This window comes from Lathamus discolor, chromosome 1 (assembly GCF_037157495.1).
Source record: "Lathamus discolor isolate bLatDis1 chromosome 1, bLatDis1.hap1, whole genome shotgun sequence".
In the NCBI taxonomy this organism is placed as follows: Eukaryota; Metazoa; Chordata; class Aves; order Psittaciformes; family Psittacidae; genus Lathamus; species Lathamus discolor.
Window position 1 is genome coordinate 16,811,848 of NC_088884.1, and position 72,089 is coordinate 16,883,936.

The window sequence follows — 72,089 nt, forward strand, 5'->3', positions numbered from 1 at the left end:
GCACAGTTTGCAACCAAGCTGACCACATTGATCATTCTGTTGTTTGACAAGTGGCTGAAAGGTGGAGTAGCAAGAAACCTACATTATGTGAAATTTTTCTGTATTTATTTAGACCAGGAGAAAACATTGAGCCCATATTAAAACCAAGTTCAAAATTAAATATTTTAACCACAAAAGGAGAGACAAATGACATAACTTGGAAATATACTTCCAGGGTGGCAGGATGGTCTGACCCATTGGTACATAATGACTCGAAGTCTTGGCCATGTAAACTTCTTCATTTGAATACTGCTGGGGTGCTGACATATTTCCTTGAATTCCTTGTACCATAATAACGTAAAAAAGAGTGAATGGCAAAAAAAAAAAAAAAAAAGAAAAAGAAGAAGCCTTAGAAACTAGGAATCAACCAAGCAACTTGACTTTCTTTTTGTGCCTTAAGAATCATTTATGGACAAAAAAAACCAACCACCAAACCCCACATATTTATGAAAACTTAACGTATTTTGCAGATTAGAAGTGAGAACCTCAGGTATCCCCCTCTGCAGTAAAAGTCCTTGTCCACAAGGTTAGAGAGACAGATAATTTCTCCTGGCTCCTGGATGAAAAGTAAATTGAAGGCCTACTGCCATTAAGGAAAAGATTATCCATGTGCTTTTATCCTTGTAGGGCAACAGAGTTCCTTTTATAATATCAACCATAACAATAGGGAACAAGTTGTGTCTTTCAAATGAATGGTGTGCAATTTGTTTCCAGTTTTCATCTTGTTTGCACAGAAATAAATAAGGTCCAGCTTTATATTGCAATACAGAGACAACAACAGTGTGGCTTTCAGGGGAGTGTATCATAGCAGTGGTTTTGCTTATTTCTGTTCTTTTCCTTCTATATCCTGACAAATCAGTTTGCTAACTGCACTCTCACATATTGGTGAATTCTCAACTGATGTTGCCAAGTGATCAGTGATTTTGGTTTTGTTATAAAATCATTGTTCCTAGTCTGAACAAAGTAGTTGAAAGAAAGTTCTGGATTTTTATTCACAGATCTTTCTTACAATAGACTTGCATTTTATCAGTCAAGACATAGTATTGCAATCTTCACAGACATTTGTAATTAACCTTACCTCCCATCATCCCAAAGTTTGAGTAAATATCTACAGATATCAATACATTTGTACTGTCATCTCTTATGTAGATCAATACTGAATTAGTAGTAGCTGCTAAAAGCTCTCTTCAGTAATACAAAACTCTCTTGTGTTTTTGGCTACACATTTGCTTTTCTTGATTTTATTTTTTCAGCAAACTGAATATTCTTTGTCTGCCTGTTTTGCTTCAGAGCTGATATAAATTTTGCCACGGGACCTTGACCTTTACCATAGGAGGTGAATATTGTGTAGATGAGAATACCTGGAAAATATGGGACTTGTAGAGTTGTGCGATTAGGTGAATAGTACAGGCATCACAACTGGCAATACATTGTACAGAGAAATAGCAGACTTCCATGATTTAACAAGAATTGTGTAAATATGCAGCCCTCAACACCATTTATGAATTAATCAAGTGCACAAGCACCACTTATGAGGGCTTCATATCTAGTAAGAAACTCGCCTAGGGATATAATACTGAAAGACCCCTACAAAACTCATTAATAGAAACTACATCTCCAATTTTTAATTTAAATATATAATAGGAAAAGAAACAAGCTGTATCAACTTACCACTGTACTTGAATTAGAGATAATATAATGCAAGAATTACAAAAATTTTAAAAATGCTGAATGAATACATATTTTATATTTAGGTAGCACCATTACACCAAGACATTTGAAAAAGCAATTTTGACACTGATGTGAATATCATTTTGCCAGGCACTTATTTTGGGTACAAAAGGCTTCATTTTGTTGTCATTACTGACACATACTTTTCTCAGGAAGCACAATATGCTCCAATAAAAATGAGGGAATGGTTAAGTAGGACAGGTCCGTTGTGACTCAGCTGCCTGCACATCCAGTTCTCAGACAAGCAGGAACAGGCTGGTGGGGGAGAGGGGAGTGTTGCAAGAAGTTTAGCTTAAGCTTTGAAACTGGACCAAATTAGGTAAAGTTGTGTGAAGTCACTATATTTTTACCTGGCTATTATGGAAGTACTTTTAAATGCTACCAGGCAGTTCAGATAATATAAAAATTCCAATACTGCCTTCGACTTGAGTCAAGGGTACACTTAAAGAGTTATTAGCACCCAGCAAAGTGTGTTAAGTCTGACATTCATGATGTCTCAGTTATTAAATAGATACTAGTACACGTACTGATTTTCTTATAAAACTTAATAATGATAATGACCTTTCCATTTAGAATCAGGCTTTCAATGCTGAAAACACCAGCAGATTTATAGAATTTAATGTTAGACGCAAATTACAGATCATTGTCAGTTTTTCACATATACAGAACTTAAAATGTATTTTTCACTTTTCATCTTGAACATTCATGTGTCATAATGACCATCAAATGTATATATTTCTATGCATAGCTAACATAATCGATGTTACACTCAATTTATCATTTGATTTAGTGCTCCTCTGCACCAGTGCATTATTCCACTGAGATGATGTGCACACTGTAGTGCCTCTTAATGTTAAAAAAGATTAATAAAAATTGTACCAGGGACTTTGCTGCTGTTACAAAACAACAGAGGAGATGTTTTGTAAGGCAAAACATCATCCTCAAACAGACTACTATATACATCGTTTTGGGCAAAGAGTGAAAGCAGACACTGAGGCTGTTGTTTTGCCACTCACTGTTATAACACTACTGCAGGGATTTTTCTTTCTAGGCATGCTGAATGGTGATAAGATAGACTCGTAAAGAAAATGCCAGACATTGCTAAATACTGAAAATAATTTGGCCTGGAGCACTCAAGTTAGTCAAAATTACTGCATTTCAAGGACCAGGTTTTCATCTACTAAAACTCAATGCATTTCCACTGACTTCAATATGGTTATGCCAGTTTATGTGAGCCCAGGATCCAGCCCATTTCAATAATGAATGAGAATAACTCCAATGGGGATTACAGCAGCTGAGAATTTGACCCCTGACTCTCTGCTATACAGAAACTAAAAGGAATAATTTTTAGAATACTTAATATATTTTCCTATGCACGAACCAGGGGTTATTTCTAAAACAAACAAGATTCTGCACTTTAGCAGAGATGATTATAAGAAACAATGAATATGATAGAGACCAAATTTTTTTTCTTTTTCCCAGCAAGTCCTTTTCCCAAAACCTCTGTGCTATGCTTCATATACGTTAATAACCCCTGTGCTTCTGACCATATCCATGTCAGATATTGTCTCAGTTATCTGAGGGGGCCAAGTTATATAAGGAACTATTTTTGCATACTGGTACTGTTAAAGGGTGCAATTTATGGAACTTCAAGGTTATTTACATGAAAAATAATAATTCTTTCAAAGTTTTCTTTGCTGATAACTTCAGAAGTTCCTACTTAATGCTTGCGATTTTAGGGCAGACAATATAGCTTGTTAGAAACTATCTATCTACCTAAGTCAGGTGGGATCTGAATTAATCTGAACTCATCACAGGGGGTGTTGGAAGGGAAGAACGCACTTCACTTACTTCAGACCTCTACACAAGGATGACATTAATTGCACCCCATAATTGCGAGTTTCTCTCCACTGACTATAAACGAAGCCAAACAGAACTTGCACAGATGCAGATGTCAATATTTGTCAAATTCCAACCTAATATCTGCCACTGACATTACGAAATTTCCCTCATATCCCTAAGGATGACCCTATCTTAATGGACTGAATCCTACAGGATACTCTGTGATATTCTTTTTAACAGCATTTATTCTCAATTGCTTTAGGATCAAGAGTCAAAGATGAAAAATGCTTGTTATAGATTGGGCAAGACTTCTGAAGAAAGGGGTAAAGAGATGAAAAGAAGGGGTGAAAAATGTTGTCTCAGGAACTGGATAATACCCCGCCAGCTATTTCCTCTTGTGGAGAAGACAGAGCTTGTCATTTGGTTCCCATAGGGAGTTCACAAAGCAAATTTTACTTGTTCTGCCCACAAATTTTCTGAACAATGAGTACCTACTCCAGGAATTAAAGCTTATACCTCATTCACATAATGCAATGTTAACAGGTGAAGAAAGAAAGGTTCCAAGAAAGCGATTCTGAAAGATCTGAGCTTTTTCTTCCCAGACACAGGACCTCAAATGACTATTAAATCACCTAAGGTCCGGCAGTGAAATGAATGGCACCCTTCCCCTTTTTGAAAAACAACATGCTGTTGTGCTATGTTTAGCTATCATTATCCGATCCCGAAAATTAAAGTTTTTAAGTCATCCTAGTCTCAAAGCAACCAGTTCAGCTAAAAGCTTGCAAAATTGCATTTCGTGAGAATGTTTATGTAATTACATTAAAAATAACAGAGTTAAAGAATTTGGGGGAAAATTAAACCTTAACACACTAACACAGTGAACGTAAGAAGAGAAGCACAGTTAATACTTTGATTTAAAGTAACTGGAGAGCGTAAAAATACTGAATTTGTTATCTTTGAGAAGCCAATTTTTCTTTGGCTTTACAAAGAAACATGAGTTCTCTTTTTACAGACACTGGAAACTGCAGGAGTGGTTTACACAGTGATTGATATTAGCCAACTTTATAAAAATATGAGGGTATTACTTGTGCTGTATTCCTCTAATTATTTTTATTATTTTACCATGGCTGTGGTGAAACTCAGCCCCAAAATTCCAGATCCGGATTAACTGTCCCATGAAATTTATAAGGGAAACAATTTATAGTGGGTTTTCTGTTAGTTAAAACCAGAAATGTATTTAGAACAAAATCCTAGTTTTGAACACTGCTGGACAGGTGTGAAATTTGATTGTGGATGCCAGCTTATGGCCAGGATTTTTAATACATCAGAATAACTGTGTGAAAGAACATTTCAGTGACTTTATTGACACTTTTTTTGTGGAACATACTAATTTTGAAAACATTGCACTTAAATACCAACCATCTCTGAGGAAATAATATGTTTATAATCAATGGCTTTGTATAATTAATGCAGAGTCAGTCTTTAATATTAAAGAAAGAAGCTGGCCTAAACTTAGAAATTCAAAGTTAAAGATGATATTCTGCATTCAATTCATCCTATGGTGCCTTGTTATTGAAGAACATATAATGCCAACATCACACACAGATCTGAGGCTTCACCATTACCTAAGCACAACAGGGTAAGCTAACGACAGTGTGTCAGCCTTTTGTTGGTCCGTGTCACAACCTTAACATTATTTTGTGAGGAGAACTGCTGTCAGGGCATTTCAAGTTGCTTTTGAAATAGTGCCAAGAATGAGGAGGCCCCACTGTCCAATTGCCTTTCCAGTATTAACAAACTATATAGGGGAAAAAATGAAGAAATTGCTCAGTTTGCATCTCAGTGCATGAAAAACCCTCAAGTGTTGCAGGGACAATTGATTAGCCAGAGGGCACCACACCATTTCTGACTGAAAAAGGCCCTTTCTGGCATCCTACTGGTTATCTATATGAACATTTCTTTTGTATTTTTCTTTCAACAACTGAGAAAAGAAGAAGGGTAGAAAATGAGGTTATGGGAAAAAAAGCAGGAGAAAACAGTGTTTTGTAAGATTATGAAGGGGTTTAGACCCTCGTCTAGGAATAACAATTTTGTCTCCTTGCCAATACTCATCATATTACCTACACCAAATATTTAAATATTTCTTCATTTGTTCTTTAAGGACCTTGCTGCAGTAGACCAGCTTCCTATACTAAAAGCTTATCACCTGAATGAAAGCTAAATGGCCTTAAATGTAGCAGAGATGTTTCTTGCAAGGTGTTAATTATCCAGCAAAAGTTCTACCCTCTCTATTGTGATTCACAAGTCTTTATCACAATGAACCTTCAGCATTTTCAGAATAGTTTGTTTCTGTGATGGGACTATTCACATGGTTCAAGAGCAGTTGTTCTTATGTGATGTGTTGGTCTGACTCTTTCAATACACCACTATTTATGCAGATTATATAGACCTGTCGTGGTTTAAACCCAACCACAAACCTCGTCCACTCACTCCCCCCCTTCTTGCCCTCCCCCTGCTTCTGGAGGGACGGAAAGGAGAATCAAAAAGAATGCAACTCCCACGGGTTGAGATAAGAACAGTTCAGTAACTAAGGTATAACACAAATCACTACTGCTACCACCAATAATAATAGTGCTAAAGGAAATAACAAGAGGAAAGAATACAACACCTCAACACCAGCCGACCAATAACTCACCCCACTCCCCCCAGCCAAGCACCGACCGATACCTCCTCCAACCCTGCAGTCCCAACCCTTCCGGGTCACTCCAAGTTACATCCTGGGCATGACGTGCTGTGGTATGGAATACCTCTTTGGCTAGTTTGGGTCAGGTGTCCTGTCTTTGCTTCCTCCCAGCCTCCCCTCCTCCCTGGCAGAGCATGAGGCTCAGAAAGTCCTTGGCCACACCAAACATTCGAGCAGCAACTGAAAACATCGGCGTTATCACCACTGCTCCAAGGCCAAAAGATCAAAACACAGCACTGTACTAGCTCCTAAGAAGGAGAAAAATGACTGCTGCTGCTCAAAACCAGGACAAGACCTTAGCACTTGATGATTCCAAATTATGAGTGATTTCTAAACTGTAAAAAGACTGAAGTAGGCTTTTTTATTGCACAGAACAATTTAAACATGGGTAGAGGTTTCTTTACCTTGCTAACTCATAGCGTATATTTAAATAACAAAAATAATAGACATCAGCCAGTCAAACCACATGAAGATTATTCTTTAGAGCGTGGAATGTATAGAATTATATCTATAGAATTATATATTATAGAATTCCATGATATATAATACATGAATATCGTCATTGCCCAGCCTCTTTTCAGAACTGTTCAAGCCATGACTTGGTCAGGCAAAGTAGTCTCCTGTCTCTTAACACAGGTTAAAGTTGTGGAAGAAGAATGTGGCATACTGGGGAATTCAAATGGTCTTTAAAGCTCTAGGGAAACATTATTTTATAATTTGCTTAATAATAACTGTATTAGAGAGTATAACTTAAAGTTTCAGTACTCAGTGTATGGAGAAATTGGTGTTATGGAACTGTCCACATATCTAAAACAAGAGCAATTTTAAGTACAAGCAGCATTTAGCTTATATTTTTGCAATTCACAGTGTGCTGATATGGACATTTAGAAGTGCCTCATTCTGAGTATTAGCACTTCACTCTAAATTATTCTGTATCACAATGTGAAGACAATAACAAATATGTTTTATACTTCCTATTTCCTAGATGAGTAAACAGGCAAGAATATATTCCTTTATATAGGCATGCACATGTAAACATAAATATACACTCAGGTGTGCATACATGCATGAGAGGAAGGCAAAAGTATGGAGGAAACAGCATTACATCTTATTTTCCATGGTTTCTGAGGATAAGATGATGTGTAATTCAAAACAGTGTCACAAAACATTGAATTCAATTCCTAAATAACCCCCTTACCCTCAAAAATGCATAAAACAGATTGTCCTTATTGGATAGAATAAAAGATTGATTGTTATGTGTGATTAATCTGGACATTTGAAAAAGTTTCATATGATAATCCTACAGTTTGGTTTGAGTTAAGGTTAGATCATTCTACAATCATCACAAAGTGTATTCAGTTTTCAGGGCCCAAGTATGGCAGTGAGTTGCAAGTCAGTTTAATTCTGTGCTGCAGAACAAAGGGCAATTTCTGCTGAACACTTCTCAATGGATATGTAGATGAGAGATGAGATGCAATGTTGCTGAAATATTCAGAAGCTGATACCCATGCCAAGAGAAATTCTGTAATGTAAAACATATCACTGCCTTATTTTATTTTTTTTTTAATTTCTTGCTCTGGGGTTTCTCCCTCAATAAATTGCATCCTTGACTGCCAGCTTGTGGAAAATCTTTGGGTCTGCCTGGCTTCCCAGCTGCATAGACTATTCCCAGTCTCTTAGCCATAAATAGAAAGAGTTGCCTGTAGCTCTACCTAGGCTGATTGGCACATATGGCAATTGATTAACTACAAGTGATGTTGCAGGACTGCAATCAAATACAGCCTTTTTTCTGAGTTCCTAAGGAAACGATGGACTCTCCCCTTCAGGGCAGAAACATCCATTAGGCCCATGTGGTCTGAGCCGAAGGCTGCATAGGCTCCCACATAGCAACGTAATAACCTTAAGGTTCTTACAAAGCAGTGACAAGAGACTTCTCAGTGAAAAGAATGATTTAAAGAAATGACCTGCTTTGTCTTACTTAGAATTGCAATCTGGAAGTGGTTGTATTGGCATCTGTCTACCTCCTTTCTGATACCTCTGTTCTTCCCCTCAGATTTCTCAGTGCACAATTGTTCTGCCCACCAAAAGTGACATTGCCAAGAGATCACTTTCACTTCTGTAGTATCTTCTCTCAGAATAACTTCATGAGATGCTTTACACAATGTGGTGAATTTAGCATTGCATGTGCTTGTATGCTCCTCTAGGAGAGCAGCAGGGACAAAGAGAAGTTCAGTGACTGGCTGTGCAGGCAGAAAACCTGCATATGGTCTGGTAATTACAAGATACTGCGTTAAATATTTCAAAAGTGACTGCTGGAAATTTCCACATATCTGCTGGGATGTAATTGTTATTTCCCTGAGCACTCCTAGTCTCTTGCAATGTGGATAAAATAGGTTATGTTAAACTTGGAGGTCAATGCCAAACACAGTCACTAGATACATGACAGAAACTTCAAGGTATGGATGAAAGTAAGATTCAGGAGGCTCCATACATCAGTACATGGACTGAGGACTTCCGCTGATAGGCATCCCGTGGGAATGACCACCATCCTCCTTGTAAACAACAGAATAAGTTTTCAAAAACATTCAGGGAGCCACATATGGTAAAGCAGCCTGGTAGTAATGTCAGCTGATGCTGTGTTTATTTTGGGGGACTTTTATTCTGAAGGCCCAGGAAAAGCTTTGTGTACTTGAAACTTCTCAGGTTTTTTTTCCAGTAACAAGTGTGATAAAATTTCTGTTTGCCAAGTTTGGTTCTTTAAAAATAAGCATGTGGCTGTGGGCTGTTGAAATAGTCTGTTCTTTTCTTTTCCCCATATGTGCTGTCTGGGTGACCAGTGTATTGAGGCCATGTTTCATCTCTATACAGCGACTTCTCAAGTCTGAGAAACCTGATGGACAAAATAGTCAGAGGTTGTTGAAGTGGCAGGTTTTTCATCAGCATCACTACAAGTACTGATGGCAGGATGGATTTGCCTCCCACATCTCTGCATATGTTTCTATAAAGAGCAAATGGAGTAAGATAAATGATTGTCACCATCTCCATCATGGGAGGCCTGTAGAACTGTGATTATACTCTTTTTGTGGTAAAGTAGTGACAGATCTTTAAAACTGGGTCTGAGAATAGGTGAAAACATTTGTTGGGAAATGATACTTCACTCTTGAGAATGCAGGTCACTATTCTCTGAGTTATTGAGAACTTCTAATGTTTTGCTGAGTATGTCTAACAAAGAACAGGTGAATTAAGTCTTCCTGGCTCTACCTGAGCCTGCTTTCTATAAACTATGTTTTCTTCAAAGAAAAAAACCAACCCAAAATATCATTAGAATACCAGAAGTCCATTTGCATTGGATAATTCTAAATGTAGTAAAGGCAGTTATCCTTCCACGTTTTATCTTGGGATTCTACTGTTTCTGTCAACATAATAGCTTCTTCAATCCACTCATCACCCTTTTTTCTCTTGTTTGAAGACAAACTTAAATGAAATTCATCTGAAGTAACCCTGGCTGTATAAAAGTTAGGCATGTAGTCTAAGCCATTCAACACTAACATAAATGTCTTGTGTGCTTTGATTCTTAGTCAGACATTTAACTTACAGCCTGATTTTAGTTACTTATGCATAATCAAGGGCTTCTGTCATCATTAAATCCTTAAAAATGTATCATTTCCTTGACCCACTTATTCTTAAATGTCAGAGGTCAAGGCCCATGAAACCAGTCCTGTCCCTCTGCACATATACATGTGAACAAATTGGATCAAGTCTTTACCCTCCAATAGTGCAAGTTCACCTTCAAATTCAAGCTGAGCATGGAAAAAAGCCAAGGCTTTGCTTCAAAATCCAGATGCTGGATATTGTACTGTTCATGGACTGGATGGAGGAAGATGCAAGGAGAAGTCTGACTTGGTCCTGCCCTCTTCACTTCTCATCCTAGGTTTCCCACTGACAAGAATGGGAAATACACTCCCAGAACATTCATATGACTTTGTTAGGCTGTCCCTAGATGGATGCTGGGTGTATAACTCAGTGCCTGTTTGAATAGCAGTTTGTAAGCACATTCTGAGCTTTCCTGTTTGCTGTGCAATTAAGACAAAATCTCCTCAATGACTGGGTGGGATAAGAGGAAAATAGAGAAAGTCTTGGAGGACATTTCACAGAAGAGAGCTGCTTTGCTGGAAACTAGAAATCTGGGGCACAAGGCCATGCTGAAGGAAACAAAAATATCAGTGCGAGAATTTCCATTTCAGTGGAGTCAAGATTCTCAAGTAAACACATATTGCAAAAGCCAGACTTAGAGAAATTATCACTAGTCTGGATACATTAATTTTCCTCCTAACAAGGACACAAATATCTTTCAAGAGTCCTAATTGTTCCCACTCAGAAGCCATCAAAAATTACACCAAGAGTTCATCTAATTTAAATGTGAAAATTTTGTAAACATCAGGATTATATTATGTTCCATTCATTCGGTTCTCTCGTACATTACAGGAGGAAAATATACATGCATTGCATTTTGGAGATTTTATTTTAAGGACTGCTTTAATGAATTCTTAATTACATTATTCAAAAGATCCATTATTCAGCATTCATCTCACTTCTAAATGAAAGTCTTTACCTGACATGTGAATGAAATGAGTCTAAATGCTTCACATGCCACCTAGGGATTCGTAATAGACTTCTTGCTGTATGGCAGCAGCAGGTTTTCTTTCTGTTTCAAATTTTTGTGGATTGTTTGTAGAGATGGATGGGTATGAAATACTCAGCTGTCCTAGGCATCAGTGAACTCTCTAGGTGAACTCGGTCTCACCTGATGTAAGGCAGCCACAGTGCTTGAGACAGCTGAAAAAGATAAAAGCTACAGAGAAAGACATTAACATTTAAAAAGGTTTTCACGTGTATTGTACGAGACCCAACAATTTCATTTTGGGAGGAAAAAGCTTATAGCCCCTTGTTAAAGATTATTTTCTTTTTTTAATTTATGGTTCAACATGTAACATTATAAAAGGAATTGAGATATGTTTTTTGAAACGGGTGACAATGCTTTTTCTCATTTCCCATTCATTTCACTGAATCACAGTATCATAGCATCATAGAATCACAGAATCGGCTAGGTTGGAAAAGACCTTTAAGATCAAGTCCAGCCATTACCCCACGACTGCCAAGACCACCGCTAAACCACATCACTGAGGGCCTCTACACGGTTTGTAAACACTTCCAGGGATGGTGATTCCACCACTTCCCTGGGCAGCCTGTTCCAATGCCTGAGCACCTGTTCTGTGAAGAAATTTTCCTAATATTCAGCCTAAACCTCCCCTGGTGCAACTGGAGGCCGTTACCTCTTGTCCTATTGTTTGTTACCTGGGAGAAGAGACCGAACCCCACCGCACTACAACTTTCTTTCAAGTGGCTGTAGAAAGTGATAAGTTTTCTCCGAATCACGCCTGAGCCTACTCTTCTTCAGGATAAAAAATCCCAGTTCCCTCAGCCACTCCTTACAGGATTTGTGCTCCAGACCCTTTACCAGCTCTGTTGCCTTTCTCTGGACCTGCTCCAGCACCTCAATGTCTTTCTTGTACTGAGGGGCCCAGAACTGAACACAGGATTCAAGGTGCTGCTTCACCAGTGCTGAGTACTTCCATATCCCTGCTGGATACGCTCCTTCTGATATAGGCCAGGATGCCCTTGGTCTTCTTGGCTGCCTGGACACAAGCTTCTCCTGTTCAGCTCTGTCAATCAGCAGCCCCAGGTCCTTTTCTCCTGACCCGCTTTCCAGCCACTCTGCCCGAAGCCTGTAGCGTTGCATTGGGTTGTTGTGGCCCAATTACGTGACTCGTCATTGAGCCTTGTTGAACCTCTTACCATTGGCCACAGTACATCACAGAATCATTAGGGTTGGAAGGGACCTCTGGAGATCATTTAGTCCAACCTCCCTGCCAAGGCAGGGTCACCTAGAGCAGGTTACACAGGAACGCACCCAGGCGGGTTTTTTAATTTCTCCAGAAAGGGAGACTCCATGTCTGGTATTAAATTTGGAATAGCACTTAAGAGCCAAAAAAACTATACTGCATTTCAGCAGTGTAGTCAGCAACTTGGAATAAGTACTTATTTGGCTGATCATTACATACATTGGGACAAATTCCCCCATGACTCTGTCCAATTCTGATCTTGGTCAGCAACTGGATCGTATGTAAGGGGTACTTGCTCCAGACTGAGTTATATAACAGACCACTACTCATCTTCCAGAAGGCCTGAAGTGATTTTTATCACTATGATTTTAGCTGATATAAATTTATATAGTTATATTTAAAATCCTGGTAATATCTTTCTTAAACACACATTTATTGGTTTCAGTGAGAGTTTTACCTATAAAAGGACTTCAGAATTGTCATCACAGAAATTACCTGAAAATATCCTAATTACCAGAAAAAATCCTGCTACTGTTTTGACAGTAAATTATAAACATAACATTAATAACAGGGAAGTGTACATACCGTATGCCTGTAATTTATTATTTGCCCACCTGTTCATTCTAAATAGAAAAGTATTTTTAATTGAAAGAACATTATTTAGAGCACTGAAGTTATCACTGATTATATACCACAGTATAATCTCAATTCCTTGTGAAAGGATCGACATTCATCTCTCATAGATTAAAATTCTTTGTTTCATTTGCTTTAAAAAGATTAAAAACTTTCTCGTTTCAGATTAACATGCCATAGATAAATTATTATATACATTCTGTTCTTATCTATCTATGTTTTATAGAACCAGCTTTGCAAAAGAAGGCATATTAAAAGTCTTTTGAGTGCTTTTACAGTCCTTAGATTAATTTTTTAAAGTACATTTCTTAAACTATATTTTGTTGCTTTTCATACATATAGATGAAGCTTTGCTACTGTCAAGGCATTGGTGGATATATCATGACCTTTGCCCCTACCTGATTATGAAGACAACTGTGAAATTTAATATGCTGCTTTAATTCCAGACCATTATTTAGGACTTGGCGCTGGAAGGTGCTGTGCACGTCTCGTGAAGTGCCCAGCATTACCAATTCCCACTGGCTGTCTTGCTTAGCACCATGCAGGACTGTGTTAATAATACAAAACCCACACCACTTGTGTGATGTAGTCAGGAATTTGTTAACGAAGCAGCCGCAATACCAAGCAGGCTCAACCACCTACTGATAAAAAAGCAACACTTTGGAATGCCTAAGAAATCTCAGATGAAAAATCACATTATCCACTCCTCTGATGGGCAAAATTTATTAGTGTTGCTCACAGGGACTCCCATTCACCCAGCCTAAAACTCCCCTCTCTGGGAGTGATTGAAGTGCACCCTTGAGGAGCCACATCCCATTGTGCATCCTGTGCAGAAGAGATCCTTCAGCACAGACCAACAACTGACCCAGCCATTGTAGCTGAATTCTCAATACATGAAGTGCTCTCTTTGTCCTGGTTAAACTGAAAAACACATAAATAACCATGCGTAAATTAATGCTGAAATTAATCAGATATAGCCAGTGGCAATTACAACGCGTTAAGCTATGTATATTAAGTCACCACTTCCAGATTTGTCCACCCAGCCAGTTTTATTTGTCTTTTTTATTGTTTTCCCCATACACCCCATTTTCCCAGCTACCAACTCAGTTTATTTTTGTGCACATTATTAAGGAAAATGAAACCTCAAATTCCCTTTAGAGGTTCTAGAAAGAGACACATCTAATTATCAAAAAATGTAAAATATGAGCAACTTCTCCAGGGTAAAACATAGTGCTCAAAAAGCAGGTCCCAAGGAGCATACTCTACGCTTCAATGCAAACAGGTACACTTCAAAATGAAAAGGTGTCAGTCCAGCAAAGTGTCAGACCAGGCAAAAATCTGCCTAATCTCACTGAAATGTACCCTCTATTAGTTCAATGGAAATCATCCAGGGCTACTGTTTGCCCATAGTACTTAGCCTGAAAATCATAGTGTCTCACAATCTTCAGTGTATTTATTTCAGGAAACTACAGAAAACTTGGGAGCAATGAAAGACTAAGAGCAAAAATCCACAAAGGCACCTCAAGCACCGAGATACAAGACACTAAAGTAAAAAATGCAAGAATTCATAGAGTGAGGAAACAAATAAAACAAGAGTATGACTTTGCAAGTCTAATTGCAAGAAGATATTTAATATAAATACTTAGAAAATGTTTTATGCAATTACTGTCAAAGCTGTTTCAGATATGTATTTCTAATTGCATTTTTGGAGCCATAGCACAGTACAAAACTACTTTTTCCAAGCAGGACCATGAAAACTTTCATTCACCTTCCCAGTACGTAATTTTTGTAGCAGTCAAAGGGTAGCTCTGAGTGCTTAAAAGAAAGAAAAGCTGCATTTCTAATGAAATTATCATTTAAAGTTTTATTTGAATTATTATATGGTCATAGTTCTCAGTCAAATACTTATTGGCTTTTCACAAACACACGTCAATAAGACAGTCAGTGCCCTGACAGCTTATGTGTACAAAGCAAACAAAAAAATCAACATCTTTCCATCCTTTTTTGATGGCTAAGGAAAGCTGGTGATATATTCCATATTCCATCAGATATTTTTAATATTCTGATTTTTAAAAGCATAGCTCCCATTTTTCAGAGATGTTTTTCACTATTTCTTGTGTATGAGATTATTAAGAAAGTTTCTGATACTGACGAAAGCAGGATGCAGTTGTGTCTAAGACATTCCAAGATAAATTTTTTCCTGTGTTCAGTAATTTCTCAAAGTCGCCATAGCAGATTTGACTCATTTCCCACCCCTTTAAATTAAGTCCATTTGTATTATATCTTGCTGGGTAGATAGAAGATATGGGTGGTCCTTCTATCAATCAAAATTGTAATTACCTTTCCCAATTTTATCTTATATTTTATTTAGGCAAAAAGTATTATGAATCCTAGGCATTGCATTAATATGATGACGGTTGTTTTTATATTTAATAATAATGGGAATTTTCATTTGGTGTATGAAGTTCTTATATGGTTCCATATGGTCTTTTCTTCACTTCTTCATTCCTTTCTAGGGAACAAAGTTTTAGGGGTAGTTCGGTAGGCTAATGTTAATATAGGCAATGTAAAACTCACAATAAATTGTCAGCCATTCTTTAGGAATTCACAGCACATGTGTTACCCTGACTTCTTTGCAGAAGATTTGAGGTACAACCATATAATGCAGAAGTAATTCTTTATTAACCGGGCTCTCTGACTGCACTAATAATGGCAAATGTGAACAAAAAGAACTTAAGAAGAACCACTTGATATGATAAAGGATAGTTCTTTTACTATTATGATGTATAATTTCCTGTCTTCCCCTGTAAAAAGAAGAAATTTATAGCCATTTCCTGCATGTACCTTTTTCATTTTAGTTTGACAATCCTCAGCTTTTTTACTTCAGCAGTACCTTTGTCACTGGGACTGAGCATTTGAAACTTCTTTCTAATTTGATAAAATATACATATGGCATTAGCATGCTAGAGGTAAAAGGTACTAACATCAAAGTCTGCACAGCTCACATTAGAATGATTTTAAATGGGCATTATATATTTATTTAGCAGGGAAAGAAGGAAGTCTCCTAGAAGGAGTTTAAAGGATCTTAATTTTACTGAACGTTTCAGTAAAGCATTTTAATTAATCTTCTTAACAATAACTTCCCTTCAGCAAAGCAATTTAAAAACAGCCGTCACTTATTTAGCAGTTTGGGTGAGGTTACAAAACAGGTGCATTGTTGTGCTGCAACCCTTCAGGAGTTAAAGGGTGTACATGCATACGATATCTTTAAACTTTCAACCTAGAATTATTGATGGATGTAAAGCTACTCACTCAAAATCATCTAACCTTCTTAACTGGTTAAAAAAGTATAATCCTCTCAGTTATTAGGAGACCTTTGAAGTGAAACAGTGAAACTCACTCCTTCTGACTGTTTCGAAAATTCTCATTGACTGTAGACTAAATCACAGGGAAGTTTGGGCTGCAGCACTTTGTCTGCAGAGTGAGCTGTGGATTACTTAGTTGAACTTTGCTCCAGTCAAGACTTTGTAGTGCTTATAAATCTTGAATCCATCTAAGTTCACCTTAAATTAGCCTTGCAAAAACAATCTCTAAACTTCAGCTGTCTGCTTGGTGGCTTCTGGCTTGGTGCCATGCAGAAGCTGAGATGCTGATTAATTGTCTTCATTTCTTAAAAATACCTCAAATTTATTAAAAATAAAACATCACAGAATACATACTCTTGCTTTTCACTTCATAAAACAACAGTGCTGCCTGGTTCTGTACAGATCATTGGCAGATACATTGCATTTTAGAAATTAAATGGAAGAGAAACTTGAAAGCTTTACAAGTCCTGAAAGCCTTATTGCACAGTAATGCCACTGCTGCATGAACAGCCTGGGAGAGTGCCAAACAAGCATGCCAAGATACAACAGATTTTTCAATTTTCCAGCAAATAGAAACAAATTCTGGTTTCAGAAGGTGTACTTGACAAACACTTCTCAATGTGTTTCTGATTTGTGGTAAGAATGTTTTTACTGCTAGTGCCCTGTACTTTTGAGACATTTATTTCCTAAAAGAAAGATTCCTTTCTATAAACCTCAACTGTCTGTTTTTCAAAGCAATTTAAAATCAAACACACAAATAAATTTTTTAACATATGGAAACCTTCATATAGAGACTTACGTATTCCAAGTTAAAATTGTTTTATAAACCATAATGCTTTGCAGATGAAAACACCGAGAAGATGACTGTTTTTAGCAGTAATGTTTTTTGACAGCGTTAAACCTTGTTTTAGTAATTGACATCAAAATGTTTGGTGGTTTTAAAATGGACCATTAATAAAAATGGCATGTTTTAAGTTTTAAAAAATTTACTTAATACTGTGAAGTTGTATAGAATTACAAATATGATATAGTACTTTTAAAAAATAATCCTTTATGTCTCTATGTTAAAAACAATGCAGATGCATCTTTAAAGTATTATGTTGGCTCTTTGTTGTAATAAGTATCCTCGGGATTGAAGTCTGAGTTTTTTGTATCTGTATCACATATTTTTTTTTTTTTTTTAAATCATTGCTTACCTTCTCCACTGGCTGACTTTTCTAATCAGCTTTTACCTTCTTTGTTTCATATGAGGTCTAATCTGAAGATTGCTGCACATAAAGTAGAAAAAATTGTTCTTTAAACATAAGCAGACTATTAGCTTGCACACTGAGTATTTTTAAAATATGTACATTCACAGCTCCAAAGTGTTTCTGGAATAGTAAACATACATGTAGAAAAACTTTGCAATCTTTAAAAATGCCCTTAAAAACATATTTTAATTTTTTTCTGGTTAAAGAGGCTGTAGAGCATTTAATTCCCCCACTTTAAAAACAGACAATATTTCTGCAGGAAATTTGGTTCCTAATCTACTGTAGTTCATTAAGTTTGAGGCAAGTTTTGGTATCACATTTTGTATAGGCAAGATCTGAAAGAATTAAAATTTTGATGCACTAGTGCTTAATAAACAATGGGCATTAGTGCTTTTTAGTAATATCCTATTTACAAAGGAATGAAGTGGATGCTTATTTTTAAGCACATTTAAAACTCATCAACTCCTGCTCTAAAAGTCCTGCCTATCTTTTCAAATGCTCCACTGCAAAAAGTCATAAATTAATTTGCATCTTCTTACAGACTCATTACATTGGTATGGACAATTAGTCCCTTTCAGAAGCCAAAGGAAATAATGTAAATGAACTGATGACACAATGAGCCCGTTTACGTGGAAGACAGAAGCTGATTTCATCCCTGTGCTGACACCTTACAATGTGCATTCCTCATGCAACAGCTACCTTAAACACCAAATGTATAAAAGAAAAAAATGACAGCAAGGAATAGCAACAGCAAACACCCAACATATGTCAAATAGAGAGCATTAACTGGCTCTTTTTTTGGAGGAATTCCAATGACAATTTTTTATTGCTGCCAGAGTAATGGTACTGCTCAGTCACTGACCATGAGAAAAAACAGAAGCAGAAATGCAGGAAGCAAACGCAGGTGCCAAGTGACTGATCTGCCTCAGTAGGTAAACAGGCAAAAGGAAAGTTTCAAAAGGAAATCATTTCGAGCAGAGGCATGATCAGAGAGCCGCTGAGGCTGTGCTTACACATGCAGCGGCAGGGCTGCTTAAGCCTGCTTAGACTTGGTTCCCGCTGTCCACCATTCATTCACTCCCTCCTCCCCTTCTCCATGCTGGCACCGCTGTTTGTACAGCTGCATGTTGAACGGAGCCAGGAACCTGGACCAAGTGAAAAATGACCCACCAGAAATGGATCAGTTCCCTTTCTCATTTACTTCAGAGCTCCACAACTGGTTGTGCTGGCATAGCAGAGGTTATCATGTGGGAATGAGACTGTGCAGCTGAGGGGAGAAGCTGTTGAAGGATACCATGTCAGCGACAAAGGGAGGGCCACATCCCAGAGCTCAGAAGGGTGTGCCTGGCTCTACTTCCAGCACACCACCCTCTCCACCTGATAATATGTCTTTCCTACTGGGAGTCTTACTCTTTTTGAGATGTGGACACCTAAATCAGCATTCAGTGCCTATAGCATAGAAGGTAGGTTTCCAGGTTGCCGTCATAATCAACAGAAATGTATTACTTCTTTCAGTTGCATAAATACAGGCCTCAGTGCCATCTGAAAATGCTTGAAGTACCATGCATCTCTGTTTATGCAATTGAATTAAGCTCCCAAGATGGCACCAAGATACCTAAACAAAGCTATTTAATGTAGGTATCTGGAGGTGGAAACTCCCATGAGTTAATAGCACCATTCTGTTGCCTAAATATAGGCATTAGCTGCTTTTTCCTGGTGTCTTGAAACATTTTTATGGCAAAATTCTGCACAGGACCTACAGAATACTTGTGCCATTTTGAACACTGGAGGTCAGGCAGAAAGTCCTGAGACATCTCATATGGCATGAGGCCAAGACTCCACTCTCTCTTTAATATTTTGTTGCTAGTAGGTTAGGATCAGTTTCATTTACTCCTCCTCCAAACACTGTCAGGTCTTATCAACATCTCACTATTTATTTATGGTTACTGCAGATGATCGACCATACAGCAGGCATTGCATGGGCTGGCTCATGGGATTTGACTAGATGGCTTCCTCCTGTTCCAACAGTGCATGAGTTTTAATAACCTTCCTGAGTGTTTTATGCATTTCATTGAAAGAGCAGTGAAAAATTCCTCTCAGACTTGATACACTTTAAAGCATGAGGAAGAAAATGGATATAATCTGTTTCACCAAGTTTTTTACCATTAAATTAAGAGGATTGTTACTTCTTTGTAATCTGAAAAAGCACTTAGAGAAAGCAGCATATCTTGAGGAGCAGATTTGTCTGCTAGTAAAAACAAAATAAAACCACAAAAAGCACAGTTGTTATGTCACGTGTAAGACTATGTTTAGTCACCTAACCTTTGCACATTTAACAAAGAGTTTCAGAAATATATGGATTATGAGCTCCTTGTAATGAGACCTCTGCTACCTAAAATAACTGCAAAAAAAGGGTAACCACATCGTGAACCACTGATGTGCCTTCCTGAGGACCCACAGTATGGATTGTAAGAAAACCATCTGCACTGATCCTCTTGAAAAGACATTAGATACCTAAAGGTATCTAATTTAGGTGTCTCAAACATGTTTAACTAGTGACTATAAAGGGAGCCAGCATTTTCATTCATTGGATAATGTCTTTTTTGACTCATTTTTTGTTTTCCTGAATTTATAAACCACAGTCATCTCAAAACCTAAATTAAATATCCATAGTATGCAACCTAAGCATTAATCCTATCATACTGAGCTTTCATCCCACAGTTTTCACTCGTCACCCCTCCCAATTAACCTGAATACGAGTTTTATTGAAGAATCCAAATTTTACCTTTTCATCTCAAGAGCTGAGTCTTTCACTGCTTTAAAAGTGCACACAGACAAAACAATATGTAGCAGAAAAATAAGAAGATGGATATAAAATAAGATGAAGAATATCAGCTTTGGAGAATCATGGCAAAAGATGTTTTCTGCTACAATTTAAGCAGCTTTTAATGAGGGTCTTCTGAAACAGCTCATTCAAACATCAGCATGGACAAGGCTACTGCAGCTTTCAGCTACTTGCAGAGTGTTCAGGGGCACATTGTCTCTTTTCAACCTTTAGTAACAAAATTCAAGTGATCTAAAAGAGATTAGTTTAATTCTGCATTTAAATGTAATTGTAATTTTATTTTATTTGTTTTTATCTTTTCAAAAGCACTCTAAGAGGTCCTAAAGAAAGGTGTTACACAATTGTAAGTGCTGGAGTGATTGACAGAGTATTTTACAACTGGCAGTTATTATTCCTTTTATTAAGAATAAAATGGCTTTTAGACTAAAAACAATAGGGTGAAAAGGGGTCTTTTATGCACTCATTATAAGTAGAAAATTGGAAGGAAAAAGTTGTAATAAAGACTAAATGATTTTGGCACAATGTATGTTTCTTGCATTATATGTTAAGTGGTATCTACGTCGAAATCACTGGACATAAAATAGGCCACTAGATATGGAAGAAAAAATGGAAAGCGTAGATTAAAACTGCTAAAGTAATACATGTAATAACCATCTTTTCTTATTTTTGTTATGAGTAGAAAGAAGAAATAACATTGTTATATTTTACCTTTGAATTTAAATTCGGGGAAAGTGACGGAGGTCTTGAAGCAGATTGTCTATTATATGCCCTGTTCTAAGATGACAGGTGATTGTACCACAAGTTGCCATAAGGTTTTAACTTCTGTTTTATTCAGAACAATCCTCTTTTCCCTAAAAGGTCAGTGTGTGCTAAATGCCTATGTGCCTTCAGTCATTTTTGTAAATAGGATGTAGTTTCACAGAGACAATTTCAAAATTTCAGAGCATCACAGGCTAAGACAGCAGGACCCAGAATCTCATGGATGAAATCTGCACTGCATAGCAGTGCCTCAATTCTGGATCACACTATATACTAGTAAAAGCAACTGAATTTTTGTTAAGCTCCTGAGCACAGCAGCAAAGTCACAAGCCCTAGTTTGCACCTGGCTTATTTATAGCCTTCCGTTTTTTTCAGAAGAGTCTCCTCTTATGCTTTGTGGCTCTGTGTCAGGTGCAGAATCTCTCTTTAGCTCTTTATAAATCCACTGTCCCTGCAAAACTGGAAGGCTATATAGGTTTTTGTCCCTGCAAAACTTGGATTCTCACTCCAAGTCAGAATCCTACGGTCACTTATTCTGGAGCAATTTGACCAATTCAAGCACTGTAGGCTTCTTTCATATCAAAAGAACCAAGCCTGGATAAACATCCTGGTTAGAACATAGGCGCTTCTAAGACATGCTGAGGCTTGCATCTGTCACTGAAATCAATGGACATCTCAGTGTTTTGTGTATGTGAAATGAGCATGCATATCAAGCAAAGGTGAAGAAGGAGCTTTGGTGCCAAATAAGGAGTCCCTGAGCATAAACCAGCTTAAAATAATTTCCCATTTTATCTCGTAAAAGATATTTGTCAAGCAAAATAAGCATATTAATCAGCCAGACCTCAAGCAGTTCCAACACCAAAGTTGTTCAGACCCAGACAGCTAAATTTGCTGACAATTCCTTGGTGTTGTGCTGTGTTTACAGTGCAGCATTTTTGGAGATAAGGTGCAGAGCTCCTTATGGTGGGCCTGGATTCTGCTTTCTCAGCAGCTGATTGGTTTCACCCTCTGACAAAATCCAGGGAGAAATGAGGGAAAGGCTACTAACATATTAAGCAAAACCAACAGCAGATACCAGAGATCAGTGCATATCATGATTTATTCTGCTTGACCTTAGGAAATTGTTAAACATGCCCAAGGACCCTGTTTTTAGTGAAATAGGGATGATGATTCTTCCATCTCTGAAACTCTTTTTGGAGTATAACATGATAAGAAAATAGATCTTATACATACACAATGACTAAGCAAAGACTCATCATTACTGTAATATTGATATCATATCGTGAGAAAATATTTCTCAAATCAAAATTCAGCTCTTTTAACTCATTAGCTAAATTTAATATAATAATACATATTTTCTGAAAATTCAAATGTGCAATTGTATTTAAAGAGGGTAGGCTTCTCTCCCATGTCAAACTTCTCTCTAGTCACACTGGAGTCAGAACTGACAAGTTGCCTTATTAAAAAAGTATTCCTATATACTTAAAATCCATACTATCCCTCAGAGAGAGACCTCATGAGAGGATAGGAAATTGCATAATAGATAGTTATTGTGCAGTGCTACATGACACAGAAGACCTAGGAGGAAGGAATAACCCAAGCGGATGTTCAAAAGCCTATGATGATTCTGATATATTAATTAAAAGCATTGGGTAATATTTTCAAAAACATCTAAATAATGAGAAGTGCAAGTGTTGTTTCTATAATTTTGGAAATTCTTGTATGGTCTATTGAAATACTTAGACACTTGTATGCCTTTAAATCCATGGCCTCTCAAAAAATCATAGAATTGTAGTATTGTTTAAGTTGGAAAAGACCTTTAAGATAATTGAGTCCAACTGTTAACCTAGCACTGCCAAGACCATCACTAAACCATGTTCCTAAGTGCCACATCTACACATCTTTTAAATGCTTCCAGGGATGGTGACTCAACCACTTCTCTGGGCAGCCTGTTCCAATCCTTGACAACCCTATCTGTGAAGAATTTTTTCCTAATACCTGATCTAAACCTCCCCTGGTGCAACTTGAGGCTGTTTCCTCTCGTCTTGTCACTTGTTACTTGAGAGTAAAGACTGACACCCACCTCACTACAGCCTCCTGTCAGGTAGCTGTAGACAGCGATAAGGTCTGCCCTGAGACTTCTCTTCTCCAGGCTAAACCACCCCAGTTCCCTCAGCTGCTCCTCATAGGATTTGTGTTCTAGATCCTTCATCAGGTCAATTACCCTTCTTTGGACACACTCCAGCAACTCAATGTCTGTTTTGTAGTTAGGGGTCCAAAGCTGAACACAGTATTCAAGTTTATCTTACACCTTAACATAAATGGCATCTTACCACACAGTTAACTCTAGTTTTTCATGCCAGCAGAAAAGCTCAGCAAATGAAAAGTGAGCAATTAGGTGAAGAAGCAAAGTATTTCTAATATTTAACTTGGATCTTTTGCAATATCTCTTCCAAGAACAGTGGAATGGCCTGAAGGCAGAAAAAATACAGGGGGAGAGGGAAGAGAGGGAAGTAAATTCTGTCTTAAAACACAGTGAAAAAGGCCTTTTCCCAAACTTTCTTTGAAATAGTCTGTTGTTTGGGGGAGGTTCTGTATTTTGAATTGCAACTACAAGAAGAAAGCCATTAAACCTCAAATATACTCTCTGTGAAGAAGAGAAGGGAAAAGAGAAAGAAAGTAAAAGAAAGAGCCAAAGAAAAGGAGAAAGAAAAAAGGGGAGGAAAGTGAAGAAGAATGAAAGAATGAAAGAACGATGTATGAGAAGAAAGAGAAGGAAGAAAGCAAAAGAAAGAAACAACAGAAGTTTAAAAGTCAAGCCAATTCATCTATCTGTCTATATAATCTATCTATCTATCTATCTATCTATCTATCTATCTATCTATCTATCTATCTATCTATCTTTCAGGAGTCTCAGGAATCCTAAGTCATAAGAAAAATACATGAATGTGTATACATATACTGTGTGTATAAGTCCTCTCAGCTTGAATAGGTAGCATTTGTATTTTTCTCTTCCAGGAATCTTAATGACTTGAACTTAAGCATTCTAAAATTTTTCTTAACTGTGTGAATCTGAGATTTTTTTTTTTGTCCTCTGATGACAGATCAACAGGCACAGAATGATCATTAAAAGAATAACAAAAAAACCAGCCCTCAAAACTAATTTTTTTGTTTAAACAGTCAAGGGCATTTTTGTTGGACAAGTTGCATAGGGAAGAGTTTACTCTAAAAATAAATACTACAGAAAGCAAATTATTTTCCACAGGAATTTGTTCTTCTTATTCTTCATATCAACAACTTCCTTATTCTAGAGTGTCTTTAGGAACATTAATTTCCCTTCTTTAAATGCGATGTCATGTCTTAGCAGCATACACAAGATAACCTTTGAAAATTTCAAAGGCTGCAGATAGCCCAGTAATATCTGCCATATTAGTCTCCTCTATGAGTATACTGCATTTATTTCCTAGGTGTTGGCAGACCAAGAGGTTGACACTGTCATGGCTGAGTTTTCGTATCACTTCTCACTGTCCTTTCAGTTACTTTTGACAATGTTTCATGATTTAGTCCTAGGCAAATATCAGCCAATAGGAAATGTGTTGAAGGGATAAAGGTCATTCCCTCAATGTAATATGCCACAATAAATAAAAATAATTAATAGAAATTATATAATCTTGATTTTAGAAGAATCTCTCTATAAGGCAGTTCAGTTTTCCTGCAACATAATGAAATCATCTAAATTGTAATAAAAACATTACAAATTCTAAACACTCTCTTAAAATTTGAACAAGTAAAACAAATTGACATTTGATTCTCAAAAGCCTTTGGATAAAGTACCTCATAAGAGTCAGTTAAGAAACTTGATAACCGCAGGGTTAGAAATATAGTACCGCCATGTATTAAAAACTGCTTTCAAAATGGGAAGGCAAAAGTAGGAATAAATGTTCTCAGTGAAATGAGGCTATTCATTAGTGGTACTTCAGAGATCAGAACTAGAACCAGCATTTTTCAGTACAGTTGTGAATAATCTGGAGGGCAAAATGGATACCGAGACAAACTTTTGCCCATCCTTGTTATCATCCTTTTTCACACAGCAAAACTTTGGAGTCTTTTTGACATGAAAGCACTGCTTGTTCTCTTCTCTACTGAGACCTTCTTTGGCAGGCAGGGGCTATCAGTTAGCATCAGTTGTGCATCACAGCTGGATTCATGCTTACTGTGCACAACTCCAAACTACAGCGTTAATAAGAAATATTAGAAGGACAGACTACAGTACTTGGGAGGAGTAATTACTTAGATTTTTTTATGAAAATATGATAGAACAAGCTAATAAAAAGCATAGAGTAGAAAAATATAAAGATACAATACACAAATTAGTGGTAAAATATGTCTGACTTTCAAAATTAGTCTCAAAACTATCAGGTCTATTGGAAAGGACAGTAAAATTTTAGTAACTAGACAGATGAAGAATTTCCTAGGTCAGAGTAGACCCAACTATGCCAACAGGGAATATTAGAACAACACCTTTGGAAACAGTAAAAGAAGAGCTGATTTTGTATTCTGGACAAATGTGGACAGAACCCAGTAAGATATTGGTTTTAAATTAAAAGAAGAGAGATTCAGGATAGATATGAGGAAAAAAAACAAAAAAAAAAACCTGAACAAAAAACAATGAAGGTGGTAAAACACTGGCACAGGTTGCCCAGAGAAGTGGTGGATGCTCCATCCCTAGAGAATTTCAAGGCCAGGCTGGGTGTGGTTCTGAGCAACCTGATCTAGTTGAAGATACCCCTGATTATTGCAGAGGGGCTGGACTAGATGACCTCTGAAGGTCCCTTCTAACCCACACTATTCTATGATTCTGTGATTCTATGTTAATTCCTCTTATTAGCACATGTATCTTAATGGTACATCTTCACACACTGCTATGATATCATGATGTCTTCAAGGAAAGTAAGAAGAAAAACCTCTAATGGATAAAGTTTATCAATGTATCTCGTCATTTTCATATATATAACAAAAGCTATTCCTAGAAGTGATGATTAAAGTCAGCACAGGAGTCTAGGGTAAAAAAATGTTCAACTTTGGACATTCCAAAATTCAGATACATCAAACAATATAAAATATTCACAAATCTTATAATTGATTTTTCTCCTGTTAAATGGGATAATGATTTCCATCAGTTTCATCTCAACAGGATTTCATAGGAATGTAGTTGGCTTTGAGGCTATGGAAAAGCTCTGTCCATATCTGGATGCTAAACTAGGCATTCTTAAACTGGGCTATGCACCCAATAAGGAGCTTCACATGCAGATGGACAGTGTTGTGCCAGTCACTCCAAGTTAGTTTTCACTACCAGATTCATATGGTTTTCTTTTATTTGCATGATTTCTATAAAATTGTTGTATCATGCTAACAAAAAGTATCCATCAGTTTATATTTGTGTCTGCTTTTGTATGAAAAATGGAGTGTTCTGAAATGTGTATAGTACTGTCATCAGCAGCTGGAGATGTGGTTTGCATTCACCTGTGAACAATGACAGACAAGGAGAACTGCATATGTGATGGATGTTTAACAATTAAGTTGAATGTGGAGAAGCTGGGAAGAGAAGCTCAGGTCCTCAAGAGGATAAATGACAGTAAGAGATATATCAATGAAACATGGTTAATTCTGAATGCAGAAAATGAGAAGCGGCAAGGAGGTCAATGAGAGAAAGCTGAGAATGTCCTTTAGAGAGGAAGAAGAAGAAGAGGAAAAAGAGAGAAGCGAGATACGTAAAGAGATACTTTAAGCGAACTATGAGCAAAAGGAAATGTGGAGCATGAACAGGACTTTGTAGAGCTTGTGGTAAACCTTGGCTGACAGAGCACATCAAATCGCAGAATGGTCGGTGGACATCAGTGATGGCAGTGAGGACAAACAGCCCAGCATATGGAGACTCATTAGAAAACACATTTTTTAGGTGTGCTTTTTTTACCCTGACTTTTCTGCTAGGAATAAAGTTACCTGTGACAGAACAGATGCATATATGTGGAATATGCTGTAAGACAGTATCATTGCTGTTGGTAGACATTAGTGGCATGAAAGAGGAAAGGTTCTTGGTTTGCATGATAACAAATTGCTGGGGCATTTATAATAGCAAGTGTAGGGTGACAAACTAATCAGGATTTTGGGGCGAGGGATGGGAAAATTCATCATTGTAGCTAGTTGGGTGTGTGCAACCTGTGGGTAACAAATAACTTGCAGCTAATAAAAAGCCCTAGATTACTTGTAGGAAAAAGAAGATGGGACTTCATATACGAAAGCACTGAATAAGAGTGTGGTTGGTGCAGAAATAGTAACAACATCATGCTACCATAAAGATTTTAGTTTCCTGAAAACAGTTTTATTTTAATTAATTTCTACTATTTTTAAGTGAAACAATTCATTTGGGAAATGTTTAGGACTACACAGGGAATTGTTTTGCAATGCTTTTCACTGTTCTTTAGGGAATTCTTTCTTTATATATCCTTTTATCTCTCTGGTATGATCACTACAATGCTTTCTTCACAGGATGGTGTAAAGAAGCCTACAGATCCTGGCTTGGATTCTACTACAGGGCAGAGTACCCATCCCTCTGACATGAGTTGTTTCTGTACAGATATATCTAGACAAGATGTGGTTTATTTAGTTGCAAATACTCTTAATAGTTTTATATGACAAATACCTTTCTGTGTTCCTGGAGATAAGCCTATTTACTGTAGCATAAAAATTGGTCCATTAGATAGTAGGAATACAAGAACACAACACTGAAGCTAATAAAAAGCATCCCATATTAGGGAGTGGCAGAAAACATCAATGCCAATACTGTTGCTTGTTCAGGCCATTATCTACAACAGTATCTCAAAGAGACAGTTGAACCAGTAGAACAGCAATATACACAGTATTACACTGTTAGCTCGTCAATGGCTTACTGAATTTGTACTGAAACATTTTCCAGGCATCTGAGGAAGACATTTAAAGAACAGTTTTCTTCATCTGCCATAAATATGAAAACAATAAAGAGCTTATGAATGTATAAAATGTTTGAGTTCAGTCCTCTAAGGCCATCCAACCTCTTCAGTGTTCTAAAGAAATGTGGGTCAATGAAGGGCTTTGAAAAATAAGCATTTTACTTTATATTTTAGAAAATGGTGATTAGCAGAAGTGTTTTTAAAAGCTTTAAACAATTTTAACTTAGGAAATAATTGTGAATAAACATTTTAAAATGTGCTTTCTACTTTGGGACAGCATTGTAGCATGTGTGGTTATTTAAACTGAGATTCTTATATTTGACAAATAAGAAACATGTTAAGTGTGCCGCTGTGCTAAGAGTTTCAGTCCCTGTCACTGGTGACATGTACTCAACGCAGTAAAATAAGGCTGTGAGCAAGTCTAAGCCTCACAGATAAAAAGAGAGAAAAAAAGGAAAAACCCCAAAATGTGCTTACTGGATGTCGTGGTTTAAACCAATCCACACAGGTCATCCACTCACCCCCCCCGACCCTCCCCACTCCCGGAGGGATGGGGAAGAAAATCAGGAGAATGTAACTCCCACAGGTTGAGATAAGAACAGCCCAGTAACTAAGGTATAACACAAACCACTACTGCTACCACAAATGATAATATTGATAAGAGAAAATAACAAGAGAATACGATACCACCGCCGAACGAGTTCGACCCCCCCGAAGAGCCAGAGCCTGCCCCTTCCGGGTCACTTCCAGTTCCCCCTCCGGGCATGACGTGCTATGGTATGGAATACCTCTTTGGCTAGTTTGGGTCAGGTGTCCTGTCTCTGCTTCCTCCCGGCCTCCCTCGTCCCCAGCAGAGCATGAGACTCACAGAGTCCTTGGCCAGAATAAACATTACTTAGCAACAATTAAAAACAATCGGTATTATCAGCTCTCTGCCCAGGCTGGAAGTCAAAACACAGAGCTTGCACCAGTTACTAAGAAGGAGCAAAACGGCTCCTGGTAAACCCAGGACACTGGAAAAGGTACTGGTTTTGCTTACTAAGAGAGAAGAATTTGAGTCAGTTCAGTGACTAAAGCCAGGTTTGAACACAACTATTTTTCTCTATAGCTAAGGTGAAATGCACTGGACAACCAGGATGGGGTACAGACAGTGCCAAGCTCTAGAAGTGCACTCTTTCTGCGGTTTTGTAATTTGGACACTTTCTTTCTTTTTTTTTTCTGTGACCCATTGAAGGGTTGGGAAGGGCAGATAAGCCCTTAGTATCATGTGCAATTGGGTCATAACTTTTCTGTTCTCTAATTTGCCCTTCCTTTTCGTTGCTATATCATCTTTCTAGCAGCAAAGTGTTTCTCCCCCCTCATTTTACCTATTATACTGAAGAAATAATTTTTAATCATTTTCATCCCATTATGTAGCTGAAATTAAAAATATAGCAAATTGAACCGGAATTTGAATAGCAATGCAAGAGAAATTTCCATTTAAATCAAGAGAATTGGAATTATTTAAGAATAATTTTTACTTTTCAGACCCTTACCTTGAGTAATTTATACAGTGCTGGCCAATATATCTTTGTAAAGGTTTAATTGCTCTTCAGGGGAGCAGTGTAGAGCAATTATACAAATGATACCAGATATCAACGATTTAAGTTATGAGGAAAGACTGAGAAAGTTGAGCATATTCTCAGTGGAAAAGAAGAGACTTCATGTAACCCAATTGAAGTTCTAAAAATTATGAAGAGGACTGATAAAATTGATCCAAGCAAGCTCTTTACACTTGCAAGACCATAGAAGTTAGAAGACATGATCTAAAAATTAGAAAGTTGGGAACAAGAAAAGAAATGCTACAGCAAAACTATTTTACACAGAAGAATTAGAAGTGTATGGAATAAATTACTATAAAGGGCCCCTGAAGCTAGAAGCATCGTTGAATTCAAGAGGGAATGAGATGAATTTCTGAACATAAAGAACAGATAGAGGGAGAAAGAAAAAGAGGGGGGCAGAGAAAATAGTCATACAGAAATACGGGAAACAATAAGGAACAAGCAAGAAGAGCATGAGAGCTTCTTCCTCTTGTATCTTTGGTTCTTGCTGGCACTGTTCTTTGAATATTGATTTACTAATACCCAAAGTAATGCAGCAGCCCCATAGCGCAGGTTGGTCAGTTTTTTCTTCAGAGATGATTTAGAGCATTTTTAATAGCAAGTTTATGTAATTAAGTAGTTCCTCGATTTTGGCCCACGTTCATCTTTGACAAAATCTTGAAAATGAACCAGTTACTGATCCTAGCCTAGTTATTCATATTGGACAACTATGTGTCTAGGAATTCCCCTTTGTACATCATGGTATGAAGTGATCAGGTCTTCTCTCTCCCACAACTCCAGCTACTGCTGGCAAGTGCAAGCTTTTAGAACACCCTGAGAATCCTGCTTTTGGGATATCTCTCTGCTTAGGAGATGGAGATTTCAGAGCTGGCTTTTACTAATAGACCCAAAGGATGTAGTTACACGAAGATTATCTCTAGTGAGAAAACCAATTTATGAAGTTCCAGCTTCCAACCACAGCTACTCATTCCAGTCCCCACACCATAATTTACTGTATTCCCAAGAAGGGGCACAAGAAATTTGAGGTGATTTTTACAGATTCTGACTATATATGTTGTTTTAATTTTCCCGTGACTGTACAAACCAATAAGAAACAGCAAAGGCTCTGAAGCTGTGCATACTCAGGAATCCAAGATTTCACTGATTTTATTTTTTTTTTTTCCAGACAGGTATATTCAAAATGACAGCTTTAATTACACAGGAATGAATGGCTGAAAAATCCACATGCACCTGAGAAAGCTCCTTTGGTTTCATTGTTGACTACTACCAATGTCCATTTATTTAAAACTTCATTATTTTTCAATAATATCAAATATTTAAAACCTAATTATTGCTCACTTTCTCCATTCTCTTCTAGTCCCCTCACCTGTTGTAGCTTTTATGTATCAGGCACATGTTTTGTCAAAAAGCAGCATATGGACAATATATGTCAAAATCACAGTCCTTCCTAATTAATTGCTTTATAGCTTTCAAAAATGCACCAAAAATAACAAAAAGCTTGGTGTACATGGTAAATAGTAATAATATCCTCTGTTTTGTTTTGTTGGGAAGTGGGGGACATTTGAAAGGATTATGCAGTTTCTTTCAACTTAAATCTTGATTTTTTTTTTTCTTGAAGAAAATGCACAATTTTTTTTTCCTCTGCATTTTAAACATTAATTTGCAAGGTATCAACGGCTAATTATTCAGCAGTTACTTTAATGTTTCAGATAGGGAATAAGTAGCCTTGGGGAGAACAGATCATGCTTTTAATGTAAGTCTAGCTACAGTAAAGGATTATTACTGGAAGACACTCAATGCATATAGTCACCGCTATTTCTTTCTCCGTTCAAAGATGGAAACAGAGTGGTAAAATTTCATCTCATTTGAAAAAAACCCACAAATCTAGATGTTGCCTAATAGCCTTATGTCCATAACGGGGGCTCTGAAAGATGAGCTCTGGAGTACAGAAGGATTTACTGCCATTTGCTGTCAAGTCCATCTTATGCCGGACACAGTGGAAAGGGAAATTAATTTGTCCTTTCCTATCTATTTCACACTTCAGTCTTTCTGTGACCCCCTTCTTGGTCTCTGGAGAAACCCTGGTCTATGAAATGGACAACTGAAAGTAGCATAGTTTAGCCTCTTTAGGGAAGGCCCTCAAAGTTCATCAGTCACAACCCCAATACCAGAGCTACTCAGCCTTGTCTGCTGCAAGTTCTCCAGGGCCAGGAGTATCAGAGTGGATTGCAAGTAAAGAAGATAATTGAAATAATATCTCAAAGGAAAATTAACACTTTCATGTGGTTATATCTTTGGTGACATCCTTTGGGAACTCCCTCCCACAATGGTAAGCCAGCCAGGTGGTCCTGAACCCAACATGTGTCTGTTAGCAAAACTGTTAAATGGGAACTAACTCACACTTCAACACTGTCCAACAACAATCCTATCTGATTGTTTCCATATGAGAAATGGTATGTCAAGTGACGGGGACAGCAATCCTCACTGGGAACTGGAGTAATTTTTCACAGCCTTTTAATGGATAGATCATATCCTGTGCTCTCCATGTCTCAGTCAGAAAGAGAAAACAGCATGGACCAGGGCCTGGCCACAGGTCCTTGGGTCAAATGGTGCCTGTTGACTCCACTTCCAATACATGGCTTCTGGATCTCCCCTGGGGTTACTGAATGTCACTGCCATAAGACATGATGATTATTTGGGGAGTGTTTTTCCTCACTTAGAAGTTCATTAAATAATGCAAGTTTTTCTCTGTAGCCTGTCTGACTGGTGGGTTGTTGGCCCCAAACTGACGATTTCTTTGCACATCTTAATGTGCTGGATTAGAATATGGAGCAGTTTGGAGAGTACAAAGTTCATGAGTGGTCTCTGACCTATGCTCTTGCCCAGGTAGTGTCTGGAGATACCTGGGAAAGTGCTATGTGGTATAAAGTGACAAAAGCATTCATGAGACTGCTGACAGCGCTGCAAGTGATGGCAGACTACAACTTAGGCCCATGACCTGAACCTAATATAGCAGTTACTACCATAAAACCAAGGTTACTCAACTCTTTTCCTGGAATATTTCTACATATTCCATTTTGAAATAGGGTTTCCAGCTTACCTCAGTACAGAGTATTGGACCATCACAAATTTGCTTCAGATATTTTGATTAAATATCTGTGAAATGAAGCAAGCATTGTTAAGTTTTACCAATCAAATATTTTATAGTAAATGCATTCCTTACATTTAGCTACCAGCCTCTGAATTTGGGATGGGAGTCTCAACTGAGGCAAAATCTCTGTTCAGTGCTCTGGTTATTCTGACCAGAAGTCTGTCCAAATTTGCCCAGGAAATGTAAGGTCACGGCCAGAGTCTGCTTTTCCCTCCTGCTAGACTTTATGACATGCTGATCATAGAATTGTTAAAGTTAGAAAAAACCTTTAAGCTCATCAAGTCTAACAGTTAACCTAGCACTGCCAAATCCATCACTAGACCATAGTCCTAAATGCCACGTTTACAGATCTTTTAAATACTTCCAGGGATGGTAGCTCAACCACATCTCTGGGCAGCCTGTTCCAAGGCTTGACAACCCTATCTGTGAAGAAATTTTTTCTAATATCCATCTAAACCTCCCCTGGTGCAACTTGAGGCTGTTTCCTCTCATCCTATAACTTGTTACTTGAGAGAAGAGACCAGCTGTCTCCTCTCTCCACCCTCCTTTCATGTAGTTGTAAAGAGCGATAAGGTCTCCCCTGAGCCTTCTCTTCTCCAGGCCAAACAACCCCAGCTCCCTCAGCCACTCCTTACAGGACTTGTGCTCCAGAACCTTCAATCTTCATTACTCTCTGGACCCGCTCCAGCACCTCAATGTCTCTCTTGTAGTGAGGAGCCCAGAACTGAGCACAGGATTCAAGGTGTGGCCCCACCAGTGCCAAGTACAGGGGGATGATCACTGCCCTGGCCCTGCTGCCACACTATTGCTGATGCTGTTGGCCTTCTTGGCTGCCTGAGTACAAGCTGGTTCATGCTCAGCAGCCATCAGACAGCACCCAAAGGTCCTTTACCACCAGGCAGCTTTCAGACCACTCTTCCCAAAAGCCTGTAGCATTGCATGGGGTTGTTGTGACCCAAGTGCAAGATCCAGCACTGATCATTGCTGAACCTGTTACAACTGGCCCTAGCTAGATCTCTCTGTTGAGCCTTCCTTCCCTCAAGCAGATCAACGCTCCTGTCCAACTTAGTGTTGTCTTCAGACTTACTGAAAGTGCACTTGATGCCCTTATCCAGATTACTGATAAAGTTATCAAACAGAACTGGCCCCATCACTGAGCCCTGGGGAACACCACTTGTGATCAGCCAAGCCACCAACTGGATTTAGCTTTACTAACCAGAACTCTTTGGGCATTTTAATAGATATGTGTTTTTAGCTCATCTTTGATATCTAAAGGGTTACAGATTGTGGGGCTGTTGAAGTCTCTTTTCATTGGAACAGGTTTTGCAGAGGAATACAGGAGGGTAGCAAGATCTCTGTAACCCTTCTGTGAACCCCAGGCAGCAGAAGCAGCTTGCAATGGGGCACTGAAGTAAGCACAGGTAAGAGTAGCAACAACAGTCTTACACCTGACATCAGGAAACAGGCTGACTGCTTCCCTGGCTGTCCCTCACCCCAATCTGCCCACAATTAGGTAGATTCATAGACTTTGCCCTAAAATTTGAATAGAAATTATGGGCTTTTCTGGGTTTTCTTTTTCCTGTTTTCACATGCATTCCCTCTTCCCTTATAGCCAGTTATTATACTGTAGATCTGTCCAGATAACAATAATTTAACCAGCAGAGTAGCATTTTAGTATGAGAGTTAACATATTGATACATGTACGTTTGTTTCTCTTTAATTACCCGAGAAAGAGGAAAATAATGATACTATAAATATAGAAGATGTTGAATTTTGGGGAGTACCAGTTCTCCAACCTATTGTTAAGCAGCACATACAAATGTTTTGTGTATGCTGAGATTAATTTTCAATACACAGTTTCCCTTGGGATATTTAAATTCTTCCAATCAGCATAGAACTGTCCATCACAAGTAACTTTATAAATATATATATACCCACACACCACACACACAGAGTCACTGCCACAAACTTTTGGCAGTTGCTTCTTTAAAGAGCTGTAAATGAGTAACATTTTCTCTGCACAATGACCTGTTCAGGTAGGTGGGTGTTCATTTCAACAGATAATTGGAACAGAAGAACTTGTTTTATTTCTTTTCTGTTTTTTTAATTCCCTCCCTTCCGCTTCTACAAACAATTAAGTTAAAAATTCTCTTGTCTGAGAGGTAGAAATTATTAATGCAAGGGGGAAATATAATTTCATATGAGATGCTTTGGAGTCCAGCCTATTTTGGTTTTCTTACTCAAATTATTTACTTCTAATTAGATAAGAGAAAAAAGAAAAAAAAATTCCAAAGGGGAAAATACATTTTTTTCCACAAATTGCTTCCATCATTTCTGAACTCTGCTAAGCATTTTTAATAGATATGTGCCCTTAGCTCATCTTTTGCATGCTAACAATTTAATCTGAATACCAATATAGACACAAAATAAACGATTGTTTCCTGCCAGAGGTATCTGCAGAAGAAATCTTGGAGTAAAACATTGTCTTTGCAGCTCATTGTGTCTCTAATTAGACTGGAAGGAGGCAGAAGCTTGCTGGTGTCAGTCTGTGTTTAGCATGCCCTGGAGCTTCAAGCTCCTGTGGGTATCAAAGTGCACTAATTAAATGAGGGGTCCACAATACTGCACTAAACATCAGAGTGAGAGAAAGAGTCCAGTGTCCTCAGTGCCTTTGAGAATCCATGGCCCACGCTAATTACCCATTGTTGAATTGACTTCCCATTCTACAAGGAATGAATGGTGCCTCTCTCCCCCACTTCCCCCGGCCTCCTCCCCCCCCTTAGATTTTACCATCTTTGCTTTGGCCGCCTAATTAATCTTATGGAAATCTCCCGAAGCCAGATTCCAGCAAGGTTGCCCCGATGTTTATAATTTGATTTGTGATGATAAAAGTGAAGACACCCGGTGATGGAACAGTGTCATTTTCAACACTCTTGAGAATCGAAGAGGCTATCAATCTTTCCCACGTGCATGGCAAACTGATATCCTAGAAAATTAACTTCAATTAATAACAGAAATCCCCAGACGCTCAGGGAAGTAGAGATGCTTTGAAAGAGAACCTTCAAAGATGTCTCTGGATTGTCTTTTATATGCAGACTCTTCTTTTTATATAGAAGAGATTCTCAATAAGTGAATGTGTGGCAATGGGGGGAGTTCCTCCTCTCCCCTTTTAATCCGAGCAAGATGAGGTAACATTTTATATTTAGTTTAGGAAGAAGTTAACCAAAGGTCTGTAGGTTAAATTTGTTTTTATTTCCTCTCTGTAGATAGTACTATTTAAAGGACTATTCTACACCTTGCACTGAGGAAAAGAAATTTAAAATAAAAACATTTTTCACCATAACACTCCCCTCCCCAAAATGCAGGAAAATTAAGGGCTGGGCTGCTTGTCATTGCCAGCCTTCTTTGCTTTGACAAGATTTGTGATCTAAAGCTGAATGCTCTATCAGGAAAAAAAGACTTGTTAAGATTTTACATGTTCTAATAACTGCAGTGACACAGATACTAAAGACTCCTATAAAAGCAAGTCACATTCCTGTGAAACCTTGCAACACATGAATTTTACTCTGCAAAAAATCAGTCACACAACTTGCATTTACTACTATGGAAACAGAAACAGATATAACATTTCTCCACCTGTGATATCAAGAAATCCCTTGATGAATAAAAAAGCAACATTTAAAAGTAACAATGTCTGGTTTGGGTTGGTGTCACACTTTAACCCCAGCTGGCAAGTAAGTACCACTCATCCAGGACAGTTGGGTTAGGTTATTTTTTAACATAATATACCATAGACAACAAATTCCAAATTAACATTTAATTTGAGGTGATGCATAAACAAAACTTACTATCCAGTATCTTGATGTTTAGCTTCCATGTAGTTTTTGAGGCAGCTTGAAACAAACCTAAGTAATGGTCTTAGCTTAGCAACAAGAATGGGTTAAGTTTATTGCATTTCAGGTTCTTGTTATAATCGCTGTCACGTGAATGAATTCATGTTGTGCCATTTCTTTCTCTCATTACAACCTTTGTTACGAGAATGAGGTATTAGGATTTTAATGCCTCATATATTCTGTGAATTATGTTAGTGTGCTGTACTACTTTGACCTTTTAAGCATTCTGTAATTTGATTGGCTGGTAATTCTAGTACTTTTCTTGTTGACAGCCTCAATAACCTTTCAGACAAAGGTGGAATGGCAATCCAATCAAAATACAGAATATTTAAGAGTTCAAAATACGTAGCATAAAGGATGGCTGTAATTCATTGGGGGAAAGCAAAATTTTAGTTCTTCCAGTGCTTAAAAATTGGGAACATATATAAAAAAAAAGAAATTAACATTCCAAAGATAAAGCTTAGGATAATAAATGAAAGTTTGAATGAAAATAGGATTTTTTTTTTGCTTTACTTTGTTATAACTTGTGATATTCTTTTGCCTAACCCTACTTGATACATATAAGATTATAATTTTTTATCATCTTTTTAATACTGTCGTATCATATGAAATTTTATTAAATTACATTTTTATTTTATATCTTGGATACCTAGACCTATTTTTAAGCAATTTTATAAAATTTTGAATATAATAAATAAGTATACATTAAGAGGTAGCATGTGAACATCTTTGTGAGGATTACCAACAGCAAAAGTAACCCATATAGCATATGCTGGGTGTAAAAGTATCAGAAAAGTAGTTGACTATTATTATTTGGTACTATCACATGCTCATTCACATGTAATGACTGGAGAAGGATGCTTATTTGTCAGAAGTTGACATTCATGTTGTTTTTTTGAATAATACATTCTGTTTAAAAGTAACCTTCAGTGACAAAAAATACTAATTATAATGAATGCAATCTTACTATAATTTCACTGTATGTAGAATAGAAAGCTAACTGATTTTACAGAAGCTAGTAAACTTTAAACTAATTTGATTCTTTACTCCACATGAGTTCTTCCTCTGGGATAACTGCTTGTTAAAAATAATGGGGTTTTAAAAGTTTTCTGTAATAATATTTCTACCTTTTTTAATATTTCACAAAAATAGTAGAAAATCTTCCGGAAGATTTCTGATTTAAGATCTTTTGAAATATCTGGAAAAATCCCTTAAGGATGCTGTGCCAAAACCAACTTGGTATAATCTGGGGCTGAATTGCTGCAACTGCACCTATAGGTAGGTGTAGTTTACCCTTTTTTTGTTTTGTTATTTCAAGGAATTTTTTTTTTTTTTTTTTTTATTAGGGAGTGTAGCTGGCCTATAGTTTTGTCCATGAACTCCATATGAGGACTGAAGTAAGTCGGTGCAATTCCAGGCACAGCTACAGGTCGGGCAGAGAAGAGATTCAGAGCAGCCCTGCGGAGAAGGACTTGGGGGTGTTGGTCAATGAGAAACTTAACATGAGCCAGCTTCAGTGTGTGCTCGCAGCCCAGAAAGCCAAGCGTATCCTGGGCTGCATCAAAAGGAGCGTGACCAGCAGGTCGAAGGTGGTGATCCTGCCTCTCTGCTCTCATGAGGCCTCACTTGGAGTATTGTGTGCAGTTAGAATCATAGAGTCATAGAATCATAGAATAGTTAGGGTTGGAAAGGACCTCAAGATCATCTAGTTCCAACCCCACTGCCATGGACAGGGACACCTCACACTAAACCATCCCACACAAGACTTCATCCAACCTGGCCTTGAACACCGCCAGGGATGGAGCACTCACAGCCTCCCTGGGCAACCCATTCCAGTGCCTCACCACCCTCACAGGAAAGAATTTCTTCCTTATATCCAGTCTAAACTTCCCCTGTTCAAGTTTTAACCCATTACCCCTTGTCCTGTCACTACAGTCCCTAATGAAGAGTCCCTCCCCAGCATCCCTACAGGCCCCCTTCAGGTACCGTAAGGCTGCTCTGAGGTCTCCATGCAGCCTTCTCTTCTCCAGGCTGAACAGCCCCAACTTTCTCAGCCTGTCTTCATATGGGAGGTGCTCCAGTCCCCTGATCATCCTCGTGGCCCTCCTCTGCACTTGTTTCAACAGTTCCATGTCCTTTTTATGTTGAGGACACCAGAACTGCACACAATACTCCAAGTGAGGTCTCATGAGAGCAGAGTAGAAGGGCAGGATCACCTCCTTCGACCTGCTGGTCACGTTCCTTTTGATGCAGCCCAGGATACGGTTGGCTTTCTGGGCTGCGAGCGCACACTGAAGCCAGCTCATGTTAAGTTTCTCATCAACGAACACCCTCAAGGACTTCTCCGCAGGGCCGCTCTGAATCTCTTCTCTGCCCAACCTGTAGCTGTGCCTGGGATTGCTCCGACCCAGGTGTAGGACCTTGCACTTGGCATGGTTAAACTTCATGAGGTTGGTATCAGCCCATTTCACAAGTGTGTCAAGGTCCCTCTGGATGGCATCCCTTCCCTCCAGCATATCAACTGAACCACACAGCTTGGCATCATTGGCAAACTTGCTGAGGGCGCACTCAATCCCACTGTCCATGTCACCAACAAAGATGTTGAACAAGATCTGTCCCAACACCAATCCCTGAGGGACACCACTCGTTACTGGTCTCCAGCCGGACATCGAGCCATTGACCACAACTCTTTTGTGTGAGGCCGTCCAGCCTGTTCTTTATCCACCAAGTGGTCCATCCATCAAATTGATATCTCTCCAATTCAGAGACAAGGATGCTGTGTGGGACAGTGTCAAACGCTTTGCACAAGTCCAGGTAGATGACATCAGCTGCTCTACCCCTGTCCATTGGTTCCGCAGCCCCATCATAGAAGGCCACCAAATTGGTCAGGCAGGATTTCCCCTTAGTGAAGCCATGCTGGCTGTCACCAAGCACCTTGTTGTTTTTCATGTGCCTTAGCATGCCTTCCAGGAGAATGTGCTCCAAGATTTTGCGTGGCACAGATGTGAGAGTGACTGGTCTGTAATTCCCTGGGTCTTCTTGAAAATGGTGGTTATATTTCCCTTTTTCCAGTCGTCGGGAACTTCACCTGACTGACATGATTTTTTATATATGATGGACAGTGGCTTAACAAGTTCATTTGCCAGCTCCTTCAGGACCCACGGATGGATTTCATCAGGCCCCATAGATTTGTGTACATTCAGATTCTTAAGATGATCTCAAACCAGACCCTCTCCTACAGTGGGCCCAAGGTCTTCATTCTCACAGTCCCAGCATCTGCCTTCCAAGACTTGGGTGGTGTGGTCAGAGCATTTACAAGAAGACTGAGGCAAAGAAGTCATTAAGAACCTCAGCCTTCTCCAAATCCAGGGTAGCCAGTTCTCCTGATAGATTCCAGAGAGGGCCCACGTTATTGCTAGTCTGTCTTTTATTTGCAATGTTACTATAGAATCCCTTCCTGTTACCTTTGACATCCCTAGCCAAGTTTAATTCTAACTGGCCCTTAGCTTTCCTAACCTGGTCCCTAGCTTCCCGGACAACATCCCTGTATTCTTCCCAGGCTGCCTGTCCTTGCTTCCACCTTTTATAAGCCTCTTTTTTCCTTCAAAGTTTACTCAGCAGCTCCTTAATCTATCCAAAGAGGTCTCCTGGCCCTCCTGCTGCACTTCCTTCTAGTTGGGATGCAACACTCCTGAGCTTGTAGCAGGTGGTCCTTGAATATCAACCAACAGTCTTGGGCCCCCCTGCCCTCCAGGGCTATATCCCATGGAACCTTACTAAGCAGGTTCCTGAAGAGGCCAAAATCTGCGCCCTTGAAGTCCAGGGCAGTGAGCTTGCTGCACGCTCTTCTCACTGTCCTGAGGATCTCAAATTCGACCATCTCATGACCACTGCAACCAAGGCTGCCCTGGAGCGTCACATTTCCAACAAGCCCTTCCCTATTGGTGAGCACGAGGTCAAGCATGGCACCTCTCCTTGTCAGCTCCTCTGTCACTTGCAGAAGGAATTTGTCTTCCAAACAATTGAGGAACCTCCTGGATTGCTTGTGCAGGGCAGTACCATCCCTCCAACAAATATCAGGGTGGCTGAAGTCCCCCATGAGAACAAGGGCCTGTGAGCATGAGGCTTTTCAGTGCTTCATCTGCAGATTCCTCTTGATCAGGCGGTCTGTAACAGATCCCCACAGTAATGTCTCCCATCTCTGTTCTCCCTTTAACCCTGAGCCACAAACTCTCTGTAAACTGCTCACCTGTCCCCAGACAGAGTTCCATACTCTCCAGCCTATCCCTAACATAAGTAGCAACTCCTCTCCCCACCTGCCAGGCCTGTCTTTTCTAAAGAGCCTGTAACCTTCCATTCCAACACTCCAGTCATAGGAGACTTCCCACCGTATTTCTGTGATTCCTATTATGTCATACCCCCGTAGATGCGCACACATCTCTAATTCCTCTTGTTTGTTCCCCATGCTATGGGCGTTTGCATAGAGGCGTCTGAGCCAAGCTCCAAATGAAGCTGGCTCATTGGCTGGAGTGGCTGGAGTATCTCTACATTGCTCCGAGCATTTATTATAGGTGCTGGCAGCTGACTGGGTGTGTTAGGATGGAATGATGCCCCCCTCCCCAACACATCTAGTTTAAAGCTTCCTCCTCAACATAAAAAGGACATGGAACTGTTGGAACAAGTGCAGAGGAGGGCCACGAGGATGATCAGGGGACTGGAGCACCTCCCGTATGAAGACAGGCTGAGAAAGTTGGGGCTGTTCAGCCTGGAGAAGAGAAGGCTGCATGGAGACCTCAGAGCAGCCTTCCAGTATCTGAAGGGGGACTATAAGGACACTGGAGAGGGACTCTTCATTAGGGACTGTAGTGATAGGACAAGGGGTAATGGGTTAAAACTTAAACAGGTGAAGTTTAGATTGGATATAAGGAAGAAGTTCTTTACTGTGCGGGTGTTGACGCACTGGAATGGGTTGCCCAGGGAAGTTGTGAATGCTCCGTCTCTGGTGGTGTTTAAGGCCAGGTTGGATGGAGCCTTGGGTGACATGGTTTAGTGTGAGGTCTCCCTGCCCATGTCAGGGGGGTTGGAACTAGATGATCTTAAGGTCCTTTCCAACCCTAATCTGTGATTCTACGATTCCTGCAGTGTACTGGTATGAACAAAGTCTGCTGATATATGTGACTTTTTGCATATAGCCTTAATGCAATGTAGCAGGTTTCATACAGCGTGCGTGAAATGTAGCATGTTGAAGCTAATCCACATAAAAAATAAGACACGTAAACCAGCTGTTTGATAAAGTTTCATCCCTAATTTGGGGTGTTGTTGGAAAGCCTCTTTATCATTAGGAGAAATGTCAGTAATAGAAAGTAGATTACAGTAACGTAAGATATCCTCAGTCTGTAAGTGCGATGATTTCTAAGAGCCATTGGAAATTAAAAAACCTGGTCAATATTTTTATGACATGGTGGTGTTCCTGAGAGGTGGCAGAAATCATATTCTTCTATTACCATATGATGCAAACACCTGTCCCAAGGTATACCTAGGGCCTGGAAAACATCTGTAAATGACCAAGTGAAAAGATCTTGTGTTTATCAGTTGAAGCTGCAATTACACAAGTGTAATGGATTCCTGTGTAAGTCTGTACATCTCCCTCACCGATGTAGGTGCATCTTTGGTAAGACTTATCATAGTTGCCACCATACATGTGTCTACTGCTGTTTGAAATGCCCTGGATTACCTGAGACATTCAAGGCTGGTAAAAGTCACACTAGAGCTATTCTTTAGATCACAAAAGTATCAGATATGATTTTACGAAAATACCAATGTCTTCAATTAATGTGTTTTTTAGTATTGATGGAAGTGGTTCTTTCTTGTAATCTAAACCCTTAATTTTCATGTCCAAAAGCAGTGGTTTCACTATTTTGCCCTGAGTAGGTCACCTCCACTGGAATTAAGGCTGTTTAACACACTGAAACTTAAATAAAAAGGAAGAATGTGTTGTAGTAAAAGGCTTTATATTCACTAAAGTAATCACTGTACTTCATGTGCTCCTTCTTAAAGTGCTTGTTCCTGTCCTTTGGAGGTGACCTGCAAGTAAGCTAGCTATAAGACTTTCAGCTTCATGCTTTGATCACTCAGTAAAACATTTAATTTACTTATTTTTCTGTTCTGGTATTTGATAGAGCAAATCAATTCCATGAAAGTTGAGGGACCTTGGCAAGCAAGTCTGGATAGATCTTTCTTCTCAAAGCCACGACTGTTGAAAGAAGGACTTAGAATAAAGCCAAGCAGCTTAGAAGTCAGTGAAGGCAAGGTCTTCAGAACAGAGAAAGTGGCTAACAGGGTGGGTAATTCCAATCTATTTCCTCTAGCAGAACTCTTAGCTTCATTCCTTTCTCATTTAAATTAGGAACCACTCTACCAGAGCCATCAAAGTTATACTAAGAAAATAAAACAAAACAAAACAAAAATCAAAATCAGATTTGACCTTTTAATTGGCCTCAAATTGGGCCTAAAATTAGGTCTAGGGAAATGATCACCGGTCTTAGCACTGACCCATCAGAAAAATAAGTAATACCTCATTACAGTCCGCGTGAGGAAAGAAAAAAACCCTAAAACATTCTACATTTAATGGGCACTGGGACTGCAGTTCTGCTCTTAGTTTTTAGATAATAATATGGAGCTCAGAAGAGTGCCATTAAATTAAAATAGTTGAAATGAAAAATTAAGTTCCTAGACATACAAACAAGTTACCAAAGGGTAACAAATTCCTGTGTATTCATTAACCTATGGTAACTACAAAAGTTCTTGCTACTGGCCCATTCATGCACCATTACTCTCTTCAACTCCTTTTTTTGAAGGTCTGATTTGCTAACGTGCGTCATTCGCAGCTGTGCTGAGGAACAAAAGCAGGATCCAAAATATGAGCTGTCAGGAATACCTGGTTCAGTGAGCCTCTGTGCTTTCTCTTTTATGTACAGAAAGCACTTCTATATTTATATTGCGTATCCAGAGAAAATACACAACAGCTCCATACATAACACATGCTTCCCTGCCTTTCAGCAGTCAGTGGAAAACCTGGGGCTATGGTATTGGGAACACTTGCCCAAACTTTTCTACTGCTGTCATCTGAAGAAGACTATCCCTGCACGCAGGAACTGCTCCAATGGGAACAGTTGTGTTTTACTTTATCATAGGACTATGAACAAATCAAAGCCAATTGGTGAGATTTCTCAGTTGTCCTTGCATTCACAATGCAAAAAGTGTCTCATCAAAAGTTAACAGCTAAAACTCAGTAAAGGTAGTTAAAACTTCTCTTCCGCCTACCTGCTCACAGAAGCACACAACTGCCACAGTGTCAGAAGTCACACGCCATTTTAAAAATAATGGAGTACATGAGTCATGACAGCTGTGACAGACAGTTTCACTTGCACTGATGAGGAATTAAAAGGCTGAAAATGTGTTTTAGCGAGTGTTTAATTAACAGCCTATTTTTTTTTTTAATTTTTTTTTTCCCCACAGTGCTTTTCAGACTATTTAAACTTAGGAAAAGCATTGCTCACAGAGTACACAGCAGCCATGGATGCCTCAAAAATAACTGCATTCTTGACAGGATCCATAAAGAAATTCTCAGAAGGAATGTCTGTGGAAGGAGAAATAAACGGAATTTTGTCAAAGAAACAATCAGTCATTTTGATTAGAAGTTCTGATGTCAATCCTTGAAGTATCACTTCCGAGGAAAATATTCCAAAATCAAAGATCACAGCACCTACAAGTTCAAGTGCTTCTCATGGACTCCAGGCGTATTCGTTCCTGCTCTTATCTCAGTATCTACGACTCTCAAGCCCCAGTGCATGCAGACAAATACAACTGTTTTCAGAATCAGATAATTCAGTGACCTCATTTTGATCATTACTTTCATAGACTCCTTTATTTGAAACAGCTTGACATTTTTTATTGCTGACCCGATTTCTACTTCTCCATTGTGGGCCCAAATGGATCATATTGAAGGGAAGTAATCACTTTTTCTTGTGTCAGGAAAATATCTCATTTGACTGCAGCTGTAAATCAGATCAGGTCCAGCAAACCTAAACCAGTTGACAAGACCGTCCCTGTTAAAATTAAAAAAATAAATTCAAATTAACAAATCCATACTATAAGGTCATCTCTCAGATTTGTTAGATAATATACAGAGACTATAGAGGGACCATGCTGGGCTGGCTGTATATTGCCCGTTATATTTAAAGCACCAAGATAATAAGGTTAAAACAATCTGCTTTATGCTGATTCAGACTGGACTTCAGAAAGTGATAAACTAGCACTTTTTTTTTTATTAGACCTTTATTGAATAAGCAAACAAAGCAGTTAAAAACTCTCAGAACACCAGTATCTGTACATGCTGACAGGAAGAACGACGATACATGTTTTATTCCTTCCCTTATGTAGAATACCAAAAAGTTCCTCTTTAGTGAAAAATCTTAGGTTTTCATTGGGATAGAACAAAACACTCAATAAGAGGCAGTGACTTTGCACATGCAAAAGGGCAAATAAGGATTTTCTTTTATAAAAAAAAAATTCACTGCAAAATGTTTGGATTTTTTTTTTTTCCATTGTGCCATGTTGTAAGTTCAACTAGTTTGCTGTACTACCTTACAGTAGGTCCTTGTGACCCAGCAGCTTTTCAAGTATTACCCTCCTGGTGAACAGCTCTGCTTCATATTATCTTCATCTCGTAATAGCTATTTTGTATTTTTCTGCTTTGATTCTCACCTATGTGAACTTATTTTCACTGCATATTTTCGACCTTCATAGCCCCCGTATTATTTTTCTGTCCTCACAGTCACTTGCAACACCTCTTAATTTTGTATATTTTCCAAATGTGAACCCTTGTTAATGCCTTTTAGAAGAAGAAAAGAATTAGACAGAATTAAATACCCTGTATCTATACAATAAAGCTCCAGGTTGTTCAAATGACTCTGTACTTACGATAATGAGATTGAAGAGCAGAACAAAACCTCCTGAGTCCCAAATCAGACATATAGAAGGTGACAGGTCCAGAACAAGCAAAGCAAATTCAGAACCAGCAGCACTGTAGCTTGAGCAATGAACTTTTAATATCCACCACTACCTCTTCACCACATCTTGGTGAAACAGTCATTTAACTGCCCAAGCACCGACCTGTAAAGATTTTTACCTTCAGCCCAGCCAAGCTGAAAAAGTAGTGAGGCTTCCAAAGAAAAATGGGCAGCTTCAGAAAGCTGGTTTCACAGACACAGCAGTCAGCTATCATCCGTGTTCTAAACAAAGCAGCCCACAACTGAAGAAAGAGCTAAACATGTGACTCATTTTGAGCTTAGTTACATTAATAGTACATTGTCACACCAGTAATTTTCAGCATTTGCTTTTCAGAAAACAATGTTATTACAAATGGTTTTGCAAAGAATTTAAAAGAGGAAAAAAGGATATTTCATTCTGAGCCTATAAATTGCAAAATATTCAGGCAATAGTCAGTCTTTATATGCTGTGGTTGTTTTACTTGCATACTGTGATAATAAATATCTTTAGCTCAACTTTATATAAATATGTCTTTCCCTTTGGAAACAAAAAATAGCAAAGCAAGTGAAAACTATCCCACAGAAGCACAGTAGTGTTTGAACATCAATTTGACAGGTACTATAATTTCCCTATTAAGGAGCTCAGAATATCATACAGGAGTATATTCCTGGAACACTATAAGAATTCTTCACAGAAGTCATCTGAAAAAGCAAAGTTTTAGTACAAGTCAGAGAAGATATTGGAAGATGGACATAGGCTGAAGAATTTCACTGATGCTCCAAAACCATGACATTGTCTTATTTCCATTTAATGCACATTTATTTTCACTAAACCACTAACAAGTCGAACTGAAATCAGTATGAGACAGTAGAGTTAACTCTGTAACAGATTTACTCCAAGCAGTGCGATGTCATCCACATACATTTGTATGCAAGTGACAAGAATCGAAGCATGTTCAGTTCTAATCTATGCTTTCGTTACTATTTTATGCCTAGGGAAAAGATTACAGAGGTGTGCGCTACAGTCTTTCCAGGGCCCCCTGTAATAGAAGCCATGAATGCAAAAGATGACACACTTTTTATTAATCTTCTTTCAGCACCTTCTTTTATAATGTATTCACAGCTTTGCTTTTCCGTATTTAAATAGGAAAAAAATGATTTGGACAGCGAAGAAGGGTGTGTGTGTGTGTGTGGAGACAGCTTTTAATTCTTTACACAAAGATTTTTTCTTCTCGTACCTGAAAATGTTACCAAGAGAGAAACTCACAGAAAGACATAGGCATTTGCTTCTTCTGTAGCATATCTCACTACTGAAGGAATATGCCTTTGAGTTAGTTAATCTTCCTCCTCAGAATACTCACCACTGGTGACTTAACATTTTTATAGTATTATATATACGTACATGTATGCCATTTATTATTACCAGAAATTTGAACTTCATGTTAAACCTCGAGTTTGAACCTGCCATAGAACGGGGCGCACAGTAACTCCGTAGGCTTTGCTATTCTAACCCTTAAGAGCCAGGCAGAAAATGACGGGGTTTCTCCATAAATGGTCTCTTACTAACGCAGGCAGCAGCCCATCTTTTAGGCAAGGCAGTTCCCTGTGAAGACAACTGGTGATCCACTCTGCATACTGGCACCCCCTATCCTAAGACAAAACAAATCACCACCCTGACAGTCGCAGACTCCTCCAGAAATTTGGCAATAGATTTCTGACTAATTATGCTTTTCCTTCAGAAGAGAGGTTGTAAGCACTGGAAAGTGAGCTCTTAAGTTATCATGAAAGATCCTGTGATCACAGGATTCACAATAATCATGGAAATAAATATTGGTTTTAGAAGAAATTGCACATACTTTTCCAATTCAACTGTCCTTGATGAACCCGTTATTTTACGCAACTATACATCCATAGCTGAATAATGCACACAGACAGACACACAAACTCATCAACCACTTCAGGACTGGAAAAAAAGGACAAAAGAAACTGTGTCTCTTTACTTTTTTTTAGGTAGCTAAAAGGGATGTTCAGAGACATACAATGCCTAGATCGACCAACAGAAGTTTTATAGAATCTAGGAGGTAGAGTCACCTAGTTAGATAATAAACCTGGTGCTTTCTCTTTCCCCTTGCAAGAATGGGACAAAAGCACTATTTAAAATGATACCAAACTTAGGTGAAACTTAGAATATGATGGTAGTTGCAGCTGATCATGCTTCTACTTGCTTTTAAAAATAGAGGTCCTGGAAAGAAAAAGGAAATGCTGGCTCTGATGAGAAGTAACAGTTTGGGGGGGTTCCCCTGTAAATTGTCTTTCTGAAACTGGATAAATGTTGCTGAGGACTGAAAGTTTTTAAAAAATCAATTTTTTGCATGGTTGTGGGAATGAGTTACCATTCCCAGTCACATTTCTTTATAAAGTAGGCACCTGGTAAAATTAATATGATGCAAATGAAATCTGGCAATGTTTAGATTACATTTTAAGGGAAACAAAAAGTGAATTAGCATTCACCTAAGTTTAAGAGTCTCTGTCAAGCACCTTTCAAAGTCCCTAACCATAGACATGAAGGGGAATATCTCTTTAAGCCACTGGAATACTGTTCAAAGGAAAAGTATATAACATCTCTATACTAGAAATAGTTTTTTGTTTGTGTCATTCATAATAATATGGATTTTTTGACTGACAATCCCAGAAGAGAATCTACAGTATCTATTCAATCTTTTCCCAGTAGTTCAAACAGCAGAAGTATTGTCAAATGATTCTTTTCCTTCCTTCCTTCCTTCCTTCCTTCCTCCCTTCCTTCTTTCCTTCCTTCCTTCCTTCCTTCTCTTCCTTTTCCTTCTTTCCTTCTCTACCTTTTCCTTCATTTCCTTTCCTTCCTTTCTTCCTTCCTTCTGTCCTTCCTTCCTCAATTTGAATGTACAGAAAGATGTTTTAGCCTTGAGATGAAAGATTGAGATTCAAAGGAAAATCCTGGCTCCACTTTGAAAGGCGCGTTTACATCAGTTTGGAGCACTTTGTTCTAACACGACTTGGATTCCTGAATAAGAGAAGAATTGATGACTCTGAAATATAGTTTAAAAATATTCCGTTTTCAAGCATCAGGAAGGACCAGAAAGCAAAGCCGATCACATATCATAGAATCATAGAGTCATAGAATCATAGAATCATAGAATGGCTTGGGTTGGAAAGAACATGGTGCCCAAGGCTCTGTTCAGCCTAGCGTTGATCACTGACAGGGATGGAGCTTTGACCACTTCCTTGGGCAGCCTGTTCCAGTGCCTCACCACCCTTACAGTAAAGAACTTTTTTCCTTATATTCAACCTGAACTTCCCCTGTCTAAGTTCGAACCCATTACCTCTTGTCTTATCACTACAATCCCTGATGAAGAGTCCCTTGCCAGCATCCTTGAAGGCCCCCTTCAGATACTGGAAGGCTGCTATGGCCGCTAGATATATGCAATATATATTTATACTCTTTCTTTTTTTTTTTTTTTTCTTACTGTACTTTTATTTTAGGACATAGAAGTCAGAGAAGAACTTCCTTTTCCCTGGGGCATTCAGATGTCAGGACAGCTTCGGAGCACACTGTCACTCAACCACAACGAGTTTCCCGGAAGAAATGCCATGCCAAGCTTCTTGCAGACAGTTTCTAGGTTCTTTAACTGGTTAGGGAGAAAAAACAGGATTTCGAGTTTAGGTTTGTGAGACTTTTCCTAAAATAATAATTTCCCTAGAATTAGGATAAACCATTACAGAGACATATCCGAATAGATACATGGAAACTTTGTGCCACAAATCATAAGACTTGTATCATATCACATGCACCTAATAACTCACTGTTTAGAAGCAGTACAGAGCAAGACTAATTACCTTATAATACTTAAGAGTTGATATAAATACTATTCCACTACATCAAAGGTGAATTCATACAGCAGTTAAGTACACAAATGACTTCTAATAAAGAGGTAATTTTTCCGTACTGTATGAATGTAATCATATTAAACTCAAATCAGTGAAACGCTAATTCACTTTTTAATGAGCTCCTTGCTAATTTCTGATTTTTTAAGCAATTTTCAAATGGGTTGGTTAAATATAGTTAATAAGATTAAAAGAGTGGTTTTTAATTAACTCAAACAAAATATACCATTGTATATATGTGAGTTTTAGGGCACTATGAGAGAAGATGAGAATTCAGGTCTACACTGTTTCATCTCCTTTTGAGCTCTGAACTTTGAACACAGCTATCCAGGGTGTGGAGGAGAGATATCATATCCTCCTTTCTGAACCTTGTGTTTCTGAGGAAAGTTCTTAGTTTTCCTTTGGGATCTGACTGCAGTATTATTGACCAGGAGATGTTCTTCTTTCTGATCCATGAGAAAACAAAATTATTGCAATCCTTAAACTGGTTATCCGAAAAAATCTAAATGGGTCATTATGAGCTTCTGCATTGCCTCTGACATTGTGCAATTGGAAAGGAAATTATTTTTGAGGCCCCTTTAAGGCCTGTGTCCTAATTCAGAGATACTCTGAATAAAATTGATTTCCCCAAAGCTTAGGAAAAATAACTTTTACTCTACTCACCTCTTCCTGTTTGCTGTCTGCAAGCCTGACTGAAAGCTGGCCAGAATCAGTGGAAATCTTGAAGATGATTTCAGTGGAATATGCAATCAAGGTCCTTGAAAATGTGACTATATGGCCATTATCAATCTAGCAATGAAAAAACCATGCTTATTAATTCCCATTCGATAGACACAAAAATGCCTTTTTTCATATGCTGTTCAGATCAGGCCTCAGAAGGATATTTACTCTTGATTTGCTCTGGTATAATTGAGCTCTTGACCTGGTCCACTATAGAAATTGCATTGTGCAAGGGAGCTGTAGCTCGCTCTTTGTTGTTGTCAGGTTACTGCTGTTGTCAAACATCTGAGGGTTCATTAGAGAGAATAAAATCGCGGTATCAGAGAGACCTGACAGTGTGCGTGTCTTGCTATCTTTTATCCAACACAACTCATTTGAAGAAATATTAAAAATAAAATGCAATACATTAGAGAAAAAACTTATTTTTCCACATGCCTGATTTTCTCATGCCTTTTTTGTATTAAGATTTATAATCATTGATTCAATTAAGCTATAGCTTTTATTCATATTTTGCAGCTGTTGGACCTGAATCTGAAGTCCTCCCTGGTCACCAGTTAGAGAACTTGAATGATTGGAAGTTTGAATGAAGGCCATTATATCATATTCCATGTTACATTCAGGTAATAAAATTCTTTTCCTGCTTTGATTTTAATTGAATACAATCTTTCAAGTGAAACATGATATCAGAAAGACTTGCTTTGTCTACATAGTAAAGTAAATGTGACCTATTATTTGTCAATTTTACTGTCATTAAATGCTTTGTTACAGAAACTCAACATTGTTTCATTTTCATGCTCTCCAGAAACAGGTCAAAATATTTTGGAAACTCTTCAAAACTTGGAACAGTTTGCCTGCAAGATGAGAGTCAGGATTCATGGTTTCTTTACACAGCAACTTAACTTTGCAAGCCAGGAAACTTCAGTATTTTCACTGAGTCTCAGCTTCCCTCCCTCCTTCAATCCTCATAAAACACTTTGGTTTAAAAACTACCTTTCAGTCCAAAATGTTAGTATTCATTTGTTTCAGATTTTGCCTAATTCTGAACAGAGGGATATTTCATGACACTGGCGGTGTAGTGATATCAGTATCTGTAGAAAGACCAACAACCGTGATAAGAAGCTCTTCAGAGATGACTCTTCAAAGTAGCTCTTTCTGCTCCCACAGCCAGTTCACCCTTAGCATCTGTTCCCCAGAAGCACCCTGGCTGAGTGTTTGGGTGGCACTCTTGAGCAGGGAAGCAGGTGGGATAACATGCCCCCCAAGCATCTGTAAAGTATTTGTCAATCAGATCTTTTGTTACATAATACTTTTAGCTAAACCTCAAGGATTGACAGCTCTGAGCCTAAGCCTACGACTTTGGTAATTCCACATCTACTTGATCAATAATGATGCAGAGGTCCTTGTTTATTTGCTTATTCTGAAATCAGATCTTGCTTGTTCTGTGCCCCTTTCTAGTCCTGATATATAACTAATTGTTGGCAGATGTGGCAAGTATCTAGGGCCAAGATATATTTGTTTGCACAGTCTGATTTTTGAGTCTTAACCAGTATCAGGCAATTGCAGCTGGTTTTTATCAAGACTCTGTACACTGCAGACAGTCCACCTGGCAAAACAAGATTTGCCCATGTGACCTTCACATAAAAGCTTTAAATACAGGAGTTCTACTGAAACAATATTTAAAATTTCTGAAAATACCTAATTAAATTAACAAATTGAAGTGAAATGCTAATCAGTGTTTATAAATGTAAAAATTGCCCTGTGGTTCATATACAATAGCATGACAGTCTTATTCGCTCTTATTTAAAATCTGAACCATATAATAAGGGTGCTAATTCTCTGAGACAATCTTTCCTTTCTGCAAGCTAGGCAGCATCTATATTTAATCATTTTTCTTGAAACAAAGCAGAAAGCTAACATGTGTCTCATGTTTGGAAGCAAAGGAAAAACAGCGGCAGGATAAGGAGAAAACAGCATGAATCCAGCTTAGCTGACTAATATCACCACTTCTCTCTTTTCTGATGAGGATCTCACACTTTATATACACCCAGATTCCAAATTCTTCTGAGTTATTTTATGACTTTCTTGAATTTTTAAAAACAAATAAAGGATTAACATTGGAACTAAATGTTTACTTTAAGCTATAAATTCTCTGAGCCACAGCAGTACTTATGTTTTCAACTTTTCATGCTCTTCGAGAGTGGATGAATGTAGCTGAATTGTTTCATCCATCCAAAAATATTTTAGGGAAGTATCACTGTGGAAGATTGTTTATTTGAAGTGGTAGTGAATAGTCTGCAAACTCTGGGGCTACGTGGTACTCTTCCCTAATAAAGTAGAAAACCTGTATTCATTTGTTTTCTATATTTAATGTCACTGTCAAAAGCAAATCTGAGAAGGGATACAGGTTGTTTAAGATATCAGCTCACAGAGTGGAAATCCTTCAAGCTAACATGACTCAAAATATGAAATTTCTCCTGATTTTAATAAAATACATAATTTCAAATCAAATAAAAATATGGAATTCAGAAAGTATTTTCTTTTTTTTATCTAGTACCTTTGGCTCAGAGAACAGTCGATATTTTGAATTTCACTCTGGAAACATTCCCTTCCCTTCCTTTCCCCTCCCTTTCTTTCCCTTTCCTTCCGTTCCTCTTCCCCTTTCTCCTTCCCTTCCCCTTCCCTTTCTCTATTTGGAGTGGAAAAAAAAAAAGGAATACCTTGAAATCAAAAAACACATCTTTGCCAATGTATCCCATACATTTCACAACACCACAGTGTGAAAAAAGTGTTATGGAAATTTCACAGGGTGGAGATCAGGTAGAAAATCAATTAAAACCAGGCTAACAATTTAGACTCTTTTTCAGTTCCCCGGCATCTTTACCACTCCTTTTCACTGATTACACCTGCCTTATTTTTTCTCAACATTAAAGCACCACATAAAAGTTGTGTTACTTTAGACTTGAGTAACTTCCTACACATCCTACTAGGTAGGTCTACAGTGCATTAGGGAATTGAGATTTTCGGGGATGAGCTAAATCCCTGTAGACTAGTACTCAGATTAGTGCCAGAAAAGAAGGAGGAATCACCTTCTCCTGAGTCTATTAGTATATCCTAACACATGGGTGTTTGCCATCTGCACACTGGAAAGTACAACCAAGACAGTCAAAAGGCCACAGTCCCAAAACATTACGGAATTTGCCTTTGGGATGTTTCTATATAAGATCATTCCCCAGGTAAAGGAGGTTTCTCCTCTCTCCTCTCCTTTTCACTACAGGGGAAGCAGTGGGATTTCCCAGTTACTGCCCAGAGCCAGCTGGCAGCATGGACCTTTCTGCAAAACGGGATACTCCATCATTGTTCCAGGACACCTGCAGCACCTCTGCTTGGCAAACTTGTTTCCTCTGCCCCTTGGTTGCTCTGCACTTCAGCAGAGCAGCTCTGTACAGTGTGTTCTTTGTCCCTTATGTCTCTTTCTCTTGTAAAACATCCCGTCCTCCCTGAGACTGCAATAAGCCTTGCTGAGCTGTGGACTGAATCTTTCTTCTGTTGCACACTTAACAGCAAAAAGTCTGATCTGCCATTATCTGCCAACCAACCTTGGTGACAAGCCCAGTGTAAGGGAAGAAATATTCTGAAATATGTGCTTGTAAGGGAGCATGTTTGTGAATACAATTCCAATATGACATACAAGAAGCTCCTGAACAAACTCAAGCACAGAAAAGAAGCCCACAGCAGGTGGAAGCAAGGACAGGTAGCCTGGAAGGAATGCAAAGAAATTACCCAAGCAGACGGATCAGGTTAGAAAAGCTAAAGCCCTGATAGAATCTACTATGTCCAGGGACATCAAGGGCAACGAGGAAAGCTTCTATAGGTACCTCAGTGATAAGAGTAGGTAAAATGTGGACCCTCTTTGGAAAGAAACAGGAGACGTAGTCACCCAGGATATGGAGAAGTCTGAGTTACTCAACAAATATTTTGCCTCATTCTTCACCAGCAGGTGGTCCAGCCACACTGCTCAAGTTGCAAAGGCAAAGGCAGGGACTGTGAGAATAAATAACCACTTGCTGTAGGAGAAGATCAGGTTCAAGACCTTTTAGATTAGATATTAGGAACAAATTCTTTACTGTGAGGGTGGGTAGGGACTGGGACAGGTTGCCCCAAGAAACTGTGGGTGCCCCATCACTGGAAGTGTTCAAGGCCAGGTTGGACAGGGCTTTGAACAACCTGGTCTAGTGAAAGGTGTCCCTGTCCATGGCAGAGCGTTGGAACTAGTGGTCATTCAGATCCCTCCCAAATTATTCTATGATTCTATTATATACTTTACTCCTAATTTGATATATCTCAGGAAAGGGAGAGAAGTGAGCTTCTCCTGGAGGCCTGAACACATTTGGGATGTTTACGTGCATGTAACTCAGTTTACTCCTGCGTGGATTAGCATGTCTGCCCAGGAGTACTTACTACTAGACCATAACACTAGTCTCTGTTGCTAAACCATTGAGTATGATTGTAATACCAAAGCATGTATCTTCCCTTTTAACGTGTATGTCCCATATATTTCGGCATGGTTTAGAGAATTTCCTCCTTCTTCATGACTGAAAAACAAACTTGGTTCTCTCTTTTGCTGGAAAAAAAAAAACACAACCAAACACAAGACCTCAGTAATTAGATGTCTGACCTAGTGTATTCCTTTTTCTTTTGTGTTTTGTCCACAGTCCATGAAAAATTGATGCGCTCTCAGGTAACATGCTTCTTTTTATCTACATGCAACACATTGATCCCCTTCTAATTTTGAGTTAGCTTGTTCATTCCACTATCATTCCCGAGGTAACAAATGATATTTTCATACACATGGTTAGTAATCAATATACACAAGCTACTGCCATTGATCTGAGTAAGACCCTTGATCTAGAAAATCACCAATTACAGCTATTTAAATCAGATTCAGCTGGATTAGCTGTAACCCAGAGAAAGAGTGTCTGGGCATTTTACATAATGGCGTTAAAACTAAGGTGAGATAATATAATTAGATGGCATTAACAGAGTGAACTTTAGGTTTTTACTATCTTTAAAAAAGAGCTCTCTGATGAGTATGACATATATCTTAAATTTTACTTCTGTAATTGTGCTTATTATTGTAGCAGAAACCTACGTAGAATGAGGTCTAAATTTGCTATGAACATTTTTAATTTTTACTTACTACAAATAATTTAATTTAAATGTTGATATAATTTGGTATATTGCAACCTCATATACCAAGAAGTGTGAGCTTTTGTTTCAAGATTGAGCCTTCTACATCATGCTACATTCTGTGTATTCCAGCTGCAGCTGTGCTTCAAACATGTAAGTTCCTTAGACCCTCACAGCTCAGGAAAATAGGACTAGACAACATATATTTCCATAACCTTACACAGCAACACAAGTTATGATAAATCAGCTGCAAGTATTTAACCATATAATTCACACTCACTTTAAAGACCCTTTGCCCTGCCAAAGATGTTTAAAGGGGCTTTAATATAGCAGTGAATCAAGCCCGGTAACCAGCTGTTGCTTGGTATTTCCAAGCTTTTATCAGTTTTCACCACAGCTTTCATGTTATTTTTAGAAGCTGGCTGGAATCACAACTCTAGCCTGAAGCAGTCTGGGTTTGCAATGACTGATTTTGGCTCCATTTTCATCATGGTTGCAACTAAATAAATGCCTCCGATTCTGCTCAGGCATCAAACCTGTCTTTCTCATATCCAGTGGGCTGCACACATTCTGCACCTATGGACTTTGTTCCAGGAAGGTTAATAGTCTCCATTTCATTCACCATTTACAGAAGCCACTTTCTCTTGTTTAGACAATAAATAGCTACAGATTTGGATGACACCTCCGGCTGTATAGAATTACACAGCTGGAACATCCATACACAGTATCTCTTACCTGTATTTCAGTACAAAAGAAAGGTGCTTTTGGATTTCAGGGATATAAACGGACCACATAAAACACACAGCACCTTGTAAGACAAAGAAGGACCTTTCTGCAGAGAAGGAGAAGGGAGTTGCTGGGGAAAGGGCCAGTAGTTTTGCAGACTTGACTTAACCACAGGAAAGGAAATGTTTTGATTTCTCAGCATTGCAACAAAAATTCCTGCACAAAACCCAGCAAGAGGGGCTTTTTGTAAATAGGAAAATTTACCTGTTCTCTCCCTTGAGCATTGTACTAATTCATTACTAGGGAGTGACCACTGCTGACCATGAGAGTCTGACTGTGAAGCATGACCAAGGGAACAAGGAGAGTGTAAGAGTCTGAGAACTACTGTTCCTATGAGGCACTTAAAATATAAAGCAGATTGATATTGCCCAAAACAAACTTTTGTTTCCGGCTGACAAACTAGAAACAGTATTTCAGATCAAAAATGTCAAAATACTTCAGTCAAAAAGCTGCTAATTTAAGCATTTTTTTTCTGCTGATTTTTTTTTTATAATTCCATGAGTTTTTTTCAGAAAACAGAAAGCAAGTAAAACCAGCAGAAATTATTCTACACCATCTTTCAACTGTCTTAGATTCTTTGGTAACAGATGCTGCCTCTGCCATTTACTCTGTCTCTCTTATAGTCTTAAGCTGTTACAGATACAACTGAGAGAAAGTTAAACTCAACTTCTTGCCTTAGGCACAGGCACAAAACCTAAACTGGGCTGAACAAGGCCTACAGGTTTCCATCCTAAAGCATGCTAAGGGGCTGAGAGAAAAAAAAAAGGTATGTGTAGACCGCTTATGGAAACAACATGCACATCATGGGGATGATGCTCAATGTTCATGCAGGGCAAAAAGTTTTTTCTAGGTAAATCTGCTTGAACATTATCCCAAGTATTTTTACTAATTTAGTCTCACCATATCTGAATGAATTATATGTAACCACCAATTAATTCAAAATTCATGAGTTAACTTACCTCTAGAGATTTTCTGCAGCATGTCAGATTTAATTGTTTAGGGACATTGCTACCCAAACAGCCCCGTCTACAAGATGTTGAATTTCACTTTCTTTATTTCAAAGCTGTTGATAGGTACATTTGTTCTACTAAAAGTCACCATCACGTGTTTGACCTGACTACGCTACTAGTGAGTTTATTAACATGTCTTGTTGTTTCATTGCCACCAATACACTTCCATTAGCAATGGGCAAGAAGTGTGAGAGGGGCAGATCAGCATCCCTTTCTGTCAGGGCTGGATCATGCTGAAGATATAGCAATAAGCTGAAGCATATTGATGCTCCCAATTGCTAGTTAACTTGCGTGAGGTTTCACTAGTGTGAGTGGGTAATTAAAAGAAATTTTAGAAGGCAATTTTAGCAAAAATGCCGGTGCACAAAAGGCCTTGGCCTCTGACTCTGAAGGAAGGTATTAGCATTACCGATCAGGATCTCCAAAGTTTTACTACATTGCAGTCTGCTTAGGCAGAAGATCTAATCTCTGAGTTTCCTTGACCTTCTGATCTTTTACCTCAAGTGAAAGTCTGTGTTCCATTTTAGAAATGTAAACATTATTAGTGCATATATGAAAGACCACCTCTGCTCTACAATGGAAGATAAATAAATACAGAAGAAAAGACCAAGGCCTAGGTTGAAACAGCTGCATGTGGTGTGAGCAATCAAGTTACCAGAAAAAAAAAATTAATTGTCTCTATTGGATTATATTAATATAAAGAAAGGAGAGAGTTAAACTTAGAACTTTGAATAGCTCAAAAATATTTTATACAATTTAACCTAGATACTGGTTTCAAAAAACTCAACTGCTGACTTCACATATTATATGAAATTAGATATATATATATATGTATATATATGTTTGAAACCACATATATATATATATATATGTTTGGCTATATATATATGTGTTTGGCCTGTCCTACATTAATAATTTTATTGATATTTCTTACTAATTCACTGACACTAATATAGATGGGCAGTACATATATGTGTATGTGCATCTATTTAGCTATCTATTTATAGCTATATACATATCTATAGATATGTATATAGCTATAATAGCTATATATAGCTACATACAGTCCATTTACTGTAATATAAATCTAATGACTGTTCTACGTTTCTAATAGTTTTCATTTCTTTACTCCTAAATGCATAACAGCATACAAGTTCTGCTCATCCCCCCCCCCCCAAATTAAAATGAAAAACAATCCCAAATGAAAAAAAATCTTAAATGAGAAATGAGAATATCTGGTCTCCCAAACAAGGAGAAACCACAGTCTGTCAGAGAAGATGCATTGTCAGGGAACAGGGTCCTCATAAAGTCCACTCACAGAGAACACCTCCCCCCCACTAGCATCCTACACCCGGAAGGAGATGTTGAAAGAGAAAAACAAAGGTGTCCCTCTCTCTTCACATCTATGCTAGCATCACGGTTCCATCTGTGCAGCACAGACATGTCAGCACTGTATTGCTGCTTTCCATTCATCTGCATGTAACTCCCATCCTTAGAGATCTGAAGTAGTTGACATGAGATGTTGAAACAGACCCTTGGCCGGAGAGCTTCCTATTCTGGCTATGCCCCCTTCAGTCATGGTGAGGAGCCCTCATGGTGAGGAGCCCTCATTATGCACATCACTCTTGTGCTGGTAGTGGCTAGGTCATCACTCAGCTCAGCTCAGCTCTGCCAGTCAGATAAGTAGCCTAGACTTAGGCCAGATAGAAAACAGTAATGGAAATACCCATGATTTTTCACATGTAACTTTTCCTGTGGACTTTTTAATCCTCATTTTGCTGATACTCATTTCCAGTTGTATTGCACTTACAATGCTAGTTGACTTTTGAGTAATGCTGTAATAACTTCTAGCCATTAAATTAAAAAATGCCTGTATTTTTATACCATGCTCATCATTATAGCTACATGGTGATGGTATACCAAAACACAGGCTATTACACCAGTTTGGCCAAACATCTCAGCCATTTCAGTTTGAATTGGATTTACAGGGCCTTTTTTTCAGTTATTTTGGGAAACACTGGGAAACATGTAAAAAAATGTAAATACTAAGGACACACTAAGCATCTTAGGTGACTGACCCACTCCAGATATTTATAATGTACAGACCTTGCTCATTGCCACTTAATACATTTCTGAATGTATCATCTTGATGTTATCACAATTTCTGAAAGAATTGTTTAGGTTGAAGTAGCATTTGTATATTTAATTATGTCACATATCCTTGGTGCTTTTAGATTCAAAACTAATTAGACAACATATTTCACCAGGGTACCTTTCCTCTACCATACAAATCTCTGCTAATAAAAGGCATCAGCTTGGGAACCTGAGAATGGAAAAATTGTTTTGGATTGAGTTTCTAACTTTTTCACTTGAGAAGTGTTAGGAAATTGACAGCTGAAGTATGGATTTAAAGAGCAGGAAAACTAACACAGTGGCCATTCTAGCTTATTTACTACCTCCAGCTCTTTTGTGGAAGAGATAAAAATAACAGTCTTGCAGTGTAAATGCAAAAGACTGCCAGCCAGGTAAACCCACAGCATTCCTGTTAAAGAGTTGATTTCACAAAATGTTTTACTCTTTCAAGCACTCTCTGGTCACTGGCAAGAACCAGAAATGTTGCATCTCTTGCATTTCATGTTAATGAAGCCGAAGTCTTTATGTGTAGAGCAGTATGTGCTTTGAAATAATTTGTAAGCTTAGCCCTGATACCCTGTGGTGCCAACTGAAACTTGGGGGGAGGAAAGGCAGGCCGCTTTCCAATTTTAAGACCTAGAAATGTTTTCCTGAAGTAATGTGTGGAATAAACTACTTACAATAAATGAGTGCAATACTGCAGGAGTTTTCACTGAAAGAGGAATGTGTGTAAGACACGCTGACATAAAAAATAAATCAGCTTTGGCTTCAATTATTAAGTGCTAAAAGTAACATTCTCAGAAAGAAAAGGGTGGGCTTCCTGCTTTATAATGATAAATATGTATGAAAAAGAGAAGTGTCACCATGGAAACCAAAGTCTTGCCATAGTTTTTCATACAGACAAATGTTATAATGGAAACTTGTGTTCATTGCAAAAACAAACAGCTCGATTCTGAGTCAAAGGTAGTATTACAGCATTGTCAACTTCGTCAGCTTGAGCCGCTTTGCAGTTCATTTTCTTTTACCCAAGTCTTCCTGTGTTTCCCATCTGGATTACACTGTCATACCTCAACCTGCTGTCTAAGGTGAAAAGTTTAATATTTTTCCAGTTCAATAAAAGAAAAGCTTTAATAAAGATGAAAGGAAGATAAGTATCCAAAAATGCTTCTCTTCACCTGTATTTAATCATAATGACAAAAACTACTTAAATCAATTTTAAATATTAAACAAATAATAAAAAAAGACGTAATTAAGGCAATAATCCTACAGGCACAGTTCTTCATGAACTTAAACTCATTAATAACTTTACTGTTGTGACTAGTCCCTTTATAATCAAGATGTTTGTGTGAGTTTACACCAGCAAGATCAGGACTTGAATACACATAGAAGCTCACTGATGTCATTAAATAGCATAATATACCAAAGTTAAAATACAAAAATCTCATCCCAAAATCCTGGCAAGGAGTATGACCTCCTTTTTGATACATTTGTCCTACTGAAGACAGTCTTTTTGGTAAACAGAGATGATAAAGCATGTGCTACTTTGGAAGTGGTGTACTGGAGTGGATGCCTTTCAGTATGTTCCATTTGCCAAGGCTATATGCCAGTTTGCCGAAACACTTTACCACAGCTGGGCAGCACAGTGTTGCTACATCTCATTTGCTTGGAGTCAAATCAAAACTTGGAGTCAAATCAAGACCCATTGCCCACAGGCAAGAAATGTTATTCTCCTGAGGAGTCCCTTTGGTTTTAATAGGACTCATTGTGTGAATGAATAACCACAGAGGAATGTGAGCAAGAGGCTCAAAATCTGGCTGCTGAATCACCTCTCTGCAAGCCAAGTGTACAGCCTGGGTAAGTAAGGACCACTGCTGTCCATGGCATCATTCCCTACCCCATGAACCCACATGCTACGGGGCCCTCCAGATATCTTTATGATAACCTGGCTGACTTGCTAGTATCAACTATTCTATTTCTTCCATACAGCATAGGAGTTCTTTGAATTATTATGGGCTATTATTTAAATGCATATTTAAATTCCTATAGACAGGATATTTTTAACCCCAACGGACTACAACTGCTCCATTAAATCTGTTTCAGCATTTCATGTCTATTTGGCTGCTGCACATACAGAACAATCTGTGAGCAGTTATGAAATTTATTATTTTTAAAATTAGGTTGTGGGTGTATGTGTGTATGAATGACCGGTTCGAAAAAATATTAGTTATCTGGCATTTTCAAAATAGCCCTCAACACTTCTCTGCTTTTTAAAGACTAATGACCTGCAAAATTTAATTTAAAAATATTTTCTTAGTTTCATAAGGTAAAAAAGGCATCTAATATCACACCAGTCCTATATCTTTCATTCATGTGACATAATAACATCTGAAACAATTTGCTTTCTTTTTTTTTTTTTTTTTTTGTTAAGATCAGCTGCATTTGAACTAAAATCCTATCATTTCATCCACAGAAAACTTCAGCCTTGAACCTACACAGTATGCCCAACCCTAATTCTATGCACTGAGTTGTTTCATTGCAGCTAGCAGGGCTACTGAAACAGAGAAAGTCACAGTACCGCATGTACAGCCACACTTCACTACCAGTACTACTTTCAGCAGTCAAGTTAAGCATATGTATATGTGTTTTTCCAGGACATGGGTATAGGCCTGTTTTACAGGACTGGACTCCTAATAGTTTCACCATAAAAATCTGAATCAAGAAGTTATAAATGAAAAACACAACACAAATGTACCGGTAGTGGCACAAATGGCATCATCATAGTAATCACACTAGAGACTTTCAGGGAATAAAACAATACAAAATAATTCAAATCTTTCTACTGAGGAAAGAAAAAAAAGAGTTAATTGAATAAAGTACTTCAGAGGATTGTAGCCCACTTATGTTTTCATTTAAATACACGTTAAGATTTTTCTAAAAAGGCCAAAGACAGTTTTTGTAACACCACATATGGATGTCGGCAGCGTACGTAAAAAACAGTTCATTCTTGTTAGATTTAGTGCCATGTTTTTCTAGGTAAGATCAGCTGTAATTGTGGTATTTCATTATGATTTTGAACCATTAATTTGCTCAATAAAAAGTGCTGGACTTTTAATAAATGGAAAGCTCAGAATACATGCATGTTCATGGTCAAGTGCCAAGCATGATTTAAAGAAGACTATTGTAAGTCTACTTTTATTGTTCTTCATAGACCACCAGGACCAAATAGTGTGTGGCCTACAAAGCAATTAGGCATTTACAAAGGATTCTCTGCTGGAACAGCATGCTCAGAAACAAAAGAAAATCTGATTTGTAAACAGCAAATACTCAAAGCAGGAATCTGTACTACAATTCCATGCACTTAATAGTCCATAAAAATAGATGAAGATTTATCATATGAAAATGAGAGTGGTTTTTTCAATTTTCTTCAGGTCACATAGGAGTGGAAATTGTGTGCTTCATTATATTATTTTGTTTAGTGATGAATTCCTGGTCTTTGTGCCAGCTGATGACAGCAGGAAATTTTTCATCTCCCTCACTTACACTTCTCTCTAAGCTCCAACACCAGGCAGATGAACCTGAAGCCCAAATGCTCCTTTCCTCTGGTTGACCTGGGTGGCTGTATAGAGGAGCACATGCTGCTTTTCCAAAGGCTGAACTACTTCAGATCACTCATCCTGTCGCTCCTGGATTTGATGGCCTTGGCACTCCCTGTTCAGCAGGCGCTGCTTGGCCAGAGCAGGCACTGTGGACATCTCTTGCCCATCTTCCCTGCATAGCTTTACAAGTGGCTGGGCTGCAGCCTCACTGTGCCTCTCAAAAGAACAGCGCCTTCCTGAACCAAAGGCCTTATTCTTCTGGTGGTAAAAGGAGCAAATAAGGCTAACATAGACCCTGAAAGGTCATCAAAACCTACTGCAGACACACGTTGCCTCAGGCATTTCTGATAGTACCACCCTTAATTGTTATCACTGTCCCCCACTCATGCTAGAGATGCCGTCTTGTCCTACTGGAGTAATTTCACTAGAAAGTGTTCCCATCAACAGCAATGCAAGGGGCATCCAGGTAAATGCATGTACTACTAATGCCTTGTCAGGGACAGTGTTTAAGGTGAGGGCTGTACAGAGAGAAATAAACCTTCATGAGAACTTGGGCAGCCCATGCTTCCTATTACACTCAGTTAAATAAAGGAACTTTACTGTTTCTTGTAAGCAGAGACTTGGAAATACAAACTGAAGAAACAGTAATTCAAATCAAACATCCAGTCCACCCAGCTGAGAACATGCTCCAGCATACTTATTCTTTAAAGTCTATAACCACATGCAGGCTGAAAGGACTGTTAGGGTCAGAATAAATATTCTTAAGGTGCCATAGTACGATAAATGGAATCAAGCTAAAATATACATGTGGCTTTAAATTATTTGTTTATATTCCTCTGAATTTAACAGAAAGTAAAAATTTAACAGGGAAAATTATAGCTGGAATAAATCTGAACAGTTTCAATGGCTGTTCTGATTTATATCAACTGGGTATCTGGCCCACACTATTGCATCGTCAAGAAAAATGTGCTTGCTTGATTACTATACCCAACATACAACTCATTATTTAAAACCATTTTTTCCTTTCCTTTCCTTTCCTTTCCTTTCCTTTCCTTTCCTTTCCTTTCCTTTCCTTTCCTTTCCTTTCCTTTCCTTTCCTTTCCTTTCCTTTCCTTTCCTTTCCTTTCCTTTCCTTTCCTTTCCCTTTCCCTTTACTTCCCCTTTCCTTTCCCTTTCCTTTCCCTTTCCTTTTCCTTCCTCTTTCCCTTTCCCTTCCTCCTCTCCTCTCCTCTCCTCTCCTCTCCTCTCCTCTCCTCTCCTCTCCTCTCCTCTCCTCTCCTCTCCTCTCCTCTCCTCTCCTCTCCTCTCCTCTCCTCTCCTCTCATCCCCTCCCTCCTCAAATCTTTGTTGAAAATTTCCAGAAACACAAAATGCAACTTGTAAATAATTTTTGGCTTGGCAAGCTGTCATGTGCACTAACGGTTTACATATTGTTCTGATTAGGCAAGCTAAACATGGTACTAAATATGCAGACGTGTTTCAACTCATGATGACAGCTTGTGTATGATTTACAGCACTGGCTGCTAAAGGCAATTGTTCTGGTTCAATATTCCTATTTATTTATGCCAGCATTTTGCTGTAAACAAAGCCATTTATGTATCAGATGGCTACTGACAAAGAGGTTTTAGAAAGCTCAGTCCCAACAAATGCACAGACATACAACCACACTTTGAATAAGTATGCTGGTATTCTTTGTATTTTTTGAGGTTGAAATCAGACCAAAAAGAGATGTTTCTATAGCAATTCAGAGGTTGTTTTTGTCTGATTCTCTTTCCTCATAAACTGAAATTTAAGGTCAACCCAACAGACTGGTAATATCCCAAACATGAAAACAATGCAAATGTGATGGCTAAGGAGTCTCTGTAGTACAGTTCATACCGGGAAAGAAGCCATTTCCAAATATTTCCTTTGAGACAGAATTACTATTATCATGAGAATTTTGTTGCTTTAAACTCACAGTGAAACTCAGTTGTAATACTATTCTGAACTACCTGTGCGGACCTATACATAAACTGACAGATAGTTGGTATGTCCTGGCCAAGTAGGGTTATACACAAAGTTCAAAAGCCTTATAATCTGCTGCAATATCTGTAACTGTGACCAGAAGGCAATACTCCAGTTTGCATAGGCAAAATGGGTGGCTTCCATTAACAATGAATGACAATGAAAAATCTACCCTAGTGAAAAAAAAAGTGATACTTTCAGCAAAGGGGATGACAATAGACACTCTCTCAAGCTCTGAAGCTGTCCATGGGTGTTGGATCCTGGACCTTTGTTGGTTACACATGACCTATTTCAACTACTGTTTCCCAGGCAAAGGAGTCACTATATACATAGGCTTTTCTCTTTTTGAGGCTGGCAAATGTAAAGCTTAACCCATATCTCAGTACGTCATTGATGGATACCTGACCTGATCCTGCCAAACCAGTGCAAGACCAGCAACTCTACCAGTCTGTGCAGCAGTGAGTAGGCTACCAGCTTGGATCAGAAAGCACCAAGCTTTCCCCAGAAATCTCCAGCAAAGCCATTGTGAGGTCCTACATGCAGAGAAACATCTCTCCAAAGAAGTCACATAGGATAACAATTTGTCTAGCAGTGCTGCTAAAGAACATCACCTGTAAACTTCCCACACTCACCATGTATTTTTTGTCCTACATGAATGTAAAAATTAAAAAAACCCAACCAATTCCCTCCCCCCCAAAATCACAGGAGTAGTCTAACTGAAAGCTGTATCTACTACTGACACCAGGTGAGGGGTCTGCAGAACAAGGACACTTGCAGATGTAATGCAGTCCTTTCTCATTTTCCTAATTTATAGCAATAGCCAAGCCAGAGTCCAGGAAAAGATGAACTAAAAATATTGGGGTCATGGGTCTATTTAATGCAGCAGTTAGCAGCAATGGATTTACAGGAGAAACTAAGGGGCATGTACTCTGGGTCACGAGCTGAAGAAAATGCTGCTCTGTATCACCATTACAACTGTATCCAGCTCTGGCTAAGGATGTAGCAGCCCTTCCCCATCGTTTATTAGGCTGGGATGCTTCCCCAGACAGGCAAGGCAAGGGCTCTCAGCCTTAGCTGTCACTTTGCGGTCCCTACTCCAAAGCAGTTCTGGGGTTGCCCTGCCCCAGGAGACAGGTAGGAGATACAAAGCTTATTGGGCAGACACTTGTACTTAATGCATTTCTTACCCCTGGCACATGCCAAAGGCAGCATAGCCCAGTGTATACACTGCAAATCGGGAAAACTGGGTTCTGCGTGTGACCACTCTGTCTCTCTGGATTCATTCCCTCTCCCTTCAGTGCAAATGAATAATGAAGCTGGTCTTTCTTTCCCCTTCTGTAAGCCCTAGCAGTAATGACAGCCCTCAGGCTACAACAATCTGTGTGGAACTACTGTAAAGGATGGAAAAATTAACTGCATTGAATGTCTACCAGGATTTTGAAATAAAAATGGCCTCCCCATGCAGAACGAGAGGATGAAGAAACTTTACCCCATGTTGCTCCTGCATAATGGAAAGACATTTGCAGCTACTGGGCTTAGAGGACTTCTTGGCCTCGCAGGATTTACACTAGTCATGGAAGGAGGGACTTACCTCTCCACTCTGCGTCAAGAAGATGCTTATTGCTTGCAGGAAAGCTCTTTGATTGGGGATTTCACTATCCTGTGGGCTACTGGTTTTACCCTCAGCATTGTCTTCTCTGACTTCAAAAACCTACATCTTCCTTTCCTTGAACAGCAGAATTTAAACACACAAGTTGGTGACTGCACAGCTGCCATTCACCTCTGCAGAGGTAAAACAATGGTGTCTCAGCAGGTTCCAGCAGCTTCCTTGAAGCAGGCCAGTAGTCTCACAACATGTATCAGCCTATCTGACGTAATCAGGGTGTCTGGCTCTCTGTAAGCCAAGTAGTAGGAGTATCGTGATCCAAGGTTTGGCCTATTAAACTTTTAAATAACATAATTATACTAAGAATTATGACTGTGTGATTTTCTACTACCTAGCACCTTCATAGCTTTACGTGTTTAGGCAAACTGAGTGACAAGATGCAAAATTATACTTACACTGGAATGGTGGGAACACTCAGGGAGCTGGAAATGGAAAATCAGGCCCTGTAAAATCTTTAGGAGAAAATTTTTTTCTTACTGAACAAGTAATTTGGAATCATAAAAGGAATACCGAGAACATCCTTTGCTTTTTAAGATACTGAGTGTGATCTCACAGGACTGTAAAGAAGTGGTAACTCCACTGAGATTTCCAGCTGCACTACAGTGAAAGTAGTGTAAGTGAAATCAGAACCTAGACCTACAGTATCGTTTTATCAATCCCAATACGATATTGCGGGGAGTATGTATTCATGCTGTAACTCCAGAGTTTGTTAGTAGGAAATAGGCTTCAGCTTGAATTCTTTCAGCACAAGCTGACTGGTGTGATTATGGCCCCATTCGTTTCCTTACAGTGCTTTCCTGCTCAATTGACAATGATTTTTGCTATCGTATCTTTTTCCATAGTTTTCTGTCTTTTTTATCTTCTAATTTTGGCCAGGTTGTATCACCCTTCTAATACTAATTCAAATCCCTTTGTTTTCCCTTAGTGTTGTGCAGTGCCTACTTCTCTGTTTAATAGGGGGATCTCCTCCCTTATTCTGACTTCCTTCAACACAATATTGGCATTGACTTGCAGCAGTACTTTTCCCTTTACCTCCTACATGCAACTCCCTGGGCTAAGAAAATGCTCTCCACCTGTTTTCCTGAACCGTCCTTGGAAACTGGAAAATTCTTTCTATCTCACAGATACTCAGATTGACATCTATCTGATATCAGTGTTCTTTGCTGTACTTTATTCAGACATGGTTTGCCTTGTTTATGGGGATGGGATTCTGTTTGCGTTTCGTTCAATTTTCTTCACATCCTTTGCTTTTATTAATCAGAAGAACATAACTTTACATAAGTTGGATGATGTTGTGTTTCATCTGCGTAGCAAGTATAAGAGAAGCAACATCCTAAAGGAGTTGAAAAGAGTAAGATTATGGTAAACAAAGAAGTTTGATGTGCTTGATTTTGTTGGTTTTTTTTTTTATAATAAGATTATATAAAAAGATGACAACCAGAGTTAATATCACATTTTTAATTAGAAGAAAATTGCATGACAAAGCAGAGGTAGTTATACAATACAACTTTACTGTCAAGTCAGGTAGGAAAATGTGCCTTTTTTTTTCTTTTTTTTTTTTTTTTTAATCTAAAAAGAAATAGAAATGAATGTAAAAGTGTTCACATTTGCAATTACGGGATCTAAGTATATACAAGATCCTAGGTGTCCTCAGGAGAGTTTGAAGTATCGTGCTGCCTGTCTCTCGACTGTAAGGCACTTTTTATGATAGCATATTGTTTTATCTGGTCAAATTTTCAACCTTTGGGAAGCCAAGGTGAAAGCTCAAACTTCTTTGCTAAAGTATATCCATTGTGTATTAAAATATCCAGGATGATTCATTCAGTCAACCCAACATCTACTCATCAGCAGGAGAACAAGCTAAGGAGGCATTATATCTTTCTCTAGCACACCACTTAAAGTGAGGCATTCCAATCTAAAAGGCAGAATTGTTCCTTTGAGTAAAATAATTAACGAGCCCGGGAGCGGAAACCTGTAACGAGAGAGACCTCTAGTGGCAGGAACACCGGGCCCTGCCCGGGAGCGGCGTTATTGTCCTCGCCCAGCGCCTCTCGCCGCGGCTACCCGCTCCCAGCTGCCCGCCGAGCAGGGACCGGGGCCGCAGCGGGGAGGGGGGTGCTGCGCTTCCCCGGTCGCGGGCGCCTTGCTCCTGCCAGGGGACAGTGCTGCTGAACGGGCAGAGGCGCCTCTCTCTCTGTTTCAGGCTTTAATTTACTGTGCTGTGCAGCAGTGCGCTGGGGGACACGGTGTCGCGAATTAAATTGTTGCGCTAAATCCCAGGAGACTTCGTCGTTGTTGTCGTTTTCCCTTAGTGAATATAAAATATTTCAAGGTACAGAAAATCGGTTTTGTTTTACTGAACCTCTTGGTTGAGCCGTCTTAGACTTGACTTAGGTGAGTAATTGTGAAAAAAACACAGGATTCAGTGACACTATGTTCTTACTAAGAAGAGTCTACGCTTTGCTGTCACACCTTAATAATTCAGTGTATGAACATCCCCTTACTTCTTTATGGGAAGTATCTTGTTTATTTTTGCTATTTCTATTTCATCTTAGCAGCCCAAACGGCAACTATTTGTCTCGAGTCATTTGCAGCTACAATCACTATTCAAAGCCTCATCTCACAAAGTCTTCTTTCTTCCTGGATGTAATGTTACCGCAAGTGGTCCCGTTGGTATCATGGTTGTTAGCACAGAGTCGTGGCTATGGGACAGCTCAACCATCGTGACCAGTGCTAAGAGTTTGCGCAATTAGGCCCAAAGTGCATGAAATCTAGAAAGAAAAAAAAAATAAAAAAAATCAGAGTTATGTTTTTGTTTTAATAAGCAGATTCAAAATATGCAAGGGAGGAAGAGGGGAGGCAGGCAGTGTGTATTAAGTGCAGGTTATCAAAAAGAAACTGTCTCTGGATTATGTACAGTTTCACTTGACTGAAGCTTCATGGAAGATTATGCTTCTTTTGTTCTCTGTGCTGTTTCACATAGATCAGTTGATGATGTGCAGAATAATTTTAACCACATATTAAACAGTGGTTAATCTAAGATAAGGAGATGAGCAAATATGAATAACAAATAGTGTTTTTAGTGTTAATGCTAATTACAGATGGCGCAAGCAGTTCATCAGAAATTTAAACTCTTTGTGCAGGGCTCTCAAAAATATACGTAGAAAGAGAAGGCCTGTTTACTATCACAGTGTTTACCAGCAGTCTCCTGTATAGTACACATAATTTATAAAGGAATCAATCATTCCTTTCTGATTTATGGAGAATAATAGCACTGAGAGGTTTGACTTTCGGAACTGCTGCAGACATGGAAAATAAGATAGGCAGAAAGAGTTAAAATCCAGGACACCGTGTCAAAGAGTTGTGAGTATTAAGCTAGTTGGGTAGCATTTTTAACAGGAGAGGGAGGTGCAGTTGTGGGGTTCTGCAGCATATAAAAATAACACATTGTATTCTCCTTAAATTATGGCATTTCCAAAATATTACACTGCAGACTTTTGCCAGCCACACAGGAGACCTTTTCAGTGCCTTTTTTGCTTGTAAAGATTTAATTGATCTCTTTTGAGGATAGGAGAGATCTAACATTTTGCAGATCTATTTTTATTTTCAGCTTTTGCCTTTATCCCCTTCATACACCTTTAATTTCTTCATTCGAATTAATTAAGCTCTTCTCAGATATATGAAAATGATGAGATTTCTCGACCCCATTCATCATGCAGGTTATTCACAGTTCTGTCAGGAATTTTACCAACAGTTCTCAACAATCTGTTGAGGAAACCTGTTTGTTACTCGTGTGTTAGTATTTCAGCAAGCCCATGAATTGGACAACTGAAATTTTGCTGGGATAAATGCTGGGAGAACATTTACCTTTTTCAATAGACTCTAATAACATAAAATTTATTCATGTAGCTTAGTTTTCTAGGTGACAATAGGACATCACTAGCAAAAGGAGTAAGTACAAAGTAGTTTAAGTTAGCAATGACATTATTGGAAAGGAAGAAAAAGCTTAATTCCTTCTTTCTGAATTCACCTTTCTTCTTCTTTGTTTGTTTTTTCTTTAATTGCTTCTTTTTGGAAGACAAAAGACAAGTTAATGGTACAGTTCAAATGATGTATTATCTCCTCTCCTCCACCTGGCGTTGTGCTCCAATCACATTTACTTGTACACGGTGCATCTTCCTTTATCTTTCCTCATTTTTTAGACGTTTATTGCATGAAAACAAGCCCTATCAATCAGTTCCTTGAATATATTGCTGATGGCAGAAGAACTGTGGGGGCTACTTTAGTGAATAACTTCATCATCTTTGCCTCATCATCTCTGATCAGATAGGTGTCTGAGCTCCTTTTCCCCTGTAGGTGGACTCCTCTCTAAATATTATTTAGACTATTGCTGGAGGTGGTCTGCTGCAGAAATGTGTTTGGCACTGCAATCTTTGTGCATAAAAATATGTGCTGATCTTTTAAGCACAAAAAGATTCATTGCTAGTCCTGCAAAAAGGTAAGAAATTTGAAGAAAAGCACCATATTAGAAATGATAGGAAGAAAATGGTTAACCGAATGCAATTTACCAGTCATTCCTATGAAGAGAGACACATGGTTTCAATTTTCTCATTGAAATTGAATTATTGGTTTAGGACAGGTTGCTGGAGTAAAACCATTTCATATGTAGCCATCCAATACTCCTGCCCTTTCTTTTTATCTCCAAATATATCTGGCAAGTCAAAAGATTGATTTCTGGAGTCAAGGGATCCCGAACTACAGGATCATCTCACTGTGATATTTTTTCTCACTTTTTGTTTTTCATTTTCTGATAATACAAACAGATAGGACTTTGTAAACTCAAGATACCAGAGAAGACTTTTCCCTACTTTCTGAGTATACTTTTCCTAAACATCTGTAGAGGCATAGAAACTCTGTTCCTATATCCTTCACAGGAGAGGAATGTGTTTAGGAGTATACTTTTTGTTGGGAATTAGGTTAACCATCATCATTGCTTGAATTGTCAGGGAAAACACCTAGGAAACATTTTGATCCCTTTTGCCACTATTACAAACCACCAGACACAAATATTCAGGTGTAAATGTGAAAGAGTATCGCATGTGTGGTCTGGTTGATATGCTGGAGAGAAGAGATGCCATCCAGAGGGACCTTGACACGCTTGTAAGGCGGGCTGATACCAACCTTATGAAGTTCAACCATGACAAGTGCAAGGTCCTACACCTGGGTCGGAGCAATCCCAGGCACAGCTACAGATTGGGCAGAGAAGAGATTC